The sequence below is a fragment of the Gobius niger genome, assembly GCF_951799975.1.
Source record: "Gobius niger genome assembly, chromosome: 4".
NCBI lineage: Eukaryota > Metazoa > Chordata > Actinopteri > Gobiiformes > Gobiidae > Gobius > Gobius niger.
This window is the reverse complement of record NC_136855.1, coordinates 7,783,931-7,856,019: the sequence shown is the minus strand read 5'-3', so window position 1 is coordinate 7,856,019 and position 72,089 is coordinate 7,783,931. Positions and strand designations below refer to the sequence as shown.

Here is a 72,089-nt window from a genome sequence, read left to right as displayed (position 1 = left end):
AAGAATTATGAATCATTACTAAAATTTAATTTCAATGAAGCTTTTGAGAAACTGAAAAGATCCATTGAGTACTGGAAGACCCTTCCCCTCTCCATGATAGGCAGAGCGAATGCTATCAAAATGATCACCCTGCCAAAATGTATTCATCTCTTTCAAAACCTACCAATTCTCATTCCTAGCGATTTTTTTTCAAAAAATTGAATCCTTGGTTCTAGATTTTGTGTGGGGATATAAAAAACGCAGAATATCAAAGAAGCACTTATTCAGATCTACAAAGGAGGGGGGACTGGGCCTTCCAATGTTCAAAAATTACCACTGGGCAGCAAATCTGAAAGTCTTAACCTATTGGAAGATAGGGTTTCCAAACGATGGATCACTTAACTCTGCTCCTTTGTGGCTGAAATTGGAACTGCAATCATTAATTAAACCTTACACATCATTGTTATCTCTACTTTTTACTAAACCCGTCTCTTCTATTAAATTAACAAGCCGCAGTATAGTGGTGAGAAACTCAATCAAAATTCTTTCCCAAATAAAAAAAATATTTAGTATTCCCAATATAACTATGTATTCACCAACATGCCACAATCATGCATTTATTCCATCTATAACAGACAAAAAATTTCTTAATTGGCACTTAAATGGGATTAAATGCATAAAAGATGTTTACCTAGAGGGCAGTCTGGCGTCATTTGAGCAATTGCGAAAGAAATTCAATCCGTTCCAATCTTGTTGGTTTCGCTATTTGCAGTTTAGGAAATTTATTAAAGATAACCTATCAAATTCTCAGTTGCTAAATGAAAATCACCCTCTCCTAGAAACACTAAACCTACCACCCACAAGCAAAAAGCTTATTGCTAAATTTGCTAGTTGCTTCATTGTGCCCGTCACATCAGCAGATGGTGTTAAAAAAGCATGGGAAAAGGAACTAAAAACAACAATATCGAAACAACAATGGGAACGGACACTTTCTCAAATTCACAATTGCTCAATTAACAGCAGACACAGGCTCATGCAGTTCAAAGTGATTCATCGTTTCTATTATTCCAAAGTTTCACTACACACATTCTATCCTGACGTATCTCCATTATGTGATAAATGTAAATTGGCTGAAGGATCACTGTCGCATTCATTTTGGGAATGTCCTATTATTCAACCATTTTGGTCCAGCATCTTTTTCTTTTACTCAGGAGTGTATCAGAGAAATCTTGTCCCTGACAGGGATATGGTCTTGTTTGGGTGGTCTTCTGAAACACAAAACCTTCCACAACATATTAGGGCTGTGTTGCTTTTAGGGACTGTCTTGGCCAAAAGACTCCTTCTCAAAGAGTGGAAAACCTCATCTGCACCGAACTTCAGGAACTGGCTAAATGAACTTGTGAACGTAATGACTCTTGAAAAAATAAGATTTATAAACTCTACAAATATGAACAAATGGGAAATAACCTGGAATCCTTTAGTGAAATATATTGAATCCTAACTTGTTGGCATTTTTTTATATATATATATATATATATATATATATATATATATATATATATATATATATATATATATATATATTTTTTTTTTTTTACTATATTTTTTTTACTATAATGTTTCCTTATCATGTTTACACGTATCTGTCTCTATGTATGTCTGTATGATGGTTTCAGATTTGTTTTTGTTTTTTTGTTTTTTTTTGTTTTTTAAACTTTCCTTTTTTAGTGCCTATGTGTGAACGGCTGAGGGGGTCCCCAGGAAGTGATCCAGCGATTGCTTCCTGGGCTCCCTTGACGCCGAGCAATATTCATCCATCTTGTTATGGACTGGATCCTCTGCAGATCGTGAGCCAGTACAGGATGGATGGATATATACAATATCCGAGTATCCTCTCAAATAATGTAATGTCTCGAGTGCCCCTCTTTCCTCAAGTGTGCATGTGTGCGTGACAGAGTGAACGAGTGAGTGGATGAATGCAGTTAAGGGTATGAATGAACAAAGTGTGAGTGACCAATGTGATTTGAACTGTAAATTCAATAAATATATTCGGATAAAAAGTATTTAGTCAGTCTTTGTTTACTGTACGATGTGTAACACAAAAACCCTGTGTGCCCCGCGCTGCGCCACATTTAGCGATCATTTATACCAGGAAACATTTTCAGTCAGATGATTTTTTTTTTTGCTTTAACCCCTGCCTTTTTAACAGACCGGTAAATATGCGAGAAGAGAACATTAAATACAACCATCCATATTTCTGAAACTTAGCAGAGAGTTACTGATCCTACTTATTTCTCAGACTCACTAGCCAAAAATACAGCACCTCCTGCTAAAAAAGTCATTTTTAATACTATCACTACATCCGGGGTTAGCGTAGCTGCTGCACCATTAGCATTTATCTCCGCTGACCCGGATGTACAGATTTTGGTAAATATTACTTTTATAGCAGTAGGTCCAGCATTTCTGTAAGACATCTCCAAAACAAAAATTGTCAAATGTTTTTCCTCATCAGCCATTAGCCAAAAACTAAGACACAAATCTGAAGTTTGACGGTTACTATAGTGACTGCATTACATTCTCAGCTGCTCCACCGCAATTTGAAATGTTGTGACGTCACTTGAATGCAGCCTCTTCAGCATTTGTTATAGTAATGGGGAGAAATGGGAGAAAGTTCTGTTTGTTTTCCCTCTGGCTGCTTCAAAATTGACCATATATGGGCATTTTAAAGAATTGCCCATATATGGTCATATGACTTCCAAAAGTTAGTCATGTGACTGAAATCCGTCCATCGATGTATTCCATCGCTATAGAAACAGGGCAGATGTCATTTGCATAAGACGGGTGTCACTCTGCTGACAGACAGTGCGACACTGTCTTTACGACAGATTTTCACACAGCGACGGCTAAATCTAAACAGAATAACAGTTCATCATCAACACAGGGCCCTGTTTTACCCGCGCTTTGGAAGATTTCACAGAAAATAGCGCCATGAGCAGCCCGAGTCCTGTCCAAGGTCCCTCTGTGGCCAGGACATCGACTGACTCCCCAAAATCTATTCTCTCAAAGTCGTCGAGCTCTCAATCTAACACATCGAAGAAATCTGTGACCTTTACGTTTCCAACCCAAACAATATCTCCACCCGGTCCTGAACTACTCAAGAGCGATTTGAAGCCCGTGGCTGAGCGGATCGCCACCCCATTTCCTCACACAACTCTGCAGCTCATGTCTCTAGCTGAAGAAGACGAGGCAGTTTTAAATGCCCAAACATTCAACGAGTCTGTGATGGATCAGATGATGCAAAATGAAGCAGAAACAGAGGAGGACGCAGCAGATGACTCTCCTCTGGATGAAGTTGTGCCAAAGATCTCCACAGAAAGGCTTCAGCCGCTGATTCTGTCGTTCTGGGGCAAACTGAGCTCTTTAAACTTTAAAGAGCCTGACTCCAGGATCCATCTGAGGGAGACGTTTTCAGAGGTCATTGAGTCTCTTGCTAACCTCATCCTGGAGGCCTTAAGGAACATGGTGGTGGAGGCGAGAGTGACACAGCGCTCTCTGCAGGTGTCGGAGAAGGCAGTGAACAGAGGCTTGCTCAGAGGTCTCAGAGAGAGCTTTAATGCTGTTGTGGGTTCCTCTAACCAATCCACGAAAAATCTACTGAATCTTTTGTGCGCAGAAGCGACAAGCCAAATAAACGCTGTCCTGTGCTGCAGCCGAATTAAGGGAAAGCACCTCCTACTGCCTGAAAACAGCGACTACAGGCCTCCTAAGGAGAAAATGAAGGCCCTGATGTGCTACGTCAGAGCTATGCTGCGCGCCATCCAGGAGAAAGTGACAACGTGCTGTCGTGGCCAGGCTTCACCTGAAGAAGAGTCTTCACAGGCAGAGATCCAAGACCAGCCTCTCCCTGGCAGATCCTCCAGCCCCATTGTGATAGAGGCAACTACAGTGGTGAGAGATATGCTGTTCAATGAGGCTGTGGAACTGAGCTTAGAAGACAGGGCCAGTCTGAGCAAACACAGCCTGGACACAGCTTCCGCCATCGTCCCCCACCTCATGGAGGAAATAAGCCTCCAAAAGGCAGTGTCCGGAGACTCTCTCCACAGCACGGAGCAGAGCAACGTCAGCTTCTCCCAGAGGACCAATTATCTGACATCAGTTGCACACAAGGTCAAAGCTTTCTTCGCCATGTCTTTTGCCAAAGGCACACTAAGGAGGTTATTGACCCCACTGTGCTGCAGCGCTAATGCCAAACCTAATGTCTCCATGGAGGAGGTGATGGAGCAGGCCACTCCGCTTCTACAGCAGCTAATTCAAGAAGAAGAAGAAGGAGACGTGTATGTAACTCTGTCCAAGACCATTGCAGTCAACAAGCACTCAGAGATGAGCTGGGAGCTGACTGATGTCATCTCCGACAGCATGGCACCTGCAAAACTCAAGTCAACGTTCAGGAAGGAGGTCCGAACCAAGGTTAAGATCTTCATGGACTCAATGACTCACTGGATTCATTATCAAACTCGGCTGCCCGTCCTCAAAGACCCAGTGCAGAGAGTCCTGGGCAGAATACGCCGACTAGTCGTCAAAATGTCCCAACCCAGTCAGAGCTCACAGAGGCTCATGCTCCCCTCCACCCATGAGCGGTTGGTGGTACAACCTCAGCCCGACGAGCGGCTGGTGCTACAGCTTCAGCCCAAGGAGCGGCTGGTGCTAAAACTTCAGCCTGAAGAGCAGCTGGTGGTACAGCATCAGTCAAACGAGCGGCTGGTGATAAAGCATCAGCCCAATGAGCGGCTGGTGCTACAGCTTCAGCCTGACGAGCTTGTGTTCCCAGATACACAGCTCCACGCTCCAAAGTGTGTCCCACAAGCGCCCACATCCACTCAGCGCCCAGGGCAGACTTCCCCAGTCCACTCTGCCCCGACGCAGACTTCCCCACAGTTCCCTGCAAGCCAGGGGTCGTCCAGTCTGTGGAGCGACAATGACTGCACCGCTGTCATCTGTGAAGTGCTCTGTAGGATCTTCAGAACCAGGCGCCCTAACAGTCTTGAAATGCTGGCTCTGTCACAGAAGCTACAGCAGCAGCTGAAACAGCAGCTCTGTGACTGGAAAATCCTGGTGAAGCCCTGTCAGCGCAGCTACCAGGACATAGCAGACGCTGTTTACAGAGACCTGTGCAGAGAAGTAAACAGCAAATATGTGGCTCATATAGCTCTGTCGCAGAGCAGCTACAGCGCCAACATCCTAAAATCCATCCGCTTCCAACTGGAGATGCCTCAGAAGAAACGCACTGTGTGCTCATATCTGCGCTCAGTGTGGGACGCCGTCTGTAGGCGCTTCTAAAGCCACAGATAACAGCAGCGCTAACAGAAGCGCTGACATAAGCCGTGCTCCACTGACGTGAGCACACAGGTCTGACATGAGGTCACAGGACTGATGTGAGCACACAGATCTTCACTGCAGTCTGTAGAGTGAGGTCACAGGACTGACATGAGGACAAAGGTCTTCACTGCAGTCTGTAGAGTGAGGTCACAGGACTGACGTGAGGTCACAGGTCTTCACTGCAGTCTGTAGAGTGAGGTCACAGGACTGACATGAGGACAAAGGTGTTCACTGCAGTCTGTAGAGACACCACACGCCCCTCATGTGGGGTCATTGGGCGCTCATATCTGCGCTCAGCGTGGAACGCCGATCAGGATTATTGAAAATCCAATCGAAGACACTTTGTTTTTAAAGCACATTTAAACAACAAACATTTCCAGAGTGCTGCACTTAAGATTATGAAAACAATAAACAGAGGCAAGACTAATTATCAGATCAAAAATAAAAAAATAAAAAACAAAAGAGACACTAAAACCTGCATAAAACAATAAATAGCACGTAAAAAACAAATGTAAATAAAAAAAAAAGACAAAAAAACAATATCATAAATAAAAACAGTAGATAAAACGAGTGTTCAAATATAGTTACACAAAATTGTCGATTTTCTAAGCGGATAAAAAGGGGTACTATATTGTGAGGCGTAATAACACCATAGGAACACTTCGACATTACTGAGCGGACGTCGAAGTGCTCCTAAGGTATTACTACGCCTTACAATATAGCACCCCTTTAATCCATCAACTCATCTAAGCTCAGGTAAGAACATATCTCAGTATGCAAAAAAGGGTCCTTTAAACACGAGACCATCTTGCTGTGAAGTAAAAGAACTCATCCCTCATCACATCGGAAAAGCATTTATTGCAGAAACAGTTTTGAAAAACGGTAATTATGTCATCTATATTTGTAGTTCAAAATCCTTTGAACATTAAGCACATTTGGACAAGAACAAGTAACAAAACACTGAGGACAGATTCGTTTGACAATCACAAACAGGGATTAAATCAGACATTCTCACCTTAAAGGCCTGTATCACACTAAATCCACCGTTTCTCCATACTCTAAAGTGGTTCCCTCCACACCATCAGACCTGAAATGGTTGAAAATCGTACATTTCTTACACAGCAAATGTCAAACAAACTGAATCTGGTTTATGAAAAGTTCAGTGACCACTGAACATCCTCTTTAAAACAAGTAAACAATGGAGAAACCACATAAATTAAACATATAGGGACTGAGAATCCAGACCTAAATAATGGACAAGCTTGGCTCAGATATAGGGGTACCAGACGTCCGTATTGACCCGGGATAGTCCCAGTTTTAGCCCTTTGTCCCGTGTCTACATGGATTTGAAACAGCAGCCAAACCCGCTCCCTAACTCGCAATGTTTATCAAGAAATAAGAGCGTATTTTACGCGAAACAGCAGGGCCTAAACACACAGACAACTTTTCTCTAACGCCAATGCAGATTTTGGGGGATTTTTATTGGCCGATGCCGATATATCCACATGTCTGGTCTATAATCCTGTAAAAAACATAAATACTGATTTGATTGTATTACTTTAGATGATTGTGTGGAGGTTAAAACTATCTCAGTGATTGAATTCTCCAGGTTCTGAGCTTCAAAATCAATGACTGAGGTTTAGTGAAACTTGTATTTAACAAACTTGCAGCTAACCAACTTTCATCACAATGTTTCCCTGTTCCCCTGAGGCCGAGGGAGTTGTGGGAGGACTCTTTCGATCCCGAAGATAGATTGGCCAATAGCCGATATTGTAAAATCCCCAAATGTCGACCTCTAATACAAAAAGTCACTTTTAACTGCAGACCTGGCAACCCTGATTCCATCAAACAGTAAAGTAATAAGTAATATATCTTATTCTGCATAATCCACACGAAACATTTAACCTCTTAACCTCCACTTTAACTGAATGCATTTTTCTTAAGTTAGTCCTCAATGGTTTTAAGTGGTGGTTTCAGCTGTAAAAACGACACTTCTCTGGAGCACATTTGACAAAGCAGAGCGGCTTCCCTTGGACAGATCAAAACAGTTGAGATTTGAACATTTCTCAGAGTTTCTCCAATCGGTCCATGGACGCCTGAGAAACATCCTGTTAAAGTCTTCAATCTGAGTGCCCGGCTGTTTAAATGGGGTGCGTTTGGCTAATTTGACTTTTCTTGTCTGAACTGTGACACGTCCTAATTCTGAGGTTGTACAAAATGTTGTAGGCTATAGCAATGCAAGATCTACAAGGCTTATTACATGTTATAAATGTGAGCTACCAAAAATGTCTAACACGAGAATAAAACCAAAGAACACGCAGATAAGTGTTGTAATAATTGACAGAGACAGTGCTTTTAAAATATGTGATTAAAATTTATATAAACGACCCGGAATGAAATGTTGAAAAGGATTAATTTACAAGATGAAAATTTAGATTAAAATGGCCAATATTAAAAAGTATGATCACAAATAAAACTTTGCAGCCCCTGGGCCAGAACCAAAGGAAATCTGAAAAACCCAGATAAAGTTGGAAATAACTAAACAAGAATGACTTTTTTTTTAAACATTTTTAAAGCACATAACAAATACAAGTGAAAACCCACTATTCAAGATAGCCTATGCCAAGATAGACATAGAAAAACAATGGAACAATCACCAAAATCATAAACACGCACACACAAAAACATTCCATTCATCATAAAATAATTTATCAATAATCTAAACGAGACCAGACGAACAAAAAACAACAACAAAAAAGGACAAAGACCAAGACGAAAAGCAGGTGCCTGGGATTAAGGAATTGTAAGGTGTTAGTTATGTTGATATGAGCAAACTGTTTAATCGGGTACAAAAGGGAAATTAATTCTTCTGAGAGTCTCAAATAAAGGGTTCCATGTTTTTTGTCAAGGGAGTCTTTCACAATAAAACAAATCTTTTCTAATTTAACAAAATACAGTACATCTCGTAGCCAAGATAACCGGTGCAGAGCTAAAAGGGTTTCTAAAAGCCACAAAATACAAACATAAACTCAAAAACGAACTCTAAACTAAACAGTAGCAGGCTAAAATCTGCAATTAAAATGGAAACAAACGTTAAAACCAAAATACAATGAATGTAAACAAAATATTAAAACGCTTGTCCCACATTTAGACTGCTCCAAAAACAGGGAAAATATCTGCCGCCAAAGTTCTTTAAAAGCTCTACAACCAGAAGGATAGGTTAGCGTTAAAATACTAAAACCGAGGGAGAAGTTAAAGCACACCGGTCACCAGCAGAGAGAGTGAGTGCCAAAGAGGCCTCTCCTAATGATTACAGGAGGGAGCCCCCTACTGTCAACTACATAAAGTTATCAGTAGGCTAGTTAGGAGCGAAACCAAACCGACTGTTGCTACATTATCCACACGTACCGGGCCGTGCTGTGCCAGGCCGTGCTGTGCCAGGCCGTGCTGTGCCAGGCCGTGCTGTGCCAGGCCGTGCTGTGTGTTCCGTGACCCGTGGAACATTGGGCCCGTTTAAATGCACCCGCGATCAATAAGACGCGCTGTTTCAAAACATGTCAACAATGTTGTCCTTGAAAATGGACTTGAAGTGAATATATAAAGGCATTTGCCTCCTCCCATAACGTTAGTGCCAGAGGATAAAGGAGGAGAGAGGAGGTATCCAGACAGGAGTCTTTCATAAAACACGCATTATCTCCCAATCTGTGATTTGATCCAAACTAGCCTCTGTTTAGCTTAGATTTCTCAGGAACCGAGGCACGTGGAATTAAACAGTTTTCACCTACAGAGAGCTTAGAGTCTCGTCTTTCATACGAGCCATATCGTGTGCCCATAGCTGCAACATAGAATACACTGTGGCGCTACAAATATCATGAAAAACGGTCTGGATTGTTGGCACTCAACAGCTAAATCCCTGAAACAGCGCAGCACTTGTTTATTGTTTACTTGTCAAAAATAAAATTTGTCACTTATAGATTTACTCACAGTGGCATGTGTTACTTTTGTTTTTACTCTAGTAAGAGTACAAATACCTCATTGTAATATTACTCAAATAGCAGTTGTTATGTATTATCTTTTGACATATTGAAGTTTGTCCCTCCACCCCTTGCGTACGCCGCTGCCGGGAGTTCAGTGATGTAATGCAAAGAAGCTAATCCACCATGCTCGAAGTAGCTCCGGTCTCTCACCTCTTTATTAACATTATATATGCACGTATATAACAGAAGTAAAACGTACTATAATCCTCTATGTGAAACAAAACTCACCCTGGAAACTCCTGGAAACCAAAGGCTGAGAGCGACTTCCACAATCTCATGGTTTCAACAGGATCCACCCCGGGAATGAGGTGGACATGAATGTCAGGCTGAATGAAGAACAATGATTCAATCATTTTCCCTGATTCAATACAAAGAAATGTACAAATATTAACTTTTCACACCAACCTCTTTTTACAGTTACTTACATTTGGAAGTAAAAAGTAATTTCAATCAATAAATAAACCATACAAACAAAAACATTATCAAAAATATATTTGCAGTAATTATGTAATAAATAACCGTATTGTATTTCAGAAGGTAAAGTCACTTTCATCATTCCTCTGACTTCTTCTCTGTCTCTGAGTCGTCTCTTTGCGGGGCTTTGGGGTCCCGCACCGCCTCCTCTTCCTGTTTAGGCTCCTCCTCCTCCGGCGTCTCCGGGATGTCTTCCGTGTCCGGGATGATTTCCACCTCGATCTGGGACGAGTCCTCGCTCTCTTTGAACCACACGGACTTCTGGCCCTCCTTCCTCTTGGGGCGGGTCAGGCCGGGGTCAGGCCGGGGTCAGGCTGGGGTCAGAGCCGTTCCTACAAACAGCATTTTATCATTTAGGGCAGGGGTGTCAAACATACGGCTCGCAGGCCTTATCCGGCCCGCGAGATGATTTAATCCGGCCCCTGCCCTGTAGAGCATAAATTCCAGAGTATGTCAAAAAAAAAAAAGTAAGTCTCTAGTCCATTCCTGTGCAGAGTTATGAATTTTTAAAGAATAACCAGAATGCTCATTCTAGCCACTAGGGGGCATTAAATAAATAACAAAAGGATAGAGTTCCACACGTGTCCAGCAGAGGGCACTGACATAATAAGAGCTCAGGATATGAACCACACATTATACAGCCATGTGGTAAATGGACAGTCTGCCCCAGGGCGGCTGTGGCTTCAATAACAGTTTACCACCACCAAGTGAATGAATAATGACTACTGCACTTTCAGGAACTTGTGACACAGGCTTGTAAAGTGCAATACAAGTGTAACCGTTGTCATTAATGAAGCTACAGTCAAGTTGGGGCTTTGATTAAGTCAGTTCATTTATTGGAAACATTTTCTATATTATATGTGGCCCGCGACCCGCCGTGGGAGCTGAATTTCGGCCCGCGACCCAAAATGAGTTTGACACCCCTGATTTAGGGGGTTATTTTATCTCCATATCTGCTCATTAGAGGCACAGGTTAGACTCACTTCACTGGGACATTACACCGTCCTCTCAGGAGATTTATACACAACCCTCCCTCATCTTTCCCACGCATATTCATACACAAATACTGTCAGGTCTGGTATCCACGTGTAGAGATGTGACCGCTACTTTTTACAAGCTTTGAACCCTGCGGCTCAAATAACGGTGAGCCTAATTTATACGTTTTTATGGTCATATTGAACAATCCAAACATAAAGTTGTGGCGTGGAGACGATGGAGAGCTCATGTTGGTTCTTTTCAGACGTACACCACTCATCTGCACCATAACTGGGACAGGTGCAAACCCTGTCGCTGTCTTCCTCCATCAGAAGCGCCCCCTGCTGTTCACAGAGTGTGTGTTATTAGGCTTTTAAAATGAACAAGTAAGGATTAAACAACGAGGAGCCGTGCATTAGACGGTTACAATGCACGACGCGGAGTCGAGAACACCACGACAAGTGCATTATAACCGTCTGATGCACAGCTCCTCGTTGTTTAATCCGCTTATACCAGGGTCCCACAAACGTAACATTTATAATAAATGTTTTTTTCATTTACTAAAGTCACTAAATATGCCAGACCACCAGGACTATTTTGTGTGGGTTATTAGCCGGTCACTGGAGGCTCGTCTCAGAGCGAGTCATTCTCCGCAGCTATTACGAGGATCTCAGTCAGGCTCAACGACACAACATCAGCACAGAATCACAACACAACAGGACTAACCCGGCACTTTTCTGTGGAAGTAAACACCGATATGCGGCACTCGTGGGCAGGAGTTATTTCACTTTTACGCTGTTTAACCTGAAGCTAGCTAGCTAGTTCAACGAGCTCAACTGTTTATGGAAACAGCTGCGGTGGAGTCGCTCACACCTGGGCCCCACGAACTGAAACTTTTATGATTGACTTTACTAATCCAGACAAACATGTTTAAATGCAGGATCATTTTATGTACGCCTGAAAATCAATAATAGTGCCTTAACCGTCTAATAGAAATGGAAAGCTCATAGTTTATTAACAGTAGCTAACCTAGCTGCTCACTCTCCTCTACTTCACATTTATCAAACGTTTTCCCAGTGATTTAACTACCGGACTACGTGTGCGGTTATACTAAAATAACGCACGCTTGTTAGCACCCACCAGCCAATCAGAATCGAGTATTCACCCAGACCATGGTATAACACACATGATTTATTTTTTTTACTTTGGAGCCGTGCTTACAGAAATTTAGAGCAGTAAAGTGTTCTATTTCACTTTCTAATGTAGAGGAGTAAAAGTACATTAGTGCATTTACTTTGACTCTGTAAGTAACAGTCATTAATCATTAATCAGGTCATAATTTCAGCATCACCGACCTCCAGCCAATGATCGCTTCCGTGAGGGCCACACACACCTCCACCTCAGCCGACCCGCCCATCAGCTCAAGAGCTTTTTCCAAACTGAAGTATGTTCTTACCTGAGCTTAGACGAGCTGATACATCCTATTTGGAGCTATAGGAATACATTGGGAGAGGCCAAATGTTAACAACATCTTTGGTTGTTTTGCGTGATTGCACAAAGACCAGACACGCATCAACTCGTTTAAGCCCAGGCAAGAACATATCTCAGCATGGAAAAGCATGGTGGCCTGTTCCTTTAAGCCTCCAGCATTCACGGATCGTTCGCTTCCCAGCGGCGCTGTGACCCACCTCTGCCCCGTCTCCACCTTTTCTGCCCACGGCTTCTTCCTGCTGCGTCCTTACATACATGTATGTTCAGACATACAGTACATCGATGTACCGCCGGGTTCTGATCGCCAACACTGTGTACAATAAATCTTCCTAATCGCTGCTTTAGTCTGTTTGAGTTTATCAAGGTTGGAATGAGTTAAGTCAAAGAGGCAAGGCAAGTTTAATTCATACACAAGGCAATTGGACGTGCCGCTTATTATTGGTCCCTCCTTCTCTTTCAATTATAATAACAAAAAAGGTTGGACATGCTCATTAATGTGTCTCTTTGTACCTGACGGGGACAGTCACCGTTCTCACCTTTGTGCATTTAAGCACCGCATTTATTCATTGTGATGTCATCGCACTGAAAACTTTAACAAAAGCAAATTATTCATGCCCCATTGTTCATTCTGACAACAGATTCTAATCATCGTATTAAAACATATTCGTGTTTCCTCTCACACGGGGACAAAGCCAAGACGTGTGGAGGTGAGTTTGACCGATTTAAAGTGATGGTCTGCAACTTTAATAACTCAGAGGAGCGCACAACACATTTTGCGAGACATATTGGAGGGACTTACTTTACAACGGCACTGGGCTTATCTTTATATAATCACTTGTTGTGGGAATTTTTGGAGATTAATTGAACCTTTTCCATCGTATGCCGCGTGAAGCTTTTGTCACTGTTTCCAGTAAATCATCACTCATTACTGTGTCAACACTGTCTGACAGCTTGTCCTGTAAGTCACGTGGCCCACAGCAGCAGACGGGTGTGAAGTCGTAAATAAGATTAATGGGCAGGAAATTAACCCCGAGAGAGTAAATCAGTTTATGGGCAGCAGTTGTGTGCGTTAGAGGGACTTGATAAGACTCCATTAGGACCCCTTATTAATGCGCGCCCCTGACACACGCTCCAGGGCCGTGAGCGCGCGTCAGCTCATCCAGACGCAACAGGAAGTAGACCAATTTGTCGTCATTTATTGAACTTGACTCTATGTTGTATGGTGGAACAAGGGCATTCGCGGTAACAGGGCAATCCGAGTAATGTCAGTCTCGTCATTAACGTCACTGAGTTTACAGGAGTTCATCTGGAGGGTTTTACTTTGAAAGGAGCTGGCGGAAGCCGCACTGGGTCCAGACGGAGTTCGGCTGCGGCTCCACATCGTGCGCCTCGGTGTGCGCGGGAGCAGAGGGCTCATGCTGCTGCCTGGGAACGAGTCCTGGGCTGAGGCCACGGAGGGGAACCTGACGCAGGGGAACCTCACGGAGGGGGACCTGACGGAGGGGGACGGTCCTGGCGCTGAGGCCGTGGTGGTGCCGGTTCTGTTCGGGGTCATCTTCGTGCTGGGGGTCGTGGGGAACTGTCTGGTCCTCGCGGTGGTGGGCAGGGCTCGGTACAGCACCGGGGGCTGCGCGGGCTCCGCGGGGGCACTGCGCGCCGCGAGCCCCACGAACCTGTTCATCCTGAACCTGAGCGTGGCGGACCTGTGCTTCCTGCTCGTGTGCGTGCCTGTGCACGCGACCATCTACTCTCTGCCCCAGTGGGTATTCGGGGCGTTCCTGTGCACGTTCGGACACTACGTCTTCACCGTGTGCATGCTCGTGAGCATCTTCACGCTCACGGCCATGTCCGTGGACCGCTACGTGGCCGTGGTCCTCTCCAAAAAGTCCGCCTTCATCCGCAGCCGTCGGAACGCGCTGCTCGGAGTGGCTTTGACCTGGAGCCTGGCGCTCGTGCTGTCTGTGCCCGTGGCCCAGCACCAGGTCCTCACGGGGCACCCCACGGCCCCCAACAGCACCTTCTGCTGGGAGCGCTGGCCCGGGCCGTCCCGCTCCGTCTACAGGGTGTCCATCCTCGCGCTGGGATACCTGCTGCCGCTGCTGCTCATCAGCTGCTGCTACGCAAAGGTCAGTGCTCAGTTCACACGCTTTAACAACACTCTCAGAGGAGCTTTAACAACATCAGCGCGGGCAAAGGGCGCGCGGAGCTGCGTCGTGCGTAAAAGCGCACAGTGCGCACTAAATGACTCCAGGCATTTGCTCCACAAACACACCCGGGACTCTTTTTAGCTTCGAACCTTAGTCTCAGTACAGTTCGGGTTTATGTGCCCAGTGCCCACTCTGTTTGTGCGCCTAATGCCACGTGATGAATCCGTGGTTGTTCCAGGCAGCTGTCATCATCATCATCATCATCATCCTCATCCCGCTGACTCTGTCCTCTGTCGTGTGTCCACAAAGCACTTTCTCTGGACTTTTCCTCTTGACGCGTCTGTGCGTAACGATCTTTGGACCGCAACCAGCTGAGCTCAGGGCTGACTTGAACACTTCTCAGAGGAGCTGCTCCTGGTGAACAATGTTAATAATCAGTTTGTCCTTATTGTTTTGATAATGCCAGCGCACTGCTGTCGGTGAGGTGAAAGTCCGAACCCGGCGGCAATAAAAGCAGAGATACCAGCGTTTCCACGACTCTCTGACCCACATTCTGGAAATGCCAGGTTCATCACGACTCCACAGCTCGGTCTAAATTGACCCGTGTGGTCATTTTGAGTTCATATTTCCCCACAGACCTGCCATTTTATCAGGTCCAGTATTGTGAAAAGAAAGTGCCAAGTGAAGTGTTATATGAAAAGGATTTCTACCTTATGGTCTGGCAGTTCATCTTAAAGGGACAGTCTGTTTTAGAGCAGCCTTTTTCTCTCTTGATCTATGAACACATTTAAGCAGAATGTTTTTCATTAGTGCCAATTAGTGCCAATTTTAGACTTTATTCATTTCAATCACATATAATCACATTTATACAGCAATGCTTTGAACAGTTAGGCATTTTTCTGGTACAAAGGCGGTGTCGGTCCCTTTGAGACCCAGTTTAATCCTGATCTGGTCTTAAACTTGGCCTGGTGGTCCTTGGAAGAGCAAATTTGTAGGAGATGTGGAAACAATGAACCACTTATCCTCTGCATCTGGCCAATTCTTAATGCCAACAAAAGCAGTGGTTCTGAACTCGTGGGTCGGGACCCAAGAGGCAGTCACAGAACCATTTTCAGTGGTCTAGAGGCTTTTCCAGATGTTTTTTTGGTGAGTCCATGACAAAGACCTGCAAGGCAGCACAGGCACTACACTCAAGGGAGAAAAACATCCATCCATCCATCTTGTTCCAATAGGACATGCCTGGAAAGAGCAGCATCTTACATTAGTTTGTTTTTAAAATAAGTTCGAACTGTATTTTATGGTTTGTAATAGATACTTTTAATTGGGTCGCGGCTTGTGTTCATAGATCAAAGTGTCAGAAGTGTCTTTTAATTTAGATTTTTTTTGTTATGTGCTGTTAACAGAAATCTTAATTTCCTGAAGTTTGGAGCCATTCTAAGTTTATATTATGAGCTGAACACGGTGTAACGGACACTACGCGTCTTCAAGACAAATGTGTTCATGGTTTTTGACAGCGTGCTGCGAAATACTTGGTTTTCCCGTTAATTGCCACCATTGTGAAATGATAGAAAAGCAAAACCTGCAGCATGTGTCTTCTGCCAGTGCCACGGCCCATAAGTATTCCTCTTACTCTTCAATTTTCAATCATGCCTCATTGCAAAAAATGTTATCACGTGTAATATTTATTGCCACAGGCCTGTTTTGGTTTCCCTACTGCCGCTTATTACACTGAACCACCCAGGTTTGACCCTTTTAAACAACGCACAAACAGCTTTAGAAACAGAAAATCAAAAAATCACATTTTTGGGGAGAAAATCTTGACATTTCAAATTGGCATCACTCATGTTAAAATCATCGGCTGCAGCTGAAAGCAGAGGAGGATGTTCACATGATAAATAACAACCCGTACATGAAGGATTGGTGCATTTGTTCAGCCCTAATAGAAGGGTTTGTGTGAAATGCAAATGTGTTACATCCAAAATAAGCCCAATTGGACAACGCTGCGACAGGTTAAAACAAATTGGCACCAATGAAAGTGACTTACACGATAACATAGGCTTCTATCACAAATGAATCATGTATTTGGAGTGTATAATATATTGTGTTAAATCCTTAATCTACATCAGCGTTACAAGAAATCAGTCATGACACTTTGATTGTGACTGACCCGTAGAGCGATAGCAGCATTTCATCTGGAGTGCACAGTATTGTGGATGGGGGCACCCGAGGCACCCGTAGGAACACGCCCAGATGCCATGCACACTGGAAAACGTCTCCCGCTCGGGATCTTTTCCTTCCGTTTGTTCCAGTCTGCTGCACTCAGCTCTTCACACTCATCTGTCCGAGTTACGTCTTGAATACCGGGGAGGTCAAGTCACACCGCGGAGGTTGTAGTTGCGGCGGTGGAAGACATAAAACAGACAGAAACGGCTGTCAAAGTCTCAATACAGTACAGTCCAAACAGGAAATCCTCGGACCTTGTTCAATGTAATTCCGGTACAGAGTTAGAGACATGAGGAGTCACAATGTCAAATAGAAACATTGCTCTTTTACAATTAGTCGTGGGTTTTTAAGAAGGATTGACCATCAAAACGTAGAACAGCAATGTCTTAAACATTTGGACAAACTTTAACAACACAGCCTTTTGTGCAAACATGATTTATTTAAACTTTTTACTCATAGTTAAAATGTCAAAATGAAACAGTTAAATTAGGCCTAATATTTAGGGGGAATGTAGTTTTACTACATCGGCAACTAAACCAAGTCCAGACAGTAGCTACAATGCTAACAGGGTTTAAACTGGAACAAAACAAAGAAAACCTGTATTAAACCATAACTAAACCATAACTAAACCATAACTAAACCAGGACTAAACCAGGACTAAGCTCTAAGCTATCATACTTGTGTCATGATGTAGCTGTTTGTGGCTAATAGCAGCTAAAGGCCGACACACACCAAGACACGCAGCAAAAAAGCCGCCTCTAATATTTTCTGAGCGAACACGCACCAAGGCCGCAGTATCAACCCCGTCCGGAGGGACACATGGACGCATGTCAGACGGCGTGCCACGGGCGCTGTGTTGTGGTGTGCACTGGCTTTAAAGCAGGAGGAGCTAATGTCCAGTAACAGGTTTCACTCTCCACAGACGTCTTCTCTTATCCCACAAAAGTACATTCTTTTGAAAGCTTCCATGAAACATGCCGTCCATGACTGAAACGAAGTCCATCCCTGTCACACTCAAAAAAATGATGGTTATACTTATATTAATGGTAGCCATTTTAAATAGTAGGTGTATTTAATTATGGTTAAGTATAATCATAACCTAAGTATAACCATAACCTAAATAGAATTGTATATAATAAACTAAAATGGTTTTGTTTGCCAACCTAACATATTCATATTTACTATGCCTACAGAAAAAATATTCTTTTGTTAATAACCAAATATGATTTCAACGTGAAACCAATTTTTCTTTCATTGGTGTTCAAACAAAACAAATTACAACAAACATAAAATACTTTTTATCTAGACTTAAATATGTTAAATAATTCTAACCTAAACTGTTTTCTTATGGACATGCTCGAACCCAAATCAAACAAGTTTGGGTGAGGGCGGGTCTTGACTTTTCACTCGACCGAGACCATGTTTACATTCTTTGGACTCAACAGCTTCAGTTTCCTCTTGTAGTTTCACAGTGACAGCAGCTAATGCTAATGCTGATGCTAATGCTAATGCTGATGCTGATGCTGTTGCTGATGCTAATGCTGATGCTAATGCTGATGCTAATGCTGATGCTAATGCTGATGCTAATGCTAATGCTGATGCTGATGCTGTTGCTGATGCTAATGCTGATGCTAATGCTGATGCTAATGCTGATGCTAATGCTGATGCTAATGCTGCTTTCAAAGACACAGGGCAGGAGCTGTCAGTCAAAGCTTTTTTCCCCTTTGTTGTGGAGGCTGGATCAGCTGGTAGGTGTTACTTCACCGTCCTTTGCTTTGAAGCCGAGCTTCCCGGCAATAAGAGTTAGCCAATCAGAGGCTGTTTTCTAAAAGCAAAGCTTCAATGGGATTCCCATAGAGCTTCAGCAACTCTGAGAGACAGGGAGACGACAGGGAAGACCACACTGAAACACCTGATGAACCACTGATATTCTAACACAATTTAACACACACTCTAGTGAATTTAAGGGGAGACACTACAGGCAAAACTCAATTTTTTCAGTTTTCAGGTTTTGGGCCAAATTGGTCTCTGAACATACAAGCTTTCACCCGGAAACCACGAATACCGAATCTTCACAAAAACATGTTTAAATATTGCGCTGATTCAATGTTTGCCCATAGACTTATATGGGAGAATGCAATTTCAAGGGCCTTTTTCTCTAAACGCATTTTTGTCATTGTGGCGACGCTATATGTTCACGTCAGTCGGACCTAAAGACTTCAAATTTTCCAGCCTTGGACGGAACAATACTTACAAGATTTTTTCAGATGGATTTTTTATTATCTAATCCCTAGCCCCATTTATTGAGTTTTGAATGTCAAAAAATAAGGCGAAAATTACATTCTTACAATTTTTTCCACTAAAAAACAGCTTATCTTAAAACTAAACAAGATATCCAAAATCCCCTCTGAAAAAGTCTTGGTAACTCATTTATCAATAAAATGAAACCATAAATTTGAATGTAGCTCTATCCATGATTCAGATTTCGTTGCCGAAAAGATGGGAAATTTGGGGCGTTTTTAGGCATAAAACACCTTGTTCTTATATGAAAAGATAAAATGACAGAAAACTTGCAATGTATTTTTTTCTCACATTTATGCCAGTGATCTACAGCAAAAGTTTCAAATTGATATCTGTAAATATACATTTTTTCCCTATTCACCTGCAGTGTCTCGCCTTAATATGACATTTAATACCTACTTTTGCAAAACAAAATGTATTTCATGCATTTTTTGAGTGAAAATTATGAAGAAGTTCATCTTCCCTTGTAGTCAGTCGGACTAACTTACTGAGGTCATCAGGTGTGAGTCGTCTCCCGCCTGGACCTTATGAAGCGATTGTTGTTGCAAAGAGATGTGAGCAGGCCCAAATGTGTCCCTGTGATAATGTAGCCACAGATCAGCCTGTTGCTGATTGGCCTCACAAGACTTTGTGTTTGTTTCCACCACACTTCTATTTTCAACTGCAAACTCTCTCTGAGGCTAAACTTTTGGGCAAACAACGTTAGTTACACTTTGAAATCTGACGAGGAGACGCCTGGTGTGTAAATAGAACCCTGTGGATAGCATTTAGTCATGTTTTGTTAGTCTCAAGTCTATGCGGTGATGAGCGAGATAGAAGGGAAATGACGAGGTAGTTTGCATTCATAACATGATAAAATCTGGTATATGAAATGAAAACGTCACTAAGCTGATGATATTAAAGAGTCCTGTCACAGGCCCGGTGCGCGGCCAGTGCTCGGATGTAAAATGACAACTTCCCGACAGAAGTGTGGAGCCCACTGATTAAGTGTCACACCAAAAATAACGATTACAGAGAGAGCGGCTATTAATGAGGAAGTCTAAAAACACGGCCCGCAGCAAAAGACAGTAATGAAGGGGATTTAGAGACTTTGATTGGGAGGTGGGAGTCATGACAGCCGTGTGCATGAGCTGGAGGCAAAAGCCAGTGGAGCCGCAAGCGAACCGCTGGCTTTGAAGTGACATATTTTCTTCACTAACTCGAATGTCAGAAAACCTCTTCAACTGCGGTCTGATTTATATATTTACTGAAAATGTGAATTCATCTTCAGAAATACAGACATGATTGCATGCACAGAACAGGGCAGTGGTCCTAGTCGCAGGGCTGTTTTGTATATCACTGTCGACGGCTTAAAGGTTCTATGCAACCTTTTACAGTGGGGAAAAAAAGTATTTGGCCGAAAACGAAAGTCTATGGGGAACTGAATAAATACTTTTTTTCCCCACTGTATGTAAAAAAAAGTGTTTGTGTTTGACCTTTCACCAGCCCAGTGGCCCAGACACTCCATCATCAGTTGTTTTTAGGATTTGTGGTAGGTTTTCACTGCTGTTTGAACCGTCTCCGTGGTCACGCATACATTTCATTCAGAAAATCTACCAGAAATCCAAAAAAAAAAAAGTATAATCAAATTGATTCTGAAGTCTAGTCAACTCCGCTCTCCTGATTTGATTCTGGTCTGCTTCTCCAGAGACCTGATCAGACGTGTATCTTGATATATGTGGCAGAGCTGAAAACCGAATGATTGTGGAAAGGTTTGTGATAGGTTCAGGGCACGTGGGGAAAAAGCTTTGACACTAAAACTAAAACTACTTGCTAAAAACGCTACTAAAAACATTGCAGAAAAGGATTAGCTGGAGGTGCTGTACGTCGTGAGGAGGCAGGTGCTCCTCAGGATACAGACGGGCAGAATAGCGTCATGTTCATTTGCTTTGTAATGTTCAGCCATGGGGTAATCCACATTTTGCATCCTGTTTATGTATTTATGCTCGGCCAGTCTGTCACAAAACCTGTGTTTGACCTGTGTCCCGACATGAAAACACCCACATTCACACTCAAGGCGATAGGTGTCAAATGTAGTGCTGCAATTCACAAATCCTCTGCAGAGGAAGGATTTAGAAGTGGAAACATCATACAATAAGCATATCATTGCTTTGCTAATACCTGCAAACCACCACTAACTCAAAATATATATTTTTAGAACTGTTAGAACATGTATTTTTGGCATGTTCACTGCCTCACACTGCTCCACTGAACAAACGCATGTAACAAGGTCTTTGGCTTTTAACCCAGACGGGTCATAACAATGAACCGTGTGCTCGTGAAAGGAACCTTGTTTGTGTCTTCACTGATAAAATACGTGCGTCGCCTCTAAACTCATTCTTCACCAGGGGTGTCGAACTCATTTGTGTCGTAGGCTGAAATCCAGCTTCCTCAGCGGGACGCAGGCTGCATATAATGTCGACATGAAAATACTACAGAGAAAACATGTTTCCAATAAGTCAATAATAATGAGCTGTGATTATAAAATAAAAGCCCGACAGGACTGTAATAGATAATAACGCTTACACTTATTGCACTTAACAACCTTGTGTCACACGTGTCTCAGAGTGCACTGTAGTCATGATTCATTCACTCCACACTGGTGGTAAGCTGCTATTGTAGCCACAGCTGCACTGCGGCAGACTGACCATTTACCACGTGGCCACGTGTGTTGTTTGAATCCTGATCCCTTATTATGTCAGTGCCCTCTGCTGGACATATGTGGAATTATTTTCCCTTTTTAATTTAAACTGCCCCCTGGTGGCTGAAATGAGCCCAATAGTTATTTTCTTAAAAATTCATAACTCCGCAGAGGAACTTTCTTTTTTTTGGACATACTCAGGAATCTGTGCTCTACAAGTCAGGGGCCGGATTAAATCAGCTCGTGCCAAACCCGGCCCGCGGGCCGCCAGCTTGACATGTCTGTTCTAAACGGTTCTGATCAAAACAGTCCTGACCAATTTCAGTCCTTTTCTGGGTGCCAGAAAAAAAAATCCCATTCATTTTATCCATTGACTTTTAGCAAAATTCAGTTTTTAAAGCACGACGCAGGCTGATCAGCTATGTGCAAACTGCCAACCACAAACTGTGTTGTGAAAACACTGAATACTATTACAGCAATATGCTACTAAACTTTTATATTTATAAAGTTTTAGATAAATCTAGCAGAAGGGTCTGGTTGTACAAGTGCATTTAAAAGCCTATACTATCCACCTGATTCTTCCGCCCACTGAGCCTTGTGTGGGAGGGATTTTCTGGTGTGACCAGGACTGCTGGCTGTTGCATATAACTCGATCGCTCTAATCCACTTTTTATGAGCTTTACAGACGCAAACTATGTGAGAACAAACTACGAGCCGTGATTTGCTGCTCACAATAAACTTATGACTGAAAGTGGCTCAGTCGAAGAGTTTTCTGACCTGTGGATAACTTCGAATTCTGCGATCTTTCACAAAGACTTTACTCAGATACTTTAGGCTTAGAGAACGGATTGTCAGCATAAAAACACTTTTTGTTTCGTGTTGATTGGTCAACTATTCGTGGAGACATTTTCAGATTACAAGTGAGCTAAACACCGACAAAAACACCACCATCGGCACAGGCTGGTGGCTGATCGGCTCACAGGGGTTTCGTCAATCCCAGTCTAGTCGGACTGGGCGGGAGATTCGACCTTCCCCTCGTTCATGTAACAGCAGTGATCGACTCAAAAATGGCCGACATAAGAGAATATAGACTTTGATGCATTTCTTTAAGCGAAATTCCAAGTAAATGACAGTGTGGGCAGTCGCAAAGGCTCGGTTCTGTTAGCGCCCAGTTTAGCAGATGGGACGCGCATTCTCACGCAGCAAAGCACATTTCAGCCAAAAGACGGAGAACATTTTTATTCACTGCCGCTTAAGGAAATAAACATCATCACCACGAATCCTGTATATTCTTTTTAAACATGAGAAGGAACACTGGCTCGTTTTGATTTGATTTTCATTTGTATTTCTCTTGCCAGAAGAAGAAGAGAAAAATCTTGCAAACGTTTGATTTTGTTTTGACCGTCACCACTGTCATTCAAACCAAAGTGCCATTTCAGTCGGGCTCTTTTATGGCAGTCTCTGTTTGGTACAACATTTTCTCTCTACACGAGCCCGTGTTGTTGTTATTTTTCATCAAAAGCCAAACAAGCCCCGTGTGTGTCTTCCATCAGCCGCTCCCGTGGACTCTCTGAAAGTCTTTGATATTTCGCTTTGACCTGACCTGTGTGTTGTCTGTTCCAGGTTTTGTTCCATTTGCACAAAAAGATGAAGAACATGTCCAAGAAGTCGGAGCGCTCCAAGAGAAAGGTGCGTTGGCTTTGGCCTCATTAAAGAGACTCTGCAGACAGGGGGTCAGGTTTGGAGACTCTCTAAAGTCTTTCACTGGGAAACAAAGGAAACTGTCTCAAATGACTGATAACTGACTGTGCAGAGAGCGGGAGAGTGAGCACTTCATTGTGTAGGTGGACGAAGCGCTTGATGCGTAGTTAAAGAGGTCCGAGGCACTTATTAGCTTCTTAAACCCTAGGGCCTCTGATCAGGGGGCAGTTTTGGTCCGGGCACTTGGACACACTTGGACACAAGGGGGCGCCCTTCCAACCTTATCAATGTAAATGTGAATTGACTTTCGTCAGAGTTAGACTTTAGGTCAGACACCATGAGTGACAGAAACATGACACTAAATACAATTTGCTCTCAAAAGACTGAGACCTCATTGCTCTTCAATCAGACTGAGAAGTGAAGAAGGAAGTAATGGAGATTCTTCTTTAGACAGAACTGCAGACTTCTGCTGGATATAAGATTTATATCATATTCTGAAACGCAAATACGTAGTAAAACATATAATATATGGAAAATTATTATTACAATGAAAAATATGTGACAATCCTGTAGATGATTCAAATATTACTTTTATTAATATTATTTACTCATTCTAAAAAAACAACAACAACCCATGTTTGTCCTGATGTGGACAGGACTGTGGTAGATCTACTTTTAGTTTGGAGAAAATAGTTACTATAGTGCCCTCCTGGAACCGCCACCTTAACGAGGGGTTTGAGCACCTGAATGATCCTGGGAGCTCTGTTGTCGGGGGCTTCGTGCCCCTGGTAGGGTCTCCCATGGCAAACAGGTCCTAGGTGACGGGACAGACAAAGAGCAGTTCAGGAGCCCCTTATGAGAGACCGACAGGCCTGGTTTGAATGTGAGGCCGTCCTTCTGTGGACCCATCACCTGCAGGAGGAGCCATGGGGCTGGTGTAATGTGATTTGGGCAACTCCAACAGCTGCCCCCACGACCCGGAGACGTAAGTGGAAGAAAATGGATGGGTGGATGCATGGATGGGTGGATGGATGGATGGATGGATGGATGGATGGATGGATGGATGGATGGATGGATGGATGGATGGATGGATGGATGGATGGATGGATGGATGGATGGATGGATGGATGGATGGATGGATGGATGGATGGATGGATGGATGGATCGTTACTATAGAAACTGTTGAAGAAATGAACCTCATGAGCTTCTTCTGTAACATCTGTCCACATCAGTCCTGCTGCATCACAGGAACTGGGACAAACATAACTCTACAGCAGATACATATGATAAGGGTTTGTTTTTGTAGAATGAGAGTAATTAATAATGAACTGACATTTTAATCCGAAAGTTCAGGATTTTTACACCTATTACTAAGGAATACTTGAATTTCAATGTTAATAGTTTCATCCAGCAGATGTGTAGTGTTCTAACGCAGAATCTCCATGACTTCCTTCCTCACTACTCAGTCTGTGACTGAAGAGCAATGAGGCCTCAGCCTTTTTACAGAAAATAAAGAGCTCACTATTTAGCGTCATGTTACTGTCACTCACGGTGTCTGACCTACAGTGTAATTCTGAAGTGGCTCAGAGTGGGTTGGGCTATGACCAATTGCCAAGATCTGAGGCTAAAACAATCAAACCCAGGGCTTAACAGGTTCAAAGTAATTTATTGAAAATGGGACCAGCGTTCAGGTCTTCATCAGGGCAGATGGTCCTGCCTGCCGGGGTTCTGTAATATGGACTCCTATGCTTTACATCCCCCACAAGTCTGGCTCCAAACATTTATTTTTTCTCAAAATAGATTTTACTTTTGTGACAATTTTTCTTAACAACTCTGTTCTTTGTCGTCTGGATAGTTTGGGCTTTTTAATGGATCGGCAGGCTCTGGAGTGATAGGAACATGTTCTGAGTGCCATTGTAATTCCACACAGTGGAATGAGGCGGAGTGGCCGCTGTTGATCTCCTATTATTATATCTGTGGTCGAAATGCCAAGCTGCTGAGCCCCATCTTCAATAAAGGACTTTTAATAACTAAGTGTTTGGGACCTACCTCTCTTTTTAACTAACCAACTAACTAATTAACTAACTAACTAATTAACTAACTGACTGACTGACTCAGATCTCCATGAGCTCATGTTTATTTACACGTGTGGATTAGTGTGTCTTGGGCATAGACATAGAATAAGAACATTTGGACCGTGGTTTATTGTGCTGTCTTTTAGTCATTTTTATTATAGTTCTGTCTTCTTTGAGGCAAATAGGGAATGGGCGATGGTGCTTTTCAATAGGTTTAGGCGAAGGTTTAGGCACCACTGTCTATTTATGTGAACACTGAAGCAAAGGGAAGAGAAGTCACAGATGGATGAGACATTCCCATAACAAATAATAAATCAAATAAAAACAAACTAAGGAAGAAAGATGGAAAAACATAAAAGATCCCTCAAACTAGAACTGAAAGACTCTTAGCTGCCTAAAAAAAAAAGTGCAGTGATACTTAACATATTGAGGGACTATGAGGTACTTTAACGCTATTTTGAGAATGTAAAAATGAAAATAATACCCGGTATTTATTTATTAATTTTGGGGGGGAACGTGTAACTTTGTGACATTTGGAGATAACTTCATCTTCCCCTGGTTTCATTTTTCACATCGACATTTTTTTGGCTGTACTGTGAGGCATTGGTTATAGTGTAACTGCGTGGGCGGTGCAACGTCGAAATTTAGAGCGTGGTGATATTTAATGCAGCAGATTAATTCATTTTCTCACTACAATTCTTCAGTTGGTGAAACAAGCGTGACATTTGGCATATACAGTGGGAGGAAAATGTATGTGAACGCTTTGGAATTTCTCACATTTCTGCCTAAAGTGGTTATAAAATGTGGTCTGATATTCATCCAAATCATAAGAATGGATAAACAGTGTCTGTTGAAGCTAATACCACCCAAACATTTACATTTTATCATATTTGTATTGGTCATAACATGTAAACATTCACAATACAGCATGGAAAGAGTAAGTGAATGCCCAGAAATGTCACTGAACTGCAGCTGTTTTGTAAGAGGGAATGGTCCAAGATTCATCCTGATCATTGTGAGCGTCTAATCTGCAACTACAGATTACTTTCTTTTAGTTTTTATCATAGGTTTTGCGTGTCTCTGATCATTTGTTTAAGGTGAGACACTACAGGTAAAACTCATTTTTTTCAGTTTTCAGGTTTTGGGCCAAATTGGTCTCTGAACATACAGGCTTTCACCCAGAAACAGAAAATATACCTAATCTTCACAATAACATGTTTAAATATTCCGCTGATTCAATGTTTGCCCATAGACTTATATGGGACAATGCAATTTCAAGGGCCTTTTTCTCAAAACATATTTTTCTGTCATTGTGGCGACACTATGTCCACGTCAGTCGGACCTAAAGACTTCAAATTTTCCAGCCTTGGACTGAACAATATTTGGAAGATTTTTTCTGAGGGATTTTTTAATATTTAATCCCTTGCCCCATTTATTGAGTTTTGAATGTCAAAAAATAAGGCGAAAATTAAATTTTTACACATTTTTAAAACTAAACAAGATATCCAAAATCCCCTCTGATAAAGTCTTGGTAACTCATTCATCAATAAAATGAAACACTAAATTTGAATGTAGCTCTATCCATTATTCAGATTTCGTCGCCGAAAAGATGGGAAATTTGGGGCATTTTTAGGCATAAAACACCTTGTTCTTATATGAAAAGATAAAATGACAGAAAACTTGCCATGTATTTGTTTCTCACATTTATGCCAGTGATCTACAGCAAAAGTTTCAAATTGATATCTGTAAAAATACATTTTTTCCCTATTCACCTGCAGTGTCTCGCCTTAATATACGGCTCTTCACAGTGCAAGTAGAACGCTCCATTAACTTGAATTGGATTTTCCAACATTCTACCGGTCATTCATTTCTGATAGAGGAACCTCTGAAAAAAATAATGACCGCTGCCAATGGCAACAGCGTTCGTGCTTGTAATACAGGTCTTTGATATCACAGTCCGGCCACTTGTCCTACGGAAAAAAAATCAGAGACACCCCGCAGTCAAAAAGCTAGCCACTTTGAAGTGAATTTTAATTTTAATATTTACGAGTACGGGGATTTTCTCCAAAGGATAAAAGAGAAATCCAAGAAGAACAGGAGGAGAAGACCAGCAAGAGACATAAACTTCTCACAGCTAACGAGATTAATGAAGTTGAGGAAATCCGAAGTATAGAAAAGTATAAAAAATAATACTGTTGGGGCTATGAAAGTCTCCCGAGACTGGGTAAAAGAGACCCAAGACATGTTGCGGAAGATGCAGATGGGAAGTTTATGTTGTGCGTGTTCAGTCGGCACATAGCTGCATAATAAGCGGGATAATGTATAGAACGCTGGTCATTATCGGGAAAATAAGTACCTTCAGGGTGAAACAAGTCCGGTTCCCCCTATCGGTGCTTATTTTCCCGATAATGACCAGCGCTGTATACATCATCCCTTACTTATGCATTTGCTTTGGCTTTACATACTTCAGGTACGATTTGTGTTTAATATTTCGTAGAGCATACTAGTATAAACAAAGATGGCGTCCAGTATGGCCCCCAAAAACTTTAAAAAATGGTGTTTCAGGATCCCGTAGGCACAGTTTATTGAACGTAATAGTTTTTCTTGGAACGACTGTCTGAAGCTGTCAGGCCACATGCTTTTTCGTGGACACCCAGATTTTTTGACAGAGAAGGTTTTAGTGAACAGAATTTCATGCTTGTTTCACAAACTTTTTCCACTTATCTGCTGCTCTAATTTGCTTTGCCTTCTGCACAACTCCACAGGTAGACTCAGGGCAGGGGGGAGCGGAAAGTGGCGTTGGCATCTTTTATGCTTCAGTGTATGAGTGTGTGAAGGCCCGGCCCGCCACTGCAATACACACAATTTCAAATACAGCTAGTATTTTCTTGCTTCCTCTTGCTAAATCGCTCACGCCTTGATAAGTTACCCCCGATGGTTCCTTTGAAAGGGTTGTGTGAGAAAAAATGTGCAAGTCTCAATCATATGGAGGATGTGATGCGGATATTGCATCACCTTTGTGGCTGTGACAATAATATGGAGATATTTTACGCAGCCCTAATCGTAGCTAACTGCTGGGAAAAGGAGACGGTGCCTCTCTTCACTGGCTTCTGTCAGATTTGGGCCATTTTATTTTTAGGACAAATTCCATGGTCTCCAAAAAAAAGAATAAACAGCTGTCAGCTTATCAACTCTCGCTCCGAACAAAAGAGTCTCAAAGCATTCACCGCGCTGCGCTTGGAGATGGACAGTTTTGCTTACGAAATCTGCGGACTCGATGGCAGCTGGAACTTTGGAAACTGTTATGAAATGTGCACAAGAAATGCAGTTTGGATACATTTGCAGCTGTGAGACGGACCATTGGGCAATTAGGCCCCAACCCAGTCATCCAATACCTGCTCTGTAGTAATAACTTACTCATTATTATTACACTATTATCTATAAGCTTGAGGGGCATTGTAGGGGTCAGGTTGGGGATTTGATATTCATATTTTGTCTTGGGAAAACGCGGTCGATGATTGACTTTACAGCCCCTGGGTCATGCTGCATCAGGAGCAAACAAGTGCAGAGAAGGAGGAAAGAGTTTCACCAGATTTCATCAGGTTATTTCACTTCCTTTACTGGATATTTATTCAGCAGTCAGCGACACTGTCAGACAAAATACAGTTCAAATGGTCAGTGAGGAGCAGAGGCAGGAGAAGAACTCTATACGGTTTAAGAATAGGGTCTTATTTAAAGAAAGAAAGATAGACCTATTTTCCCGGGCCTCACAGCCCCTCTCAAAGAGGAAGCTGCTATGAACATATCACAGTTGTCTGGACAAGTGAACAATACAGGACCCAACAGTGATCCTTGGGGTACAGTTAATGTTTTAATGTATGATAAAAAGGGCAGGGTGATATGGCGATAAGGTGAGATGTGATATGAAATAGAAATATTGATAGTATATGTGATTGGCGATTTAAGTCACATAAAATAAATTCTCCTCCAGTGTTTGGCGATGCCACATATTTTGAGTCAATATGACACCAATGCTTTCAAGGTGATATTAGTCTATGCTGATAATTTCATAGCGGTGAATGCCTTTCAGTCAAGATACAAGGTGCACTGTGCAACTTTTTTCAACCATGTAACTGCCACCTTAGGGTTAGGATCAGGGTTAGTGCAATGGGGGAGGAACATGCTTCTATATGGTCTTCATTGCGGGGAGCTGACATTACTGTACCACCCCCGGTGGCCAGGGGCGACTCCAAGAGACACTTGGGAGCATTGATTCTAATGGGACTTCAAACGTCCTAAGAACGGCTTAAAAGCCTGGCTCCAAAGAGTTTTTCTTTTTCTAAAAATCGCTTTGACCCATGTGAGAATGCTGGGGTAGGTGAAATATTTTTAACCACGCTAGTTTTTGTTTAGCAGCCAGAAAATTTGGAAACTTTTTCGGTATGGCTCCAGAGCCTGTCAATCAAGCTCTGGAGCTCTGTGGAGGCTCCGCCCACCCCGTGAATGCAGGGCTTCCCGCCTTTTTGCCGTTTTAGGGAACAGGCTGCGTACGAGGAGACAGATCGGCCATTAAGGTTCACACAGGACTCGGGAACCTTTTTAATGAATGGGGCTGAATGGGACCCACTCATCTTTATTATATTATGAGTTAAGGTTAGTTAGCACTAATCAGGAAATAATTAGGGTTAAGAACGGCAAATGTAATGTAAGTTGTGTTTCACTCACACGGATCTCACACATACTTTTAGAAACTAGAAGGTCTTGGCTTTCAAATTAGGCATCACACTGGCATATAGACTGTAAGCTCTCCAGTCAATGTGCTTTCAGATTCGAATGTATATAATTGTTAACCCTAACCCGACGGCAGGTAACAGGTGAAGTAAAGAAAAAAGCTGATATCAGTGTGTATTTGACCTTTTGGTGAAATACACACTGATATTGGCCATCAGGATGGTACGTTAAGGCTAACCACCCAGGCATCCGCTGGGTCACTGAAAGGTCAAATACACACTGATATCAGCTTTTTTTCTTTGTGAAAAATTGCATAGTGCATCTTTAAACTGGTTATTTTTTAGTGATGTGGCCGAGTGAAGCCTTGTAGCACTTTGAGGCTTTCCTGGCAAAAAGGTATCGTAAGGTTGGAAGTCTCAGAGCTGTTTCATTCTGTTTGAACACTGACCTCTTGTGGACAAACTTTATTATTGTGACTTCTCATAAACTGAACACAATCTTGAGCAAGAGGCGTGTGGCGGTTTTATTATTTGCTGCCTGATATTGATGTTGGAATTATCAAATCAATCCATTCAGTCATTTTCTTTGTAATGTGGGTCTGTGCTTCACGGAGCTCGCCGTTTTATTTCATTCAGTCAGAGCTAATTTAGACACTATTTGCCGTTGATGGCGCTCCTTACGTTTCCCTCGCCTGGTCAGCTCCACGCCTGCTTTTGTATCTCTTCAAAAGCAGGACTTTGTAAAGAATAGGAAAAGCGTTTATTCAGACACTTTGGCAATTTTTAACCAGAATAGGACAATCCGTAAAGGGCTCTGAACATGGTCCTAACAGCATTCTCTATACTGTGCTGTATTTTTGCCTTTGTATTCAGTGATAGTTGTACTGTTTTTTACATAATAGAAGCAGTATTACAGCAAACACCTTCGCCCAGACTTGATCATGACAGAATCTGCCCTGACTTGTGAATTAATAATAATTCACACACTCAAAGACGCTTTATTTTATTGAAAAGTAACTGCTAAAATCTTTCAACAAGAGAGTGAATGTATGTTGCCTTATGGACATATTCAGTGTTCCATTTACCATAAATATTTAGTTTATCTGATTTACAGCGTATAATATATAAAAGTTTGGCACAAACATCCACAGCTCTTGACGTTGATGCGCTTCAATCCATAGCTCAGTTAGGACATGAAGTTAAATATATAAGATGAATGTTAAACTTATAGAGCCTATATTTCCTATTGTGTATAAGTGAGCACAAAGTGAGGCATATGACACTTTGTTTAAAATAACTTCACTGCTTTTACTGTCTGAGAATTTGGACGCTAAAATTGTCAAATTCATGATGATAAAATGTGGAGAAGAAAAAAAACTTTTATGATTAAATAAAGTGCATGAGACATCTTTGATTTGAAATTACAACAATGATGGTTTATTTTGTTAACATGCAGCTGCAGATTTGCTTGACCACATTGTTTGCTCTTCTTCTCTTGATAAACCAAAAAAGTGGCCCGTTTGTAGGATTAAAAATGTACTTTTGGGCACTGAATTGGCATCAAAACGCTCCAATGTTCTAATGCTACATTGTGTTAGCTAATCGTGTTAAAGGGTAACTGATGATGAGAAAACCCTCGTGCAATTATGCTAGCACTGCTGAAAACAGTTGTGCTCAGGGCTGGACTGGCAGAAAAAAATCGGCCTGGGATTTTTGGGTCAAGACCGGCCCTCTATAAAATCAGTCATACCATAGACATTTCTTCCCAGTGGGTGGGGGTCAGGATTGATCTTTCACCCTCGTGGTTTTGAGCCCAGCGCTCTACCTATGGAGCTAAACAAGCGGATCATTGGGAGGTCGCTATACGTTAATTAATGTTATGAACCACCCCAAAAACACGAGCGCAATACAATTGTCAAGGCCATTAGCAATACAATAAGCCCTTGAATTAACCAGTATAAGCTTCAAAACCGAGGGCAGTAGCTGCATGTTGTTTGTGACGAATTTGAGCAAACGCATCAGAGCACTTACTGCTTTAACCTTGTCGTTTAAAACTTGCTGCAACATGTGTAAAACTTTGAAAACTAAACAATGTTAAAATGCGCGTTCCGTTAAAGAGGTTCCTCTCGCGACCATGACACAATTTAACTCCACAAAACCAATCCAATGATCCCACTGTAGATTTAGGTCATGAAATGGTAAAACTAGTTAGAGAGGTGTGGAGTGAAAATAGGCCCAAAAAGGCCAAAACATTGTAAATCCTTTCGATGGAAACTAGAAGCTTTTTCCAAACTGAGACGAGGGGCAGGAGGGTGAGTCACCTGACAACTCCCAACATGCACTTCTTTACATATATTTGTCTAAAATGTATTTAAAAAATAGAGGCCTGAGGTTCTGTGGGTCCTGGAGGGAGTCCCAATAACTTATTTTCACTTGCCAAATATAATGTGAGGGGCAGGAGTAATGTTATATCCGAGGGGCCCATTGCTCATTATATATGAGATTATCTGGGAACCATAGCTCAACAAACCATGCCAACAGAGGGGTATAAAAAGCATCAGATACCTCTAGTAGACATATCATGAAATTGAACCCATATAGTGAGGAGTATATAGTATCTCTTGTGGGCTGGTATGGTGCAGTACGGGCCTGACCTCGCATTACGTCAGACCGGCCTAAAGGTACTCCCGATGGCCAGTCCAGCCCTGGTTGTGCTGATTTAGAGAAGCTGTAGAACTGGGCTGGGTGACCCCAAACTTTGGAACGGTAGTGTATGTGTTACTGACTGATAGTAACAAACAGGTGAAACAAAATATAGGGACAAGAGAGGAGTTTAGGACAACCATTGTGTGCTCTGCGTTTTACCAGAGCTTTTTCAGCAGAAAAAAAACCCAAAATTGAATTCCTGTAGCTACAGCGACGAGGCTTCACTTCTGCAGCTCACCTTTGAACAAAAGCTGCTGGAGCTCAGAGTCTGACGCTGGATGAGAGAGTTAAACGTCCCTTTTTTCGGGTTGCATTTGACACAGGTTTAGTCTCCGCCGACGGGAGGCTTTGATCGGAGTTAGTCATTTGTGGCCTACGGCAGGCAGAGTAGAAAAGAGAGTGCTACAATTTTAAGTCTGAAAATATCTTTGGTGTCTGATCCATGATAGATCCCGTCTAGTCTCAGTCGCACGTGGTCTCATTTGAAAGATTGGCCATGTTATAATGATATGATAATAATCTATGAACAGTAGGTGGGGCCGACTCACAACAAGGAAGAAGGTTTGTCCACGTTGTGATGTCGCACAGAGAATGAATTCAAGCACAATCTTTGTGTTTTAGAAGCCGCAAAGTTGTTTGGACTTTCCACTTTAATAACAATAATAATAATAATAATAATAATAATAATAATGCATTTTATTTGTTGGCCCCTTTCTTAACACCCAAGGTCACCTTACAAATAAAAGAGGGTATAAACAATTGCACATAACAAGGTCATTAAAACTTAGCGAGAGTCGGCAGGTGCGTTTTAATGTGGGACTTCAATAGAGTCCAGTGAACGGATGTGCAGTGGGAGGGAGTTCCAGGTGCTGAGCGGCTGAAGGCCCGAGCACCCATGGTGGTCAGTTAAAATACTTAGGTAAAAGTAAAAACACGCACATCCCAATCCTGTAATTGGCGTGCTGGACGTGTCTGATGAAGGGCTCAGCCTGAAACATCACGTTGTTGGTGAAAGCAATTAAAAATATCTTTTGGGAGCAATCTGGTTACTTAAGCATACTGCAAATACTTCAGTACTTTCACTCAAGTTAAAATGTAAGTTTTATTGGAATAGCATTTGACCAGTTGTATCTGTACTTTTGCTAAAGAAATGGAATCAAGTACTTTGATCACCACTGGGCATTGACAGAACAGCCCATGGGGTGAATTGACGTCATGATAAGATGACATTTTTTAATCAAAAATATAAGTACTAAATTCCAGGGTTAGGGTTACTAGATTCCATCATAAGACCGTTGGAAGAGTTAAAAAGAGAGAAAGAGACACAAACAGTTTGTTTCTGAAATTGTTGCCCCTTAAATTCCCCCATAGACCCAGGCTGAGTGACACAACCATAGTCCAAGATATTAAGCGTTTGTGCAGCCAAAACAAGACATGACCTTTTTTGGAGGTCGTTGGCCACTGGGCCGGTCATTTAGAGAGCCCCCCAGCACCCTCTAAATGTAGCCATAAATATGGTCATTTCTGGACTATAAGCCGTTACTTTTCCCCCATGCTTTGAACCGCGCTGGCTGAACATCGATTCAGCTAATTATAGATTTTCACAGGCATAATGCCCTCTGTGGAAGAGAAAATGTGCCAAGGAAAACGCTGGTTTGAACAGTCATTTTGCTCATCATGGAAAACGCACAAAGAAATGCACACACAGATGATGATAATGTGCAGGAAGATGAAGATAGTGATCAATGACGTTTCTAGTAGGCTTAAGTATTTTTATTTCTTTAAAAATGATCTTTTCTAAATCTTTTCATGTGCCATCTTTCATGTGCCAATATCTCATGATACAACGTGGACACCTGCGGCTTATAGACAAGTGCAGCCTATATTTATATTCAGGTGCGCTCAGTAGTAACAGTACGATACGGTAAATGAAAAATCCATTATCATTGTTCAAGTTTAATGAAAGGATCTGTATCATGCTATTTTAACCATCCCAAAGTAAAGTATAGGCATTGATATGATATATTGTACCTCTACTGCTATGGAGTACTATATTATATTCAAACTTCTGGCGAGTGGCCTCTTTTTTGGGAAGGTTGAATAAAGTCCTGTACCTCTCAAACACGCACTTTCGCTGAGACATTGTTTGGTAAGAAAGGCGTGTCCAGAGTAGGTTAGAAAGAGCTCCTTCTTCACAACTTTCAGTGCAAACATGAAATCTGTTCAGACACTCAGGGGGTTTGTTTTCTCTGCAGGGGCAGCGCGGACGCTTCAGGCACTTCCTTTTTTTTTTTTTTTCTTACAACAGACATAATGAAAATAGCTGTTTTATAAATTAAAATCTGGTCGTAAGGCATTACATTACAGACGTCGGGCCCTTCCTGTTTGTCACAAGTCAGTTTTCCAGCAGAGGGCGGAGCAGGATTCAGGAGGATTGCTGAGAACTGCGTGAATGAAGCCAAAAACCACTCTGGGGGTGTTTTTGATAAGGAAATAGCATAACAACATGGCTAAAATCTCCAAAAAGTTGGTTTTGCATGATAACTTTAAATGTTCCAGCCATGTCCTAATATGTACAATGAGCTCAGACCTTGTTCACCACAACTGCCTCTAAAACCCTGCACTGTCGCTCAAAAAGGTGTTAATTCGGGTCCGAAGTTAATATAGAAATTGCAGTTACACGTATGACCTGAAGTGGCAGTAGCGAGTAGAAAAATGTCAACTTCCATCTAGTCTCTTTAAACATGAAACGTTTACTTTCTATATTCAAAAATTTTAAGCCCCTTTAAAAACACAAGCAGCAGTGGATACAGTATCATAAGGCTCACTGTGACTGGAACTTGTTATTTCAGTCTAAAGACTTTTCTGTCTCTATTGTGTTATTTGGAAGGCATCTCTTCTACAATGAACCAATTCTGGATGACTAAGATTGTATGCACGTATGAGATATTTAATTGAATGTGCCAGGCCCGATGTCACATTGTACACTCCACAGTCAAAGCTACGGCGTGTTGTTGTTGGAGACCACGTTTGGAAATACCATTAGTAAGGAATAGTAAATCTGGACAATGTACAACCTGAATGCCAACCTCCTCGTACGGGACAGTGAGACTGCAGCAGCCAGAGGGGAGATAGTACATCAACCAACTCCACCACACGACACTGAACACGCTGAGAGCAAATATTTAGAGCTGCTCCACAGACTCCCACAGCTGCAGATAGAGGAAAGAGGAGGAGGAGGTGATGGGGGGGTGGATAGATAGAGGAGTCGTAACCTGCGGAAAGAGAAAGTAAGGGGCTGTTTACACTGGAATAGTCTCCGGGAACATGCAGCAATCGCATCCTCTCGATCTGCTTTTACAGGGAAATAACAGCGTCAACAAAACCCCTGTGGAACAATGAAACCGCAGTGCACGTCTTTGTCCAGCAGACAGCGCTGTGGGCCTAACGCAGGCTTTTTCATATGCTGTGACTGGACAGAGGAAGACGCTTTAGCCCTGATTCAACTTCATGAAAACGTTTGGATGCTGTGGCTTTACGAGGCAAGTCTGGTTTATCTCTTTCAAATGTGTAAGTCCTAATAGGACCCGCCGTTTTGGTCCAGGCATTTGGATGCAAGGTGACACAAGGGGGCGCCATTCCAACCTTCTCAGGGTAAATGTGAGTTGACTTTCATCAGAGTTAGACTTTAGGTCAGACACCACGAGTGACAGTAACATGACGCTCAATAGTAAACAAGTAAATAAAGCGTAGTTTCCAGTAAAAAGGCTGAGGCCTCATTGCTCAGACTGTGAAGTGCAAAGTGAAGAAGGAAGTCATGGAGCTTCTGCTTTGGACAGAACTTTAAATTGTAAATTGTAAAACTAAAGTATATAGTAAATACATTAATCAGGAAATGGATGTTCTAATTAAAATATATTTAAAACTATCACAAGATTTATGCAAATTAACATTGAAAAAAGGAGAAAGAATACTTGAATTTCAATCTTTTATTTGAACAACCAGTAGAAGTCTGAAGTTCTGTCATAATCGCCGTGCCTTCCTTCTTCACTTCTCAGTCTATGACTGAAGAGCAATAAGGCCTCAGCCTTTGAACAGAAAATAAAGAGCTCACAATTTAGCGTCATGTTACTGTCACTCACGGTGTCTGACCTACAGTGTAACTCTGAAGCCAATCAGATCACAGAGACTCAGAGTGGGCTGGGCTCAAATGTGACCAAACGCCGGGTCGGGCACAAATGTGTAACTTTTACTAAAACAATGACACCACCAGAGTGGTGTCTGTTATCCATAATCTACTGACCTTATAATGAGTTTTCCTCATGGATCTATGATGGTTTTACTCCGCTCCTCTTTGCTCCACTGCCGTCCACAAGCCACAGGTGACAAGTAGAAAAACACGGCCGAGTCAGTCTGAGTTTTTGGACTGACAGTAAAAGTCACTGACCGGTTTTTCTGCTTTAGTCCCGTTACGTCTGAAGAATAAACTCGCCTCCTCGTCTCTTTTATAGATCGTAAATCACAGCGTCTCACACAGGCCTGGAAGATGAATTGTGTCGTTTTCACAGACCTGAGTCGACGCACACATTTACTAAGCTGGCTTCAGGCTTACAAAGAAAGTTTATGAAAATATAAGCGTTTTGTCTTCGTGTGGATATAGTCATTGCACAAACTGTTATTTGTCTAAATACAAATCTGAAAACGTAATATTTGCAGACGGGACATAACCGGTCTGATGTTGGCTCCTTTTTTTATCAGCAAGGAGTGAAGTGGATGCAGTTTTTCCGTGTTTGGTCACATACATTTTATTTTTTAAGGACCAACACGGCTTCATAGCATTCATCGGAGTGAAGCTTAAACTGTCGACTGGACTGAGTTTGGTTGAGTTGAGGACGTTTCGCTTCTCTTCACTGAAGCTTCTTCTTAGCTCTTGTGGTCAGATGTCGATACTGGCGGTCGAATGAATGAAAGAAATGTTTTATTTTGGTTGCTCACATTCAAAGTAGCACTCTCCACACAAGATCAATACCATTATAATAAAAAATGAGCTTAGCAGAGGCAAAGCGCTTTTCTGCCCATCCTATTTTTATCGGCTGCAAAACAGTCCAATTAAGGTTATGTGTTGTTTTCAATAAAAGGTTTACTCCATTTTTTGGGGTCTCACTCCCATTTTCTTCTTGTTGCATATTGAAGTTCTGCTTGGGACCTTGTTAAAATCGAACCATGCAAGATGTGATTTTTTTTTTGTTGTTGTCATTTTTCAACTGGTCTTAAACTTTTGGAACTGTATGATGAAATTGAATTTGTGCCCCTGAATGACGTTCAGTGACCATATTAGGGTGATTTAAATGTCATCCTCGCTGTGTACCACTACTTTCTGTGCCTTTTAAATGGCCCCTGGAGGACAAAAAAAGCATTTTGATTGATTGATTGATAGACTTAAATTTCAATTTCCACTTTAATCTTAATTCATTTGGCTTGTCCTCTTCTGTCCTGTCCTGAACTGCTAGCCCCAGCTGCAGCTCGGGCCTGTCTGCCACATAAACAATGCTTTATGAATGCGCCTGTAATAATGAGAGTGAATCATCCGCAGCCACAACAGTCTGACAGACAGAGAGAGCAGCACCGGCAGCACGGAACGAGGGCGGGATTATTCGGGAAAAGAGTTTGGAATGGAGAAAATGTTTATTTGCCGAGAAAAAAAGCGACACAGCAACCTATTTGGAGTAAGGTATGGAGGCGGTGGACAAACCTGGCGACTTATTTTGAAAAAGCATCATCCTACTTTATTATCTGCCCCTTTATCAGTAGAAGTTTTGCTCATTTAAAGCCAGAACTGCAGCTCTCAACTCCAGCGCACATTTTCCCCGAGCATCTGTGTTTGCGTTAAATCTCTGTGTTTTGGTTGGAAACATATTATAGACGGTTTTGAGTCTGCTCCAGCGGGGACAACGCCAGTGTACGTCATAATGCGAGTGTAAATGCCTCCATCTGTCTCTATCTACCAGAAGTGAGAACAGAAGTCACGCCTCCCGGCCAAATCTTCTTTACGTTATTTAAACATCGCAATGAATCACTGTTTCCCCATAGATTCATATGTCTCGCATTGTGAAGCCAACATCTTCACGTTAGTGGCGCCTAAAGCCACCAAATGCTCCAGCACTGTACTTAACATTATTTTTAACAGTATTCAGAGGGATTTTTTCAGTATCTAATTTGTAGCTTGATTTGTTGATTTTTGAATTTGAACTCCGAATACTGGGTGAAGTGTAACATTTTTCTTAATTTCTTCCACATAAAAAGACAAAATGATATAATCCAAAGTCCCCTCTGAAAAACTGTTTCTAATATGACAAATTACATGTTAGACATATTATGACAAATTAAATCCATATATTAAAACTGGGCTAAGTATTAATCAAGATTTTGCCTTGTAGGAATCGATAGCGTAACAAATTTGTCCCGTTTCAAAATGTAATGAGCCGATAACGTAATAACGGCCAATAACTTAATAAAGGCCGATAACGTAATAACGGCCAATAACTTAATAAAGGCCAATACCGTAGTAACGGCCGATAACGTAATAACAGGCAATAACGTATTGACGGTCGCTAACGTAAAAACAGGCAATAGCGCAATAACAGGCAATAACCTAATGACGGCCGATAACTTAAAAACGGCCGATGACTTAATAACAGGCAATAACGTAACAACAGCCGATAATGTATTAACGGCCGATGACGTAATAACGGCCGATGACGTAATAACAGGCAATAATGTAATAAAGGCCGATAACGTAATAACGGCCAATAACTTAATAAAGGCCAATACCGTAGTAACGGCCGATAACGTAATAACAGGCAATAACGTATTGACGGTCGCTAACGTAAAAACAGGCAATAGCGCAATAACAGGCAATAACCTAATGACGGCCGATAACTTAAAAACGGCCGATGACTTAATAACAGGCAATAACGTAACAACAGCCGATAATGTATTAACGGCCGATGACGTAATAACGGCCGATGACGTAATAACAGGCAATAATGTAATAAAGGCCGATAACGTAATAACGGCCAATAACTTAATAAAGGCCAATACCGTAGTAACGGCCGATAACGTAATAACAGGCAATAACGTATTGACGGTCGCTAACGTAAAAACAGGCAATAGCGCAATAACAGGCAATAACCTAATGACGGCCGATAACTTAAAAACGGCCGATGACTTAATAACAGGCAATAACGTAACAACAGCCGATAATGTATTAACGGCCGATGACGTAATAACGGCCGATGACGTAATAACAGGCAATAATGTAATAAAGGCCGATAACGTAATTACGGCCGATAACGTAAAAACGGCCAATAACGTAATAATGGCCGCTAACGTAATAACGCCCAATAACGTAATAACGGCCGATAACGTAATAACAGGCAATAACGTAATAACAGGCAATAACATAATAACGGCCGTTAACGTAATAACAGCCGATAACGTAATAACAGGCAATAACGTAATAACGCCCAATAACGTAATAACAGCCGATAACGTAGTAACAGGCAATAGCGTAATAACGGCCGATAACGTAATAACAGGCAATAACGTAATAACGGCCGATAACGTAATAACAGGCAATAACGTAATAACAGCCGATAACGTAATAACAGGCAATAATGTAATAACGGTCGCTAACGTAATAACAGGCAATAACGTAATAACGGCCGATAACGTAATAACAGGCAATAATGTAATAACGGCCGATAACGTAATTACGGCCGATAACGTAAAAACGGCCAATAACTTAATAAAGGCCAATAACGTAATAATGGCCGCTAACGTAATAACGCCCAATAACATGATAACAGCAAATAACGTAATAACAGCCGATAACGTAATAACAGGCAATAACGTAATAACGGCCGATAACTTAATAACAGGCTATAACGTAATAACGGCCGATAACGTAGTAACAGGCTATAACGTAATAACGGCCGATAACGTAGTAACAGGCTATAACGTAATAACAGGCAATAACGTAATAACGGCCGATAATGTAATAACAGGCAATAACGTAATAACGGCCGATAACGTAGTAACAGGCAATAACGTAATAACGGCCGATAACGTAGTAACAGGCAATAACGTAATAACGGCCGATAACGTAGTAACAGGCAATAACGTAATAACGGCCGATAACGTAATAACAGGCAATAACGTAATAACGGCCGATAACGTAGTAACAGGCTATAACGTAATAACAGCCGATAACGTAATAACAGGCAATAACGTAATAACGGTCGCTAACGTAAAAACAGGCAATAGCGCAATAACAGGCAATAACCTAATGACGGCCGATGACGTAAAAATGGCAGATGACGTAATAACAGGCAATAATGTAATAAAGGCCGATAACGTAATTACGGGCGATAACGTAAAAACGGCCAATAACTTAATAAAGGCCAATAACGTAATAATGGCCGCTAACGTAATAACGCCCAATAACATGATAACAGCAAATAACGTAATAACAGCCGATAACGTAGTAACAGGCAATAACGTAATAACGGCCGATAACGTAGTAACAGGCAATAACGTAATAACAGCCGATAACGTAGTAACAGGCAATAACGTAATAACGGCCGATAACGTAGTAACAGGCAATAACGTAATAACGGCCGATAACGTAGTAACAGGCTATAACGTAATAACAGCCTATAACGTAGTAACAGGCAATAACGTAATAACGGCCGATAACGTAATAACAGGCAATAACGTAATAACGGCCGATAACGTAGTAACAGGCAATAACGTAATAACGGCCGATAACGTAGTAACAGGCAATAACGTAATAACGGCCGATAACGTAGTAACAGGCAATAACGTAATAACGGCCGATAACGTAATAACAGGCAATAACGTAATAACGGCCGATAACGTAGTAACAGGCTATAACGTAATAACAGCCGATAACGTAATAACAGGCAATAACGTAATAACGGTCGCTAACGTAAAAACAGGCAATAGCGCAATAACAGGCAATAACCTAATGACGGCCGATAACTTAAAAATGGCCGATGACGTAATAACAGGCAATAATGTAATAAAGGCCGATAACGTAATTACGGGCGATAACGTAAAAACGGCCAATAACTTAATAAAGGCCAATAACGTAATAATGGCCGCTAACGTAATAACGCCCAATAACATGATAACAGCAAATAACGTAATAACAGCCGATAACGTAGTAACAGGCAATAACGTAATAACGGCCGATAACGTAGTAACAGGCAATAACGTAATAACAGCCGATAACGTAGTAACAGGCAATAACGTAATAACGGCCGATAACGTAGTAACAGGCAATAACGTAATAACGGCCGATAACGTAGTAACAGGCTATAACGTAATAACAGCCTATAACGTAGTAACAGGCAATAACGTAATAACGGCCGATAACGTAGTAACAGGCAATAACGTAATAACGGCCGATAACGTAGTAACAGGCAATAACGTAGTAACAGGCAATAACGTAATAACAGGCAATAACGTAATAACGGCCGATAACGTAGTAACAGGCAATAACGTAGTAACAGGCAATAACGTAATAACAGGCAATAACGTAATAACAGGCAATAACGTAATAACGGCCGATAACGTAGTAACAGGCAATAACGTAATAACGGCCGATAACATAATAACGGCCAATAATGTAATAACGCCCGATAACGTAATAACACTGGTTTCTCCAGTTCGGTTCAACCCAAATCTAAAAGCTTCTTGAAAGAAGTATCAAAATAGCAAAAAATAGACGAAAATGCGACCCAAAAAAAAGCCACAAAAAAGCCACGTAAAATGCTATGTAACTGTTTGTCTATCCTGCACACCATGAGTGTTTCCTGAGAGCTGAATGCAACAAGTGAATTTCTCCATTGTGAGATCAATCAAGACTTATCTTATCTGACCTTATCTTATCTTTTCTTTAGATTTGGTTAAAGCCAAACTGGAGAAAATGTGCTTGTGCCTCACAGCGAGAAGGTCCCAGGTTCAATTCCCACCTGGACAGGGCCTTTCTGTGTGGAGTTTGCATGTTCTCCATGTGTCTGCGTAGGTTTCCTCTGGTTTCACCTACCACGAAAAAAAAAAAAACAGGAACAATAGGTGAGTCTTACAGCCAGGTGTTTCTGACCACTAGCCTGGTTCCACACCTGCTCCTACAGGTGGCCCCAGCGGTAGTGAGGATGGGTCAAATGCAGAGAACAAATTTCAACAAAGTACCTTTGGTCCTCTTTTATTGGCCATTATTGCATTTTTACAGATGCTAAATGGACAGCACGTGATAATGTGGAGCAAAAAGCCGGTGCAGTTGAGATTTTTGTCTCTCATAAACACTGAAAGGTCATTATCACACTTGCACCGCTAATTATACTAACAGTTCATAATGATTAATCAGGCGGCATGTGCTCATTTTAGCTCCGGGCTTAGAACATCAGGCCCAAATTGTCTTATTTATGTACGTGAAAATGTTAAACGGAGGAATCTACAGTCAAACATTTAAAGTGTCTTCTCAAAAGGATTATTTCTTTCCTATTCTCTTACACCGTCTCACCATAACCGGGAAAGTCTAACAGGGTTTTTCGAATCTCCTTTGTCAGAGGAGTCCTGGCCCCAGAAGGGAAGTTATTTTATTTTTGTTTTACACAGACAGACGGGGGAGAACTTGCAAAATCCATACAAAAAGTAACCAATAAGGCTTTTCTGTGGGGATTGGAGGATTTGTTTTGCAAGTTCCATCCTCGGCATAAACACGACTGAAACCGCTCCGTCGTGACCAAACTAGTGATTCATTGGCGTTTCCTGGTCCGACGCGCTCATGCTGTGTGCGTCAGACGGCCCTCTCCCGTTGTTTCAGCGTGCGTAGGTGGTTGTTGTTGTGTTCATAGGTTGTTCCCATAATGTCACCTGTAGGAGTTCCGACAGTGGGCAGGCTCTGACTCACATCGTCCATGGAACTACTTTGAGTCCGCGGTTGGGTCCATGACCTCCGGCGACGCGACGCTCGTGACGGAATTGGATCTTTGCAAGGCGGAGGGCTCGATTGTGAAAAGAGTCAGATCCTTTTTTTTTTTTAACTTTTTGTTTATTGACAAGTCAGAACAACAAGTTACAACAAAGGTCTTTGATTTATTTTGATTTATTTTTTTTTCTCCCTCCCCTCCAACAAAAAAAAGAAACATTAACCCCCACCCTCCCAGGAAAAAAAAAAGAAAAGGAAAAGGAAAAATTAAAAGACATGAAAAATAAAAAATAATAATAATAAAATGTTTTTTTAAAAAATTAAAAAAAGCGGTCTTATAAACAACATTATGAGAACTTATCTCCACTGTTTAACAATAGCCCTCCATCTGTAATGGGACCCAAAATCAGCATACAATGGCACTAGGGCTGCAACTAACGATTATTTTGGTAATCGATTAATTGTAAATACAATCGGTAGATGAATCGGTTGGCTGTGAATGGTGTATGAAAATTGTATTTTTTCATTTATTTTTAATCACATAAAGCTAAAGTGGCATCTCTTGAGCACATGTTGATGGAGTAAACTTAAACTGTGTTGTAAAGTGTTTTTGTAGTGCCAGTTCTGCTTTATTAATTGGATGAGACACAGACAGATATCTATGAAATTTTCAATGTACAAAACTCTTCAGACCCTAACTTGAAAAACAAAGTAGGTTTCTATCAAAAATAAAAAATGTTCATGTAATTTTTGGCCTTTTTAAGTCTGTGTTTACTGGATAACGATTAATCGATTACTAAAATAGTTGACAACTATTTCAATAATCGTTTAGTTGTCGATTAATCGATTAGTTGTTTCAGCCCGACTGCATAATATATCGCAAAAAAGGGAAGAAAAAAGGAGAAAAAAAGAACTTTTTTTACTTTTACTTTCAATTTTTACGCAAATGTTTCCCCTGAAAGAACTCGTGAATCAGAGCCAACAGCAGCAGCGATGCAAGTGAAGGCTTTGTCGGGGCTATAGGGCTGAAACAACTTATGGATTATTGAAATAGCTGACAACTGTTTTAGTCAGTGTTTTCTGGTGCGCGCAGACTCAAAAGGAGCAAAAATGTCGGAGAAAATGTAGTATTTTTGAGGAAAAACCACCTTGTTTTGAAGGTAGGGTCCTTTTGTACATTGTACATGTCCTAAATGTGATCTGTCTGTGACTCAGGACAGTCATCCAATCAGAAATCAGAATGAGCTCCATTCTTATTGCTGCCAGATCCCAGTGTTTAAACCTGTTTGGAAATAAACTCAATCACAATCCCTGTCTCCGATAAAGTCCCAGTCAGTGCCGGTGCAGCCTCCAGTCGTTGTAACTCAGTGGCTGAACTATGAACAAACCAAGTTCAGCTGTTGTGACTTTTTAAGCACGAGGAGCCTCATACATCAACACGTCCTCAAGTGGCGCCGCTTTAGCTTCATGTTGGAAAAGTCAAATACTGTTTACATGCGCCTTTCACAGCCAAGTGAATAATCCACTAATTGTAAACATAATCTGCAGATTCATCAGTTACCAAAATAATCACTATAATACAGGGTTTTAAATGTCCAAACACCATTCCAGTAAGCAGAGGAATGATTGAAAATGTGATATTTAAAGGCAGGAAACTTTTTTTTTTTTTACCTTTAAAGGGACTATACTGGGTTTAAAAATGTTAAAATTATGTATTTTCCTCCCCCTACATGTTCCAGCCATGTCCTCATGTGTAGAATGAGCCCAGACCTGTTCACCACAACTGCCTCTAAAATCCTGCACTGTCACTCAGAAAGTTGTTACTTCGGGTTCGAAGTGCCGTCATGCACAAGCTTAATATAAAACCTGCAGTTACACGTATGACCTGAGGTGGCAGTAGTGAGTATAAAATAGCGAACTTGCATCTAGCCCCTTCAACCTCTTACCCCCCCGCCTCAACCGAGTGCATTTTCTCCAGTTTGGCTTTACCCATAACTTAACGTTTACAGCCTACAGGCCAATGTAATGCCTCATTTGAAAGCTAAGACCTACAAAGCTCATCCAAACAAATCTTTTTCCTTGCATTTGTTGCCTTTTTTTGACATTTATTTTCATTGCTTTCTTGTTGCTCTTTTTTTCCTCACATGTTTTGGTCACTTTTTCATTGCTTTTTTCGTAACTTTTCTGTTACTCCTTTATCGCGTTTTTGTTGCATTTTTGTCACTTTTCTGCTATTATTTGGTTGCTTTTTTGTCGCATTTTTTGTTGCTCTTTTGTTCCTCATTCCTATCGCTATTTTGACACCTTTTTCAAGAAGCTCTCAGACTTGGGTGAAGCCAAACTGGAGAAAATGTGCTTGTTTCGGGTGGGGCTTAAGAGATGAATTGACCGCCTGAGTCTGCAAATTGACATAACATACATTGCATATTAATACCTGGCCTTTGCAGATCTCACCAACTGAAAATCTCTTCCTCTCTCCTCCTTTAGCAAACTTCTCACCCGAATGTCATTGAAGGCCTTAATGTCAGCTTAGTCCATAAACCCCCGACGGCCGCCTTTGGGTTCACAAACACACGGTGCGTTCATCAAAGACCTTTTACGTAACCCGCGCGATTCATTCTTCCAACCCGAGTGATGAGCCCGTCTAATGTTTGGATAGGTTTGGATTCTGGAGTCCTGCCCGTGGAGCCTGGACCCGCTCTGCCCTCGCTCTAATGTTTTAATGTAATCGTGTAATCAGTATCTGTCCGTGTGATTTAACTACGAGCTCCACGGCTGGCTCCCGGAAGACGTGCGGCTGAAATAGATCTTGATCCTAGCTGCTGCGCGGTAAGCTAATGAGGAAAAAGGAAGAGAAAAAAAACAAATCCCTCTGAGGCACAGACCTGGAGAGAATCTGCAAAGTCCTCACACGAGATCTGAGAACTGAACCTGTTGGCTCAGTTTCCCATGTTTTCAGAGTTTAAAGCTGATCCTTGCACTGAATTTTGAGTTAGTTAGCACATCCAAGCAGCAGTCGTGTTCGCCTCATTAAACTAATTTGCTTTTGTGTTTTTTTTGTTTTTTTTTAACAAGAGTGCACTCGTAATTTATGCTTTTCCCAGTGGGTGACCAGCCAAGCAACCAAACCACATGAATATACAGTGGGTTGAAAAAGTATCCGCCCCATTTTGCCACGCTATGGACCATAAACATAAATATATTGAGTTGAAATTTTACGTGAAAGACACACACCAAGGGACACACAATCGTGAAGGGAAATGAAATTTATACATGATTTTGATTTGTTTTATGAATTAAAAAACTGAAAATTGGGGTTTGCAAAAGTATCTATACTACACTTTATACCTTTTAGTGCCACCAATTGCCTACAGAAGTTGCCTGATGACTTCTGAATGATCACATGTTGACCCAATGAAATAGAGACCAGCTGTCAGTGATGGTCTCAGAGGTCTTCCATAAAGGCCAGGTTTGTGCAATGTAGGACTAATAGTTGTTCTGTGCACTTTAATAAGTGTTTCCTTGAATAAAAGCAATAAAACTGCAGTGATTCACATTTTACTATTTGTAACTATAACTCTTATATCCAGCAGAAGTCTGCCGCTCCGTCTAAAGCAGAAGCTCCATGACTTCCTTCTTCACTTCTCAGTCTGTGACTGAAGAGCAATGAGGCCTCAGACTTTTTACTGGAAACAAAGAGCACATTGTATTTAGCGTCATGTTACTGTCACTCATGGTGTCTGACCTAAAGTCTAACTCTGAAGAAAGTCAACTCACATTTACACTGAGAAGGTTGGAAGGGCGCCCCCTTGTGTCCAATTGAATCCAAATGCCTGGACTAAAACTAGCACCCTGAAGAGGTTGAAAAATAAGTTGTGTGAAAGCAAAAAGGCAAATGCAACCACTTAACTCAATTGTATTGCTTTTATTCAAGGAAACACTTATTACAGTGTGGACAGTTTCCCTCACCTGAGCTGTAGCTCTCTGCAGTTCACCCAGGGTCATCATAGGCTTCTTGGTAACAGCTGTGGGCAGTGCTGTCCTTGTTCGGTCATTAAGTTGAGGAGGATGGCCGGGTCTTGGTAGGTTTGCAGTGATGTCATACTCTTTCCATTCCTGGATGGTGTATTTAACTGTACTTTGAGAGATGTTCAAATCTTTTTATAACCTCAGCCAGGTTTATACTTCTCAATAACTTCATCCCGGACCTGTCTGGTGTGTTCCTGGACTTCATGGCTTCATGTCTGCTCCCCAATAGTCTCTTAACCGACTCCCATCTTCAGCTCATATCACCCCAGTCCTTCACCAACTTCACTGGCTGCCCGTTTAGGAAAGAATCCAGTCTAAAGGCCTTCTGCTCACTTACAAAGCCCTCAATAACCCTGCTCTATCATATCTCTGTGACCTGCTTAGACCCTACACACCTTCTCGAACACTTCGCTCCTCCTCTCAGGACCTTCTCCACACTCCGTCAACTCATCTGTCCACCATGGGCCACAGAGCCTTCAGCAACTCTGCACTGCAACTCTGGAACTCCCTACCCCAACACATGCACATGCAAATAAAATGTATTATTATTATTATTATTATTATTATTAACAGACCTCTGAGACATCACAGAGCAGCTGTATTTGAACTGACATTAGATTACACACAGACTCTATTTAGTCATTGGGTCAACATGTGATCACTCAGAAATCATCAGGCAACTTCTGAAGGAAATTGGCTGCACTGAAAGGAAAGGGGTGTAGATACTTTTGCAAACCCCACTTACATATTTGTATTCATAAAATAAAGTTCAAAATCATGTATAAATTTAGTTTCACTTCCCGATTGTGTGTCACTTAGTGTGTGTCTTTCACGTAAGATTTCAACTCAATATATTTATGTTTATGGACCTTAGCCTGGTAAAATGTCGAATAGTTAAAGGGGATAAATGAATATGTAGAAAAGAGAGACATATTTCAAAATGTGCAGGTTTTTGGAATCATTTTGTCATCATTCAGGGCAAATTTGCCTGGGTGCCCAAAGATTTGGGTGGGTGTGACTACCGTTCATGCTTCACAGCTAGAAGATCTCAGGTTCAATCCACGGCCGGACGGGGCCTTTGTGTGTGGAGATGGGTCCTCGGGTGCGGTTCTGTGGTCGATCACTGCTCCTTACGGGTCATTCGATGCCCCAGCGGCATCAAAGGATGGGTCAAATGTAGAGGACACATTTCCCTGTATGTTACTGTATGTTAATCTCTTAACCCCCACCTGAACCGAGCACATTTTCTCATCTTTCCCAAATCAAAAAGCCTCTTGAAAAAATACTAAAACAGCGACAAAGACAAGGATGAAAATACACCAACAAGACACAAAAAAAGCGAAAACACTTAAAAATTGAAAAAAAAAAAAAGCAGCATCAATGCAACAAAAAAGTTACGATCAGTTTTGTAGGTCTTGGCTTTCAAATAAGGCCTTACTCTGGCCTATAGGTTTTAAGCTCCAGTCGAGAAGCTTTTAGATTTGGGTAAAGCTGAACTGGTAGTCAGGGACCCAAACTCTCAAAAGCTCTTTAAATTGGGTTGAACCTGACACCGTCTGATATATGTTTTATTTGTGTTTTTTCTGTTAACTTTGACCCTAAGGACCAATAATTGGAGGGTCTGCTCTGCTGGAAATATTGCGAAAAAAATTTGTGGCCATTTTAGTGCATGTACCCAGTATTTTTATCAGAAAAATGTGAAAAACAACTTTTTTCCCTCAAATCCTCAGTGGGTTGAGTAGGCTCTCAATAAATGCATTCCAGATACACAGAACACATGTGCTGAGAACATCCACTGAAAGAATCGCTCTTAAAACACATTTCTACACATTTTTGCATCAATTTAATGCAAAAAAATGTGGCGTTTTCTCACTTTTTTCCAATATTTGTATCTTTACTTCATTGGCAATCAACTATTCCACCCAGTTATGGCATCAGTCAATATGCCATTATTTTCAACAGACTGTAGACACATTCCACAGAAAAAATGATCAAAATCCGACCAAAATCATTGGATCTGTGATGATTGAAAGACCAATAAGTGACCGACAGACTCAGAGCCTCAGAACTGTCAAAAGTCACTTTTGACACTGGTCCATATTTTGGTTTAAGCCATTTCCAGCCCATTAGATAATGATTTACACCATTGTATTTGGTATCATTGGAAAGAAGACATTGTCATGTTTCATTTGAGCCCAAAGGTTCTACTCTGTAACAATTGCCGTGGTAACCATAGCTCCTCAGACTCAAATGTGAGAACATTTTTTCACAATTTTCACAAAAAAATGTTTTACTACGTTTAACGCTGTTTCTTCCAGGAACGTCACAGACACAAAGCTCTGATACTGGGAAACTCTGTAGACTCTGAGGGTTCAGGAAATGTATAACATGTCAGAACTTTCTCAGCTTAAGGCCTCACTGTGAGCCATGAAGTAAAAGAATGTCCACCTCATATGAGCCTCTCCCATAGAAATAAGCCTATATCTGCCAGGTTGGAACAGCTGGTGGGGCTTTCTGACCAGGACAGGCCCAACGTAACTTGAAATTACATTTATAAAAACTACAATTATTCTGTATCATATAAGCTGTATCTTAAATTGTAAAAGAAAAAATATATATCCGTATTCTGTAGCCTTTAACAGTAACAGGTGAAACTCGGAAAATTAGAATATCGTTCAAAAGTTCATTTATTTCTGTAATTCAAGTTAAAATGTGAAACTAATATATGATATAGACTCATGACAAAGTTCCATATGTCAAGCTTTTGTTTGTAGTCATGATTATGGCATTTTCAAAATAGTCTAATTTTAGGAGATTTTTAATTTGTGTTTTTTACAAGTTGGGCCACAGTCATCCAAAGTATAATGAATAAAGGCCATACATGTCTCACTTTGCATGTAATGAGTCTATCATATATTAGTTTCACAGTTTAGTAAGTTGAATAACAGAAATGAATGCACTTTTTAACATTATTCTAAAAGAAGCTATGCTCCACAGGATATAAGTATAAGTAAGTGCTTTGTCAGTGTATAATTGTACACTGACATTGTGTTCAGGTGTTGGGTTAGCCCTGAGTCGCTGTGACTGATCGTGCTGCCTGACCAGCATGTTTTTGGAGATCAGGAGTACCCAGAGGAAACCTGGCTGCCTGCTTTCAGTGCTGTTCTGAAAACAGTGCAGCGAGTGCAGCGCCTCCTGGGTTTGTCCCTGTTTCAGAGCATGGTGTCCTGCACTGGTCAGCTCCTCTTCCTCCTGTATTAATATATTCAGGCCAGTGCTAACAAACTTGGTGCAACTCAGAAACATCCATAGTGACCTTCCTGGAGTCATTGTGTACTTTGGGTCTTTCTACATCATACTCTCATATCCAGACGACCCAGTCGAGGTGATCAAGTCCTGCCTTGCGTGGTTCAAATTTTCAGCCTCACTTGATCCACAACTTTTTACAATGTCTGAAATGTTCTTGATGGCATTTGTCTTTATATTAATAATATTTAATAATAATATTTTCAATGCTCTTTGGAGTCCAGTTTAGTATTTAATGTATTCATAGACTCCCAATAGGGAAATTTACCCTCTGCATTTGACTCATCCTTTAAGCTTCAGAGAAACCTGCAGGAGCAGAGCCATCACGCTGCCTGTGGAGCTATCTCTAGATTTTGAGCCAGAAGCTAGGTTAGAAGTACTGAGGTGTTCTACAGTACTGGAACTGGATTCTACTGGATTCTCGTCTTGACCCAGGTCTGCACCCATCCATCCATTTTCCTACAATTTACCCATGGTCTGGTCATGGATGCAGCAGTCAAAACTGAGATTCCCAGATATCACTCTTCACAAACACTAATTCCAGCCCTTCTGAAGGGATCACGAGGTTTCCCTGGCCACAGAGAGATATAGTCCATCCAATGTGTCCCCAAGCCACCTCATCTGGCCGCTCCTGACATGAAGGAGCAGTGGTTCTACTCCGAGCTCCTCCCATGTAACGGCCTTACCCCAAGCCATCTTGTGAAGGTAACTAATTTCGTCCGCTTCACACTCGGCTGCAAACCAGAGCAGCTGAAGGTCCAACAGAACAACATCATCTGCAAACAGCAGAGATGAGATCCTGAGGTTCCCAAACCAGCAACCCTCCGGCCCCTGGCTGCGCCTAGAGATTCTGGTCATAAAAGTTACTTTTTATTTAATCATTCATAAAGCACATTTCTTGTGGGCAGTACAGATTCAATGTGCCAGAGAATAAAATAAATAAATTACACAACATTAAAGGGGCTGTATCATGCAAAATCGACTTTGTTGTGCTATTTCCTAATCAAAAACACCCCCAGAGTGGTTTTTGGCTTCATTCTCACAGTTCTCAGCAATCCTCCTGAATCCTGCTCTGAGCAGCTCCGCCCTCTGCTGGAAAACCCGATTTTAATTTGTAAAAAAAGTTAATTAATTTAAAAAAAGAAAGAAAAGGAAGTGCCTGACACGTCCGCGCTGCCCCTGCGGAGAAAACAAACGCACCCCCTGAGCGTCTGAACAGACGTCATGTTTGCACTGAAGGATGTGAAAAAGGAGCTCTTTCTCACCCACTCTGGACACACCTGTTCTTTTTTCTGACCTAACGATAATGTCAGGCAGATGTCAACTCCTTATAACTGCATTATGAAGTAACTTCACTTATTGCTGTGATATTTAGATTTATTTTACTGCTAATGTTGCATGAGCGCAGAGAGGGGGCGGAGTTAATTGAGTCCAAGTGTCTTGTCTTCCGGGTTGGAAATATAACCCCAGAAAATACTTATAGAGATACAATATATCATATACATGTTAATAGTTTACTTTGGAATGAGTAAAATAGCATGATGCAGGTCCTTTATAACCAAAACTGAAATAGATGAATATATATATTTTTTAAAGTGTGACAATTTTAACATGTACAAAGAACTTAAAACAACTTCAGAAAAGCGAAGAGAAATGGTTTAATCCAGTATGGACGGTTTTGTTCAGACGACTGCCACTGTGATTTAGTCCTGGACGAGCCCTAAGCTTTAGTTTTGTGCCGTGCATTAGTAATGTAGTAAACCAACTTTAGTGAACGGACTACATCAAATTATTTACTTTATTAATTTACCAAACAGTAAAAAGGCTGTTGTTCATTGTAAACATGTGGTTTATGAAAAATCCAGCTTCGAGCACAGCTTTCCTCAGCAAATACATTACCAACCACATTACTATCTAATGTATAACAAATATGTAGTATTTTAGGCATAACCATGTGGTGTCTACAAAGACACACTGTTGGAATTATCTTGGATTCTTGAGGATTTTTTTTTACAGATTTAAAGGGATGTATATTGGAGTGAAATCAACAGATGTATATTGTGTATATGGCATAGTAAAGGATAGATAAACAGTTACATAATATAAAAAATAGATGAACAACTTTATGTAAAAATACAGAACTGTTGTTCTCCATAAATGTAATTTCAAGTTACGTTGGGCCTGTCCTGGTCAGAAAGTCTCACCAGCTGTTCCAACCTGGCAGATATAGGCTTATTTCTATGGGAGAGGCTCATATGAGGTGGACATTCTTTTACTTCATGGCTCACAGTGAGGCCTTAAGCTGAGAAAGTTCTGACATGTTATACATTTCCTGAACCCTCAGAGTCTACAGAGTTTCCCAGTATCAGAGCTTTGTGTCTGTGACGTTCCTGGAAGAAACAGCATTAAACGTAGTAAAACATTTTTTTGTGAAAATTGTGAAAAAATGTTCTCACATTTGAGTCTGAGGAGCTTTGGTTACCACGGTAATTGTTACAGAGTAGTACCTTTGGGCTCAAATGAAACATGACAATGTCTTCTTTCCAATGATACCAAATACAATGGTGTAAATCATTATCTAATGGGCTGGAAATGGCTTAAACCAAAATATGGACCAGTGTCAAAAGTGACTTTTGACAGTTCTGAGGCTCTGAGTCTGTCGGTCACTTATTGGTCTTTCAATCATCACAGATCCAATGATTTTGGTCGGATTTTGATCATTTTTTCTGTGGAATGTGTCTACAGTCTGTTGAAAATAATGGCATATTGACTGATGCCATAACTGGGTGGAATAGTTGATTGCCAATGAAGTAAAGATACAAATATTGGAAAAAAGTGAGAAAACGCCACATTTTTTTGCATTAAATTGATGCAAAAATGTGTAGAAATGTGTTTTAAGAGCGATTCTTTCAGTGGATGTTATCAGCACATGTGTCCTGTGTATCTGGAATGCATTTATTGAGAGCCTACTCAACCCACTGAGGATTTGAGGGAAAAAAGTTGTTTTTCACATTTTTCTGATAAAAATACAGGGTGCATGCACTAAAATGGCCACAAATTTTTTTCGCAATATTTCCAGCAGAGCAGACCCTCCAATTATTGGTCCTTAGGGTCAAAGTTAACAGAAAAAACACAAATAAAACATATATCAGACGGTGTCAGGTTCAACCCAGTTTTGAGAGTTTGGGTCCCTGACTATGGGGAAAATGTGCTCTGTTAAGGCATGGGTTAAGGGGTTAACAAATCAAAATTACTAAAAAATAAGCCTAACAATACTATTGTAAAACATAAAATATGTTAACAAATAATACCGTTGTGAGTCAGCTGTTCCAGCAGAGGGCGCACTATCACGGCGAATCCTCTGCACCGTCGTGGATCTGCTGCCCCCATGGCCTGCAGGTTTCTAATACTGCAAAATTACGATCAGCTGTCTTGCCTTCACTGGCCAATGGCCAATTCTTTCTATTTATTGCCTACTGGTTGTAGCCATAGCCTGGGGATCTGGCAACCCAAAGCAAGAGACTATGAGCTGTCTGCTTGGACATTTGAAGGGGGTAAGCTTAAAGACTAAAACAAAACTTCCCCTCTTACCCCTTTGTAATTAAGTAGACTGTGTAATGAAATCATAATTGCAATTGCTCTGAGTGAAAACAAAAGAACTGTAGAACAGTTTTGTAAAATGTGTTAACCTTGCTCCGTTGGTGTCCTCTGTTGCAGACGGCTCAGACGGTGCTCCTGGTGGTCACCGCCTTCACCCTGTGCTGGCTGCCCCACCACGTCATCGCCATGTGGGTGGAATTCGGGCGCTTCCCCCTGAACGACGCCTCCTTCGTCTTCCGGATCGTGGCCCACTGCCTGGCGTACGGCAACTCCTGCGTCAACCCCATCCTGTACGCGTTCCTGTCGGAGAACTTCAGGAAGGCCTGCCGCGAGGTGTTCGCCTGCTGCTCGCTGTACGGACCCCCCGCCAAGGGCAAAGCCGTGCAGCGCTTTCGGATGGACAACTTCTCCACCACGTACTCCACCACTAATATATGACGCGATGTGGACCCAAGTAACGGACGATATGGTGGAAACATGAGAAAGGCTTTGGTGTGAGAGAGATGAACAGAAATGAAAGTCGAGATCGCAAAGTTTTGGTGCATTTTATTGTTGTTTGGAGGAAAAACTTGCCCTCTGCATTTCAGAACCGGACTCAGAATCCAACTTTATTGATCCCCAAAATGTTGTTAAAAGGGAAGATAAAAAGCTGACCCACTTGTTGCTTGATTCAGATATGTCGGGGGAAGATGGCAACTGCACAGTTCAGTTCAAGTACTTAAGGCCTTTCCGCACTAAACAGTTCGTGTGGACCGTCCCTGTGCCCCGCCCGCAGTCCATCTTAGGCCACAGTCACCCCGCCGCTGACAGCCGTGACGCTGCAGTTAACAAAACAACCTTTGTGGCGCAAGATCGCACTTTTAACTGCAATAAATTAGACGCATTGAGTTGCCTTGTGTATGAAATGCGCGGTATAAATTAACATGCCTTGCCTAAATTCGTAATTGAGTGAGGAATAGTTTACAGATAACCAAGAATTCACAGAGATATATGGCGTGTGTGGGATGTCCACTGAACCTATCGCCCAGAAACTGCTTATCTGTCAAGTCGATACAGTCATTATTGCGATGGGGTTTAGACCTAAGTAAGTCTTGGCAAAGTGCAGCTCTGTTTTGCAACACTGGAAAAAGAATAATAATTTTAAGATAGAAATGACATACTTGAATTAAGCGATCAAATCTAAAGTTTGAGAAGGTTTGGTCTAGATAAGATAGAAACCTCTTTTTGCCAAAGGAACAAGCATTTTAAAGATTCTCATGAATAAAAAAAAAACAATTAAAAGGGAATTTATCACTTAGATTAGTTCATATTGACTCAAACTCAACATAAAGTCCCTTAACTCAAACGATTTTAAGTCATTGAAGATGGTCCTTTTTCCAGTGGCATGTCAGCGTAAGTCAGAATGTTATAGGCCGGGTATAGTCCCGGTTTAGTCCTGTGAGTGCAGGTGGAATAAAGTGCTGAAGACAACGAGAGACTTTAGCTCAACACTAACTCCTTTACTGTAGTGCATGAGTTAAAGGAACAGGCCACCGTTTTTTCCATACTGAGATATGTTCTTACCTGAGCTTAGACGAGTTCATACGTACCTGTCTGGTTTTTGTGCGTGCCCGTGGAAGAGCGTGGTCGCTTCTTGCTTCACCACGTTTGGAGCTATAGGAATATAATGGGAGAGGCCAAATGCTAACAACATCTTTTGTCTTTTTGCGTGACTGAGGGCACACAGTTCTTCCATACTGTGATATGTTCTTACCTGAGCTTAGACGAGTTGATGCGTACCTGTCTGGTCTTTGTGCCCATGGAAGAGCGTGGTCGCTTCTTACTTCACCACGTTTGGAGCTATAGGAATATAATGTGAGAGCCCAAATGCTAACAACATCTTTGGTCGTTTTGCGTGACTGAGGGCACGCACAAAAACCAGACAGGTACGCATCAACTCGTCTAAGCTCAGGCAAGAACATATCTCCGCATGGAAAAACGGTGGCCTGTTCCTTTAAGAGTAACGTCCGAGCCTGATCTTTGACCTTTTGGAGAAGACGATAGGAGCGTTAGTGGACTCTGTTTGAACCTCATCGTGTTCAAAACCACGTGTCAAGTTCCAATGTGCTGTTTCGTATGTAACTCTGTTCATGAACCCACACAGAACAGGAAGAAGTGTGAGACGCTCAGGGAATGCTTCCAGAGGGTAATGTGTGAAGGCTGATGCTGCCCTCTAGTGGGCGACCGTGAAGCCACAACTTTGTGCTCATTCACAAACTTTCTGACTTTGAAACGTTCATATTTTGAACAGATTTCTCATTTCCGGCTTTTGTCTCTGTCATCGGCTGTAGCCTTGTGTTTTGTACAGACTTTGATGGTCGTGTAGTCTCGTCCCATTAACAAGAGGGCAGTCAGTGTCTGTTCAAGAATAGAAGATGTTCAATAAGAAAATGGCACAAAACTAAAGAAAAGACGTTTATTATTACAAGTATATAATCTTCATATTTACAAAACAACATTCTTCATCGTCATCACCTGTGCGGTAAAGTGGACCGAGCTGCATTTGTTTTTTTTGTTTTTTTGTATTTGTACAAAAGTATAACGTTCTGAAGATATTCAAAAAGTACAAAAAAATAAAGCTTTGTGCTGTCGATCCTTCATTATTTGTGTGATGTTGTGGCAAAGTAAACGTCACTGCTATGACAAGGGAGTACAGCTTATGTATAAGAGCAGACAAAGATGAGAATATATTAAGTAAAAAATGCAACTACACTCGTTTATGATAAGCTTTCAGTCATATTTACAGCTTCATGTAGCCCGATCACTTCATTACAAAAACCTGTCCGTCCAAAGGTCCTGGTAGGAACCGATAAAGTACTAACAGGCGAAAACGTAATAAAGGGCCGATAATGTAGTAACCTCTGATAACGGCTAATAATGTAATAACCTCTTATAACCTAATAAATTCTGATAACGTAATAATGGCTAATAGCGTAGTGACCTCTAATAACAGCTGATAATGTAATAACCTATAAAAACATAATAATGGCCGCCTATGGTAAAATGGGGCGTCTTAGCGTCCTTGGGCAAGACGCTTCACTCACTTGCCTGTGTAATAATGTGGTGCATGAGTGAGTAAGTGCTAAGTTGTGGGCGGAGAGCCCAATGGCACAGTTTGGCAGCCTACCCAGGACAGCTGTGGCTACAATGGTAGTCGATAGCATGAAGAGAACGATTTTGGCAAGAGGATTAGCATTTGATTTAATGCATTAAATGCTTGAATAATTTTTTGTAATCATTATTATCAATGTACCAAATACCAAACTGTGTTTTAGTCAGTCCTCAGATACAGGATACAGATTCAGATTTAGATACAGGAGGAGGGAGTTTACTTTGGGTGCCATCGGCCCCTCCAACCACTGACTCACTCACACCAGATTCACACAAATATTATGTAAAGTGCCTTGCCAAAGGGCACAGTGACGTCATGCACTCGTCATAAAATGACCCACTTTACCTTCTGGGCTACCCTTGTGGTCAGAAGCAAATGAGCTGCAACAGGTTCAAGTGAAAAATAAATAAATAAATAAATGAAAATTTGAGATAAAAACAAACAGCTTGTTTTTGAGAATAAAGTCAGATTGATTCATATTATTAATATAATAACAAGCCAATAACGACATTATTGTCATTACGGTAAATTGTCATTACGTTGTTAGTTTATTTTAACATTTTAAAACAGGATAATGTATTACGTTATCAGCTTATTACATTATCGGTTCCTATAGCCCTCCCTTCAAACAGACATTATTAATAGCTGCTGTTTTGGTGCGGTAACTTGCTCCCTTTTTATCTTATTTTATTTTTACAGCTACAGGACACAAAAAGGGCATGTCATATGAAAATCCATCTTCCGTTAAACAAAAATAACTATGAAAGCTTGTAAATGTATCACAAAGTAAAAAGAAACCCATTGATAAAGGTAAATGTGCGTTGTTTTGAATTGAGAATTGGTCGAATGTGTCAGACCATACTTTTTGTTCTGCAAATGAACTTATGGTCTTCATTTTGGCACAGTTATTCTAGTGTTTCTGATCAGAACTACTTTGCTGCAGCGTTTAGAATGATCAATGTGTAATGTCTAAATACTTTTTATGTACAGGCCAATGTACATTTAGACATCTTGTGTAAAACGCAGTGTAAAGTAAAAAGTATTCAGTGTAACAATTACTTTCCTAAGTGCCTTTGAGCTCGACTCGTGCTTTCACCTTTTCAATCATCAACTTTCCAGCTATGGCGTGCGGCTGCATCCTAAAACAAGACACTTCGTCCACATTGTGACGGGAGCGGGCATCAGGAAGGGCATCCGACATCTAAAAATCACATTATAACGATGGTACAAGAGAGGAAAAGCTGGTATACGTTTGAGCGTCACTCCTGGATGCCGGCGTTGCTGAGGTAGACCTCCGGGACAGGCAGCCGGTTGGTGAGGTCGGAGGGCGCGCCGTTGCTTCCCGATTGGATGATGAGGTCTGAGGGGGCGGAGCCTGTGGAGGCCTGGAGGATGAACTGCTGCAGGTTGCACTGTCGGATCTCTTTACTCAGCTCCTCCAGCAGCTCTCTCTGAGTCTGCGGACAGACAAGTCAGAAAATCAGTTCATTTGGAGATTTTTTTTTGTGAAACTCCAGCTCGTCTCAATTGGGGACGAGTGCCGCACCAGGTGGAACTGATGGAGATTTCGACCACCAGGTTTACAAGCTCAAGTTTCCTCTCATCTCACCTGCTAAGAGCAATATCGACACCGAAGCGACAAGAACCCCAGACCAAGCATGATGTTATGGCTATCTATGATATGTTTGTAGTGTTATTATTAAGTTTGGACATTTTTCTGGCGATGATTTAACAGCACACAGCACAAATTACAACATTAGCACGAGGGATGAAGCCAAATTTAGTGAGTTCAGTGAACTCAGTAGGAAAACTCTCCTTCCTCACAGACCATGTCCATGTAACTAACTGTTCTGATCTGGGGCTGCTGCAGTTGGTCAGCAACACTATGAGCCCAAAGAATGAGATCAGCTGACAACCAGAACATCCTAAATGACCAGGTTGTTCCATCAGTGGGTTTATTCTTCCCTGATGACGATATGATAGAATGATTCAGGGAGCATGAGATATCATTTTCACACATGGATTGTCCGCCGTCTGGGGCGGTTTGCAGTCGAGTGTGAAGCGGCCGGGATGAGGATCAGCACCTCCAAATCCGAGGCCATGGTTCTCCACCGAAAAAAGGTGGCTTCCCCTCTACAGGTCGGTGGGGAGTCCTTGTCTCAAGTGGAGGAGTTCAAGTATCTCGGGGTCTTGTTTATGAGTGAGGGACGGATAGTGTGAGATCGACAGACGGATCGTGGTGAAGAGGGAGCTGAGTCAGGAGGGCAAAGCTCTTGATTTACCGATCGATCGACATTCCCACTCTCACCTATGGTCATGAGATTTGGGTAATGACCGAAAGGACAAGATCGCGAATACAAGAGGTCGAAATGAGTTTCCTTTGCAGGGTGGCTGGGCGCACCCTTCAAGATCCCGTGAGGAGCTCAGTTACCTGGAAGGAGCTCGGAGCAGAGTCGCTGCTCCTTCATGTTGAAAGAAGCCAGCTGAGGTGGCTAGGGCATCTGTTTCGGATGCCTCCTGGCCGCCTCCCTCGGGAGGTGTTCCAGGCAGGTCCTATTGACCAGCCACAGAGTCCAAATCATAACCCTATTGAGAATCTTTGGGATGTGCAGGAGAAGGCTTTGCGCAGTGGTCACACTATCCCATCATCAACACAAGAAGTTAGTCAAAAGTGAATCCAACACTAGATCTTTTGACATGACAGAAGCTTATCGAAACAGTGCCACAGTGAATGTGCTGTAGTCAAGTGTGTGACCTGTTTTTTTTTCATGGTCAGGCAGTGTATAACGCATATTATGGTGTTAATATGCCACAAACAATTCAGAGAAATGATCTGGCAACAGGAATGTCTGGGGTGTGAGGAGTTTGATCTCATGAGCTCCGGGTCATGACCATGATTCCGGAGGTGCTCGGTCGCCCTGGAGGAGCTCAGAGTGGAGGCACAGTCAAACTAAATGTCATGTAATGTGTATCAGAGCTGTATTTCCTTGGTGATCAGAGAGTTTGAGCCTCACCTTCATCCTCCAGTCCGAGTTGTGCATCTGCTGCTGTGTGTCCTCCAGCGCCGCGCTGATCCTTTCACCCTGCAGGTGGCGCTGCTGTAGCTCCTGCTGCAGGGGCTTCAGGGCCTCCTCAGACCGCTCTTTCACGCCCGTCTGAAGGCTGTGGGAGCGGGACAGGAGCGAGTCCAAACGCTGCGTCTGATGGTGCACGGACCACTGCAGCTGCTCCAGACGATGGTTCAGCTCTGAGCCACAACAACACGAGACAGAACAGTTACAACCGATACAAGGCAGCTAAAATGAGTTGCACAAAAAATTTAAACTCTTGGCACCTATTTAACACAAACTAACACACCACAGAGTCCAGATCTTGTGCTGGATGTGCTGGAGAAGGCTTTTTTTGAAACAATGAGCAATTGTAGGATGTAATCAAAGCTAAACATAACATAACAGTTGCTTTTACCTTGGGCCCTGCGCTCCTCCTCCTCCAGTTGCCCCCTCCAGTACATCTCCTGCCCCAGCTCCTCGTCGTTCTGCCTCTGCTTCTCCTCCAGAGCCTCCAGCTGCTCCCTCAGGCCCGCCCCTAAGTCCTGGTTCGGCTGTGGCTCCGGGGTCCGCCTGTCCAGCGCCTCGATGTGCTCCCCCAGCTCCTGTATCCTCCTGGTCTGCTGCACGAGCTGGAGATAAACCTCCTCTTTGTCCACGGAAGGCACCAGGACCCGCGGCTTTTTGGGCTTGCCCCGTCGAGGGTATGTCCCGTACAAGGAGCTGGGTTCCTCGGGGGCTTTGGAGGGCAGAGGGTCAGGGGTGCGTGTCCGGGGACGGTGCCTGGTGGCCCTGGGTGAGGAGGGCTTTTGGCTGTGCAGGGCGCTTGTGGGGGGCCCGGTTCTGCGCAGGAAGAACTGGGCGTCTCTGGAGTTGTGTCCCAGAACGGAGAGCTCGTGGAGGGGGCGCTCATCTTTGAGCAGCTGTCTCTCGGATCCATGGAGTTGCAGTGTCAGGACGTATCGACCCGTTTGACCTGTTTGGACGTTAGATAAAACAGTAAGTATTACTCTGTATCAGCCCTTCCCAAAGTCCAGTGCATTGGAGCTTCCCCTCACAGACCCAATTTAGACAAGTCTCATGCATTATGGAGGCAACAAACTGGTTCAAATATAACTCTGAAAGAGCAAATGTCTGTGTGGAGAAGAAGGACAGAGAATTTCTTGATAACATCCGTCTGTTCCGCCTGGAGTGGATTCATCATCCTTTGGGGTTGTACGGCAGCCAGAGGCACAGGGAATACTTCATGCACTGTAAAATTTTATGTTGTTAATGGCAGTGGTTCTCAACCTTTTGGAGCCGCGACCCTCATTATAACAGGTAAAGGGGTTCGTGACCCCCCGCCCGGGTCACACCATGAAAAATAGGAACATTAGCCTACATAATTATTAAAAAACAAAGAAAAAAAAAACAAATGGCTGAAATAAAATTCATAAAACTCCTAACAAATAATGGCCCTCTGGTAAAATAGCAAACACGGGCTACAATAAAACATTAGATTATATGCTAATGAAAATATGTATATTTTATCTAAATGATCTGGCGACCCCCCAAATTTGTCTCGCGACCCCCATGGGGGTCCCGACCCCCAGGTTGAGAACCACTGGTTTATGGCATAAGAAATATTTATGTTGAACCAATTACAAGTTTACGTTGTAGTCGATTTGAAGTTGTTAATGAACATACCACACCGGATTGTAGCTATGGGCTCCTATGCATCCGTTAACTCTTAGTCACCCTGGCCTATTGTACATGTTTTAGTGGTCGGGGAAACCGGAGGAAACCTATGCAGACAAGGGAAGAACATGCAAACTGCACAGAAAGGCCCCGCCCAGGTGGGAATCGAACCCGGGTACTTCTGGCGCTAACCACTGCTAACTTCAATCAATCAATGAATCAAATCGACTACAATCCTAGCATGTTATTGATTTGACGAAGATTTTTCCACAGCCCTTGGAATTTGTTGGAAACAGTAGTTTACAGTGTGGGCAGAGTGAAGAAAGGGTTCAATTAAATTCCAACAAATTCTGGAGGAAAGTGCGACAACATCTGTGATAAAGTAAATGGCTTCTACGAATGGGTAACGATCCTAAACGCACTTCAAAATGGATGACGTGAAGAGGTGCAGTCTGAAGGTTTTCCCGTAAAAATCCCTCAAACCAGGCACTCTTGGCTGCCAAGAAAAACATTTAAAGCTGTGAAGAATAATGATCATTCATACGCTTTTAGAAACTTGTCAAAACCAATGTAGGCTACAGCCAGTCACGTTATCATGTGAAAGTGCATTGGTGATAGTGAGTGTAACACCGACCGAGGTCCTGGGCAAGAGCGATGACCACCTCCTGGACGGTGGTGTGCTGGGACAGACCACAGACCACTCGGCGAGAGCCCTCGACCCACACTCCCAGGTCCATCGCTGCTCCGACTGTGAGACACAGGCAAACAGATAGCAAGGTAACCATATCTATACCCCCGAAACAACCACACTCCCAGGTCCATCGCTGCTCCGACTGTGAGACACAGGCAAACAGATAGCAAGGTAACCATATCTATACCCCCAAAACAACCACACTCCCAGGTCCATCTCTACTATGAGACACAGGCAAACAGAAAACAAGGTAACCATATCTATATCCCCAAAACAACCACCCTCCCAGGTCCATCGCTGCTCCGACTGTGAGACACAGGCAAACAGATAACAAAGTAACCATATCTATACCCCCAAAACAACCACACTCCCAGGTCCATCTCTACTATGAGACACAGGCAAACAGAAAACAAGGTAACCATATCTATACCCCCGAAACAACCACACTCCCAGGTCCATCGCTGCTCCGACTGCGAGACACAGGCAAACAGAAAACAAGGCAACCATATGTGGCATAATCAGTTTTATGCATTTTAATCCAATAAAACTTAATGTATTTTAACATAACTAATGGACAGCAGATGGCGCCAGCGCGTAAAAAGTATAAAAGCCCACCCTGGTTCACACGCACTTCCTCTGTCTTCCTCCTTGGCGTCCTCCGGCCTGGTTGGGCTGGCCCAGAGGTTGTGCGCAATGTTCTACGGGTGCAGGTAGCTATGGTTCATTCGTCCTCTTTTCGGTATTGGTTTGGCTGCTAACGCAAGTTGTGTTTTAGCGTCGCGGGTGGCTGTTTACTTAAGGCGCACCACTCCATGGCGTCCGCATGGCTCTCCCGATGTGTTTGGTCCGTGGTCTGCTGGGGGCCTCGCGTAACCGGGAGGCTATCGAAGCACCGCACCGGCCGGGTGGAGTTCGATGTGGGCGTGCGACGGTAGGCTTGCCTTGCCTCGTGGTTAGCCTTTTGTAGGAGAACTGCTCCGCAGCTAACTTTCTTTGTATTTACGTTTAGGTGGACACAACGCTGCTGTCTTGCTTTGCCTATCTTGCTTCGCCTTGTTTCTTGTCGTCCTGTTGTGTTTTGTTTGTACTAACTGAAAAGCTAATGTGACCAAACGAAAATACTGTGAACCAACAGAGACTTAAAGTGAACAAACTGTTGAACTGAATGTAACAAATGGTGAAATGTCTAGCGTGAACAAAAAGTATGAAACGAACAGAAAGATACAAAAAGTATAACATAGAAATAAACTAAACTGTGCAAAAGGAACATGCTGCCTCTGTCCTTATGGGTCGAACCTGTGTGCCTTAAAGCACATTTTTTCCAGTTCTACTGGATGGCGTTGTCTGGCATTTAATTTTAAACATACCTCTACCACTCGTCATGCCACACATATCTATACCCCCAAAACAACCACACTCCCAGGTCCATCGCTGCTCCGACTGCGAGACACAGGCAAACGGAAAACAAGGTAACCATATCTATACCCTCAAAACAACCACACTCCCAGGTCCATCGCTGCTCCGACTGCGAGACACAGGCAAACAGATAGCAAGGTAACCATATCTATACCCCTGAAACAACCACACTCCCAGGTCCATCTCTACTACGAGACACAGGCAAACAGAAAACAAAGTAACCATATCTACCCCGAAACAGCCCTCCCACACTCCCAGCAGATCTATTTTGGGACAATCAGACTTGGCGGCTGAAGGCCCAGAATGTGACAAGAGCTGAAAGCAGGTAAGGACAAACATGTTGATGCGAGGGCTGCTTTGGGTTTTTGAACTGGCCCCGATGGCCAGACCAGTTGAGTTGTTTGAAAGTAAGACAGTAAGTAATAAAATAGCACCAGTTAAGCGGACCCTTTTCCTGCTGACGTCATCAGCTGGAGGCAGGACGTAAGCAAATGGAGAGATGAATCTAAAACTAGTGATATATATCATGAGTATCAAGTTATAACTTCCAGGTGTCATCCTCTTGTGTGTTCAAGTGCTAGAACAGAAGGAACAATGTTCAGGATGTAAGTTAGACAAATGATTTTCTTAAATTCAAATAGAAGCAAAACGTCCTCAACTGGAATTAAGCCTCTCTACAATAGAGCAGACAGAGCGATTTCAGAGCCAGGAAAGATGCACTTATCAAACGAGGCTTCCCCTCGCTCTATAACTCTGTCAAATGTATTAAAATGGACATTTAAAAATGTGGAGTGTCCTCACATACTCAGAAGTGTCAAAAAACTAAACAGACACATACATAAATCTTTCAGCTCAGTACGCAAAGCCATGAACCTTTGAGTCAAGATCCACAAATAAGTCACTTAGTGCATTGTGGTCCCTCATTGCACCATGGCCGTCTCAAATCACATTTTAGGCATTTTTAAGGCGACACTGCAGGTGAATAGGGAAAAAATGTAAATTTACAGATATCAATTTGAAACTTTTGCTGTAGATCACTGGCATAAATGTGAGAAAAAAATACATGGCAAGTTTTCTGTTATTTTGTCTTCTCATATAAGAACAAGGTGTTTTATGCCTAAAAATGCCCCAAATTTCCCATCTTTCCCATCTTTTCGGCGACAAAATCTGAATAATGGATAGAGCTACATTGAAATTTGTTGTTTCATTTTATTGATAAATGAGCTGCCAAGACTTTTTCAGAGCGGATTTTGGATATCCTGTTTAGTTTTAAAATAAGCTGTTTTTTAGTGGAAAAATGTGTAAAACTTTAATTTTCGCCTTATTTTTTGACATTCAAAACTCAATAAATGGGGCTTAGGGATTAGATAATAAAAAATCCCTCTGACAAAATCTTCCAAATATTGTTCAGTCCAAGGCTGGAAAATGTGAAGTCTTTAGGTCCGACTGACGTGGACATAGTGTCGCCACAATGACAGAAAAATGTGTTTTGAGAAAAAGGCCCTTGAAATTGCATTGTCCCATACAAGTCTATGGGCAAACATTGAATCAGTGCAATATTTAAACATGTTATTGTGAAGATTAGGTATATTTTCTGTTTCCGGGTGAAAGCTTGTATGTTCAGAGACCAATTTGGCCCAAAAAAAAAAATTTGAGTTTTGCCTATAGTGTCTCCCCTTAAGAAAAGAAAAGCCTGCAGGACTCACCGATCAAACTCGTACTTCATAAACAGTGAGCTACTGTTGCACCTGTTTGTCAATGATTTGAACAGGTCTGTGGAATGTGGTTTTGCAGGAGCTGATGACGTCACATGAAGCAGCAGCCAATCAGAAGTCTGAACTCAAGCGATACATGTGAGAAAACAGTAACAGGTCCGACTGAGGCTGTCACTGACACCAGGAAACACAATCATTCACACACAACAGAAGAGGAAGAGATAATCCAGCAAACAAACTTCTTGTATAAATGTAGTGAAACGTGACCAAGAACTTGTTCCGGTGTAGAATTGGAAGTTTCGTCCGTCATTACAGACTCTCCTCAAATGGCAACATTGAACAATGTCCTCCTCTAATGATCTTGACTGAGATTATTCCCATGTGACCCTGCGTGTGTCGAGCTCTTTTTAACTCAATCACATGAAACGACTTAAATGATTGACAATAATGTGATTAATTATGGACCAGCTTCAATGTAGGGCACCAAGAACGAGAAAATGCATGTCCTCTGTCAACGGTTTTGCCCACAATCTGGCCAAATTCTTTTTTTTTTCTTTTGTTGTTGTAGCAAACACTGGTTCAAAAATAGACCTTTGGATCAAAATAAGCACATGGATAAAATGAACTTGAAATACGAGTGGAAAGTTATCTTTAAGACTCATTATTATTTTAGTAATGCAGCAGTTGCATTCTAAAAATATTGTAAATGTACTTTCTTCATGTTAACAAAAAAACTGCAACACTTCAGCGCTACAACAGGGTGTCCACGGAGTATTAAAAGTCAGTAAATGAATTGCATTTACTTGCATTTAATGTCATTAAAAAGCACTAAAACATTGGATTCAAACTGGCCTTAAAGGAACAGGCCACCGTTTTTACATACTGAGATATGTTCTTACCTGAGCTTAGACGAGTTGATGCGTACCTGTCTGGTCTTTGTGTGTGCCCTCAGTCACACAAAACGACCAAAGATGTTGTTAGCATTTGGCCGCTCCCAATGTATTCCTATGGCTCCAAACGGGGGTGAAGCTCTTCCACGGGCACACACAAAGACCAGACAGGTACGTATCAACTTGTCTAAGCTCAAGTAAGAACATATCTCAGTAGGGAAGAACTGTGTGCCCTCAGTCACACAAAACAACCAAAGATGTCGTTAGCATTTGGCCTCTCCCAATGTATTCCTATGGCTCCAAACGAGGGTGAAGTTAGAAGCGACCAAGCTCTTCCACGGGCACAAAGACCAGACAGGTACGTATCAACTCGTCTAAGCTCAGTATGGAAAAACGGTGGCCTGTTCCTTTAACAAAAAAACTACAATACTTAAGCTCTACAACAGGGTGTTTAAAAAAAAAAAAAAGGGCATTAAAAGTCAGTAAATTAATTGCGTTTACTTCAAACTGGCATTAAACATACATTTCTCGGAAAATGCTTGTGCGACATTTTTTTAATATAAAACATTCAGCTGCAGTTTTTCTTAACCTCTTAACCCCCACCTGAACAAGCCTATTTTCTCCAGTTTGGCTTTACCCAAATCTAAAACCTTCTTGAAAAAAAAGTGTGAAAATAGCGACAAAAATGACACCAACAAGAGGATGAAAAGGAGCGTCAAAAATGTGACATAAACGTAACAAAAAAGTCACAAGACAGCAAAAGAAAAGGTCTTAGCTTTTGAATCTGGTCTATAGGCTGTGACCTTATGGATTTGGGTAAAGCTTCTTTTTTTTCCGATTATGGCAGTAAAGTATAGAGTTTGTACATTAAAAAGCCCTGTACAACTACAAACGTAAGAAATGGAGGTAAATATGGCAAAAGGAATATGAACATTTTGATGTAATGTGAGCTTTCAGACAAATCCTTTAGCTCTAAATCATAAAACAGCAGGTCTGTGGTAAAATCCATTCTCTGCCTCCGATACAAGCCTGAGTGTACGTTTGTAAGATCGATAAAGTTATTTTTGAACACATTTCCACCAGCAGACTTGAGCATAAACAGAGGGTTATGTTGTAATCCCAGTAAATAAGTGTAGCAGATTCTCTCACCTGTTTAGCTGCCTGCGCTGTCAGAGTCGGTCACTGAGGAGTGAGCGGCAGCAGAGGAATGCAGCCGCTCAGGTCCTTGCACTCTCTCCCTCTGAGCACGGGGAGGAGGGCTGGGTCTGCTACAGTGTCAGGAGTAAGCACGGTAAATTACACATGATGACACACCCGCCTCTTCACTAAACAACTGAGGAAACAGGTGGGAGGAAACAGGCAGGCGTCTGACGGGACAGTAAACAAAACTAATCTCTAACCCAAACCCAAACAAGGCCAGATTTGGAGATGGTGCAGTTACACGTATGACCTGAGGTGGCAGTAGTGAGTATAAAATGGCCAACTTGTATCTAGTCTCTTTAAAGGAATAGGCCACCGTTTTTACATACTGAGATATGTTCTTACCTTAGCTTTGACGAGTTCTTGACGAGGCGTAATAATACCAGGAGTAGTTTGAAATCTGCGCAGTAATCTTCACTTTACTGCGCAGTAATCTTCACTTTACTGTGCGGATGCCAAATTACTCCTGGTATTATTACGCCTTGCAATATAGTTCCCCCTTTTATCCGCTTAGAAAATCCACATTGTTTAATTTTGTGTAATTATACTTTGTAGTGGAACTTCACGTAACCATATTTAAATAGGGAAAACGTGGAAGAGCTTGGTAACTTCTATCTTGACATGTTTTGGAGCTATAGAGGAGAGGAGGAGAGGCTAAAAGCTAACGCTGTCTGCGCTGTGTTTACGTGATTGAAGGCACGGGTGAAGACCAGACAGGTCCTAAAGAACTCGTCAAAGCTAAGGTAAGAACATATCTCAGTATGTAAAAACGGTGGCCTATTCCTTTAAGTGTTGAAATCAAGATTTTTCCCATAAAGATTTCCTCACCGAGGCATGAGACACAGACATTTATACTTTTAATATCACTCATTTAGAAGTAAAAAGTACTAAAAAGTAATCAGATCAGTTTTCACCGCTCCCCTCACCAGGCTTTCCCCTGTCGCCCACGCCCCTCACTCCCCTCCACACTGCTCTGATTGCACTCAATGAGCTACAGAAATCTCATTAATCCTGTGTGAAACAATTCATCCGCATAAATAAGATTTGCACAAATAATAAGTAAATATTTTGAGATTTACATTTATTTGCTAAACTGCAACTTTCATGAAAGTCTTTCACTTTTTTTGGACATTTAGAACATAATAATTCCATTTAGAACTAAATTTACAGCGCAGTTCTTTTTCCCCCCGCAACCCTTGAACGCCTCAGCCTCTCCTCCGGTGCTGCTTTGCTTTGTGAGGGGGAAAAAAGGAGGAAAAAGACCTGACAGCTCCTGTAGATGTTTGATTAATAAACAAACGGACATTTCAGGAGGATTTCAGCTGCATCCGAGCAGGTCGGTCAGATGTTTGTCAGTTCACCATGTTTTTGTAAGCTTCTGTCATGCTCACAAAAACTTAGGGCACACTCAAAAAACACAATGTAACTCCAAGTCAGTCAAATTTCTGGGATATCAGACTGTCCAGTTAGGAAGCCACGCTTATTGTGAATCAATTTCACTTGGTGTTGTGGAAATTAAACAGACAACAGGTGGAAATGAGAGGCAATTAGCAAGATCACTCCAAAAGAGGAATGGTTTTGCAGGTGGTGACCACAGACCATTTCCCTGTCTTCATCCTTTGTACCGTATTTTTGGAACGCTTTTGCATTTGTCCAGTGTTCTCACCACTAGAGGCATCATGAGGAGCATCTACAACCCACAGAAGCTGCTCAGGGAGTGATGCTCATCCATCCATTGTGCTGTGGCAAGAAGGTTTGCTGTGTCTCCCAGCGCAGTGTCCAGAGCATGGAGGAGATACCAGGAGACAGGCCAGTACACCAGGAGACCTGGGGGGGGGGGCGACCGAGGTCAACAACCCAGCAGCAGGACCGCTATCTGCTCATTTGTGCACGGAGAAACAGGAGAAGCACTGCCCGAGCCCTACAAAATGACCTCCAGAGGGCCACAAATGTGCATGTTGGTCCTCAAACGGTCAGAAACCGACTCCATGAGGGGGGTATGAGGGCCCGACGTCCACAAGTTGGGCCGGTGCTTACTGCCCAACACCGTGCAGCCTGATTGGCATTTGCCCGAGAACACAGCGATTGGCAGATTGGCCGATGGTGCCCTGTGCTCTTCACGGATGAGAGCAGGTTCCCCCTGAGCACATGTGACAGACGTGACAGAGTCTGGAGACGCCCTGGAGAACGTTCTGCTGCTGCAACATCATCCAGCATGACCGGTTTGGTGGTGGGTCAGTGATGGTCTGGGGAGGCATTTTATTGGAGGCCCGCACAGCCCTCCATGTGCGAGCCAGAGGTTCCCTGACTGGCATTGGGGACCGGGATGAGATCCTCAGACCTATTGTAAGACCATATGCTGGTGCTGTGGGCCCTGGGTTCCTTCCGATGCCTGATAATGCCAGGCCACATGTGGCAAGAGTGTGTCAGCAGGTCCTGCATGATGAAGGTATTGATGTTCTGGACTGGCCTGCCCGTTCCCCAGACTTAAATCCAATAGAGCACATCTGGGACATCATGTCTCGGTCCATCCATCAACGCCACGTCGCACCACAGACTGTCCAGGAGCTGACTGATGCTCTAATCCAGGTCTGGGAGGAGATCCCTCAGGAGGACATCCGTGGTCTCATCAGGAGCATGCCCAGGCGTTGTAGGGAGTGCATTCAGGCACGTGGAGGCCACACACACTACTGAGGATGATACAGACTCGTTTGGAGGAATTTCTACAGAATTTGGATCAACCAGTGACCTGATTTGTCACTTTGATTTTGACTATAATTTTGGATCCAGACCTCCAGGGGCTGAGAATTTGATTTCCATTCATCATTCTTATGTTATTTTGTTCTCAACACATTGCCCTACACTATGAATAAAGATTTTCATCCGAAAAATCGAATTGATTGACATCTAGGATGTGTTTTTTGAGTGTGCCCTAAGTTTTTGTGAGCAGTGTACATTATTTTAACATTTATAAACATATAGTCCCTTTAAGTACGTGTACTTGAGAAAATGTCACTGAGTATGACCCACCTCAGGCCTCAGGACTAGCCCTACAGCTTATCTTTGTGATATCTTTACCTTTTATTCAGTGGTGACACGTGTTTTGGCGAACAATCTCTCTGCCCTTTAACTCGAAATACAAATAAATCAAGGTCACAGGCTTTAGCTTTGATTACAGCACATGCCGTTGTTTTAATAAGCTTCTGCAACGTCAAAAGATCCAGGTTTGCGTTGGATTTTCATCAGGATCTTGAATCGATGATGGGAGAGTGTGACCACTGCACAAAGCCTTCTCCAGCACATCCCAAAGATTCTCGATGGGGTTAATGCTGCTTTCTGTTTGTCCTCGCAGGTGGAACTCGAAACTGGGAAGGACGTTTTGTTCCTGAGTTTCCTGAGTTAGATTTATAATCTGCCAGATAATGTTACAAACCATTTAGAGAGCGCAGTAAGCA

The 72,089-nt window shown here is 42.2% G+C and overlaps 2 protein-coding genes across 2 annotated transcripts; one reads left to right on the top strand and one right to left on the bottom strand.

Annotated features, from left to right (window-relative positions):
* Positions 1-13,688: 13,688 nt before the first annotated feature.
* Positions 13,689-55,356, top strand: galr1b (galanin receptor 1b). The gene is made up of 3 exons (XM_079554923.1): positions 13,689-14,458; positions 23,307-23,372; positions 54,965-55,356. The coding sequence occupies exons 1-3, from the start codon at positions 13,748-13,750 to the stop codon at positions 55,283-55,285; spliced, it is 1,098 nt and encodes a 365-aa protein (XP_079411049.1). The 5' UTR covers positions 13,689-13,747; the 3' UTR covers positions 55,286-55,356.
* Positions 55,357-59,257: 3,901 nt separating this feature from the next.
* Positions 59,258-63,459, bottom strand: LOC306962397 (ras association domain-containing protein 7-like; the record flags this gene model as incomplete). Its single annotated transcript, XM_079555517.1, has 4 exons — positions 59,258-59,455; positions 61,013-61,245; positions 61,464-62,021; positions 63,357-63,459. 4 exons carry the CDS (start codon positions 63,457-63,459, stop codon positions 59,258-59,260), a joined length of 1,092 nt encoding a protein of 363 aa, XP_079411643.1.
* Positions 63,460-72,089: the final 8,630 nt, after the last annotated feature.

Bases quoted from the DNA above. Each gene is read 5' to 3' on its own strand.
- galr1b (XM_079554923.1), top strand. From the start codon at position 13,748: ATGCTGCTGCCTGGGAACGAGTCCTGGGCTGAGGCCACGGAGGGGAAC. The intron at 14,459-23,306 runs GTCAGTGCTCAG...TGTCTGTTCCAG, and splicing joins TCAGCTGCTGCTACGCAAAG to GTTTTGTTCCATTTGCACAA. The intron at 23,373-54,964 runs GTGCGTTGGCTT...CCTCTGTTGCAG, and splicing joins CGGAGCGCTCCAAGAGAAAG to ACGGCTCAGACGGTGCTCCT.